At 35.9% G+C, this 72,089-nt stretch overlaps 1 protein-coding gene across 1 annotated transcript; it reads left to right on the top strand.

Moving 5' to 3' along the window:
- Positions 1–18,598: 18,598 nt before the first annotated feature.
- Positions 18,599–57,193, top strand: ANKRD50 (ankyrin repeat domain containing 50). Its single transcript, XM_069493183.1, has 4 exons — positions 18,599–19,571; positions 45,661–45,890; positions 50,294–53,844; positions 55,324–57,193. Exons 1-3 carry the CDS (start codon positions 19,060–19,062, stop codon positions 53,839–53,841), a joined length of 4,290 nt encoding a protein of 1,429 aa, XP_069349284.1. The 5' UTR covers positions 18,599–19,059; the 3' UTR covers positions 53,842–53,844; positions 55,324–57,193.
- Positions 57,194–72,089: the final 14,896 nt, after the last annotated feature.

The following is a 72,089-nucleotide window of genomic DNA, read 5'->3' as shown; positions in this document are numbered from 1 at the left end:
ATGAAGACCAAATGGAACTATGCCATGTCTTTATCTCTGTGCAGCTTTGCTAGTGTTTATGGTTGACGTCACTTTAATGTGTTTTTGAATTTCAGTTGTGTTTATAGTGTGTGGGCCCTATTTAACTTGTTTCTCTCTTCAGGAAGCAAGAGAATGCTTACTGACTTGTAGAAAAGAGAATTCAAATGCAAAAGGAATAAAAATGCCAAATCCTTTTATTTTTCCTATTAAGGAAACCTTCCACAGTGGTCAAAGAGAAGAAAGGGTAATGAGAATTTAGCCACAAAATTTCTAAAACATGGTTGTAACTGAAAGCAAACTGGGCCTTGCATGCATTTTCTTATACAGAGCCTTTCCCCCGAAGAGCAACTTTCATTGTTTTATTTTCTAATCCACTGATTTTAATTAAATGCATCTGCCAAGCTAAAGGGAACTTTAAGATGATAAATACACAATATTGAAAACTCCAGGTTGCTCACGGAGCATATTTTGCCATTTCCCCCACATAGTGGGCTTATGAAAAAGAAACTACATCTGAGTGCCGTATCTTCTTCTAAAGTCATATATCAAGAGATTATCTTTTCTTCTCTTTGCACCATACAAACACACATTTCTTGAGAAAATATGTAATAGCATATTCTTTTGGCACATACTCTGTGCAAAACTCTCACAATGAATCTTAGCGCCATAATAAACAGGTCACTGGAACAGTTCTTACAAGCTGTGTGACCTGGCTCTCGTCAGTCCATTAGAATTTACTAGATTTTAATTTTTTCTGAGTCAACACAGTTCACTGACCCTGCCATTTTTATTAGCTAGATGGGAGTTTTTGTAAAGATTGATAGTCCTTCTTTAAAAAAATCTTTACTCAGAGCAATTACCATAGTGATGTGCCCAAGAGGTCTCTGCCCTGAATAGGCCAGTGCTGACCCGTGATGTGCCGCCCTCTCCAGCACAGCACAGCTTAGCAGGATGGAAACTTGGCGCAGTGGAAACTACAAACCAGTAATCCAGAGATCCAATATTAAGCATTACCAAAAGAAGCAAAAAGCACTGGCTCATTGTTCATGCCCACATTATTATTCCCTGAATAATATTAATTATGAAAAATGGAGAAACAAATTTCCATAAGCCATGTTTTTTGTGTGTGAAATAAGTGAAAGGATTTCTCTTTATAGTGTACAAGAACACAGATAGGTTCTTTAATGTGATTTCTTTCAAAAACAGTCTATTTGAACATGTTTTTAAAAGCACAATAAAGACCTTGTTAGTCAGACTCACCATATAAAGTCATAGCTGTAGATGACTTCCATTACTGCATTTCTTCTCTCAGTGCAGATTTTTAAGGTACTCTGGATTATCATTAAGCTCTCTTCTTCCTTAGCAGAGAGGAACTGGCTCACATACAAGTAAAGTGAGAATTGACAGGCTTTTACGTACAAGTAGGAAAGGATTGTTGTGACAACTCTGCCTCGTAAGTTTAGAATCCTACAGTGAAGTGTTTACCAGAAGGACTTGACTGTCATACGTTTTCTAGGGCAGTGATACCCTATCTTGATTTGATTGATGTTTGGAATTAATCTCAAGTAGAACCCAAGAACAGTGCCAGGTGAAAAGTCATGCTCAATATACACGTGTTGAATATATTGGTAAAACACAGGTCTCACTACCCTATACCTTCCCCAAGCCTAATATCGAGGAGAATTTCTAAAAGAGCTTGGTGCATCTTAGCCACCTCTTGCTCTGATAGGTTTGAATGAACTAAAGAGAAATGTTGAAGGTACAGGTACTTATTCCTCTTGAGCACCTTCCAATGTTGATCTAAACTAAAAGTACCTGTAGGCTAGTATAACTGAGCAATAAAGCACCCAGACTAGATTTAGATTGTTAGGTTTCAAATCCACTATTGCCAAAGGTTAAGGGAAAGTTTCTTAACTTTCCATGCCTCAGTTTCCTCGTTGGTAAAATAATAATCATAGTGCTTACTTCAGAGAGTTGTTGTGAAGATTAACTAAAATAATGCACTTTTAGGATCTAGCATAATTCTTAGCATTAAAAGTTCAAGAATTAGGTATTTATATTAATAAAGGATGAAATTTGTTTTTTAAAGCTATAAACAAAGATCTGAATCATTTAAGCATCATATTATTTCATGATCATTTTAGGATAAAGTGAATATTTTACAATATATTATATCAGAGCCTTCCTTTCAGACATTAAGACTCAAGGTACTTTCTTCCACTAAAAATCCTATTGTTCATTTTTTATTCTACTTTCCAATGTCCTTGACATAAAATGTTGCTGTAGGAGATCTACCGGGATGCTGAAGAACGTGTGTTAAATCTGGATATTTAATATATTGATATATCTTTAGAAGTTAATTATATTAATTATATTTAAAGCTCTGACTTACATCTACAAAGTAGAATGTAAAATGAACATAAATTTAGCTATAATGGAGAAATAAAGCTGATAACTTTAAAATAGTAAGATTTATGGAGCTTATTAATTCTCTAAAACTACTTGAGTGTTTCTCATCTATAAGGTAAGAGCCACAGATAGAATATTACCAATTCAACTGTTGTGGCATAAGATATATTCACTTTTTATTGAAGTATAATATTTCTTACTACTGTGATATATTTTTTGCTAAGGACATAAAAATTTGTGTATCATCCCAGGGAAAGACACTCCTATATCTTTCTCTTTAACATATGTAGATTTTAAGGACATTGAGATGACAAAAGTAGTGATAATCATTTCTGAAAAAGCCAATTCAATTATCCTCATCATTGAAAAAGACCATAAACATGTTTTATGTTGTCACATTTCTAAAGTATTTCTAAAGTACAGAATGTTGTGTTTTTAAATTTTGTGCATAATCTAGTATTCTATGTATAGTGTTGGGTACTCATTTTATTTTTTAATACTACAGGAAATAAAATTCTGGCTATATTATTGCTGATTTATTATACGATTTTAATTCATGACTATTTCTTTGCAGTAAACAACAATAATTCTCAATGCCACTTTTACTCTTTAAAAGATGATTTTATAATTACTAACAATGCACTATGGCATGACTTAAGGGATCCCACTTATACGGATCCCTCTCCTATAATTCATGTTTATTCATTAATTTATCAGTTATTTCACAAGAATTTATCACGTGCCTATTGAATGACTATGTGAAATGCACTCCACTGGTTGTAAGAGTGTAAGTGTTTAAAAGAAATAATCTGTGTCCCTACATAGAATACTTCCAAAGGTATGGAAGTGTAAAGTGCACAAGTAATTTAGTATGCACATAGTGTATCAGGAAAAAAAGTCAATAGGTAATTTGGACTGCTGTATTTAGATGCCACATCATGAAGGGCTATACAAAGAATTTTAGCTCTTACATATATTAAGAGTAGTCAATGAAAAAAATTTCTAACAAAGGAGAATGGTGATCAGACTTTTTTTGTATCCAACAGGTCACTTCTGCAATATTATAGAACAGTGGTCCCCAACCTTTCTGGCAGCAGGGACCAGTTTCATGGAAGACAATTTTTCCATGGATGGGGGTGGGGGGAGTATGGTTTTGGGATGATTCCAGTGCATTACATTTATTGTGCAGTCAAATCTCTCTGCTAATGATAATCTGTATTTGTAGCTGCTCCCCAGCACTAGCATCACTGCCTCAGCTCCACCTGAGATCATTAGGCATTAGATTCTCATAAGGAGTGTGCAGCCTAGATCCCCGCGTGTGCAGTTTACAGTAGGGTTGGTGCTCCTATAAGAATCTAATGCTACCCTCTGCTGTGCCCTCATCGCTGATCTGACAGCAGGCGGAGCTTATGCAGTGATGTGAGTGATGGGGAGGGGCAATAAATACAGATGAAACTTCACTTGCTGGCCTGGCGCTCACCTCCTGCTGTGTGGCTCAGTTCCTAACAGGCTACTGACTAGTAGCAGTCCACAGCCTGGGGTTTGCGGACAGCAGGTATAGAAGATGGATTGCTCTACAATAGTGCAGAAGATGGCTGAAACTGGAGGTAGGAAAAACAGAAGACAGAGATGATAAAAATCTGAACTAAATAGTAATGATGAAAAAGTGAAGTATGGAATGATATAAAAGATATTTAGGAATAAACAGAGTTTAATACAAAGAGTAAAAAAAAAGATGTGTAGAGTGAGTCCTAGGTTTTTGACTGGGGCAACCAAGTAGATAATGCAGCCAAACAGTAGGAAGGAACCAGGAGGAGAACAGATTTGTGTGGGATGCAAAGATATGTTCATTTGAATTAAAATGAAAATATCATGTTGTGGCTATAATAAATGAGGTTGCTTTCTTATCAAAGTAGCTTTGTGGTTCCCTGTATTAGTCATAGTACATTTATTTACTCAATAAGAGTTTCGGAGGAATAACAATGCCAAGGCAGGGTAATGGATGGGGGTGAAGAGCAAAATAATGAATATGCGTGATCCCTGCCCTTAAGAAGCATATGAGTATTAGAGTGGCAATAAGTTACACTTAATCAGCATGTGTCAGAAGAGATGTCCAAACCAATCACCATGAAAATTCAGGTTAGAAAGAATATATTTGGTGGCAAGTTTCAGGAAATACACTTTTTAAAAAAGAAAGGATTTAAATATTATATCTGAAGGAAGGAATAGAATTCTGATAGATAATGTGGAAAGGACATCCTGATAGACGAAAGAGAATGAGCATAAGCAGGAAAAGCGAACTACATAGAAGCATCTACCCATTTTGACCGCAGTGGAAATTATGTTTAGGGTAATGATAAGCATTAATCTTGGAAATTATATTTGATTTTGAAAGAACCCTGGGAATCAGGACTTGATGTAGTAGCAGTAGGAATCTACTGAGAATTTCTGAGAAGGGGAATGAATGACCTATCGGAGCTGTTCTTACTAAGGTAAATTTTGTAGGTGGTTTGGCAGAGGGACTATTTATGGGGTCATTAGGGCTTACCTAGAAAAATATTAACCCGTATGGGAAAAAGAACACAAGGGAAACACCAATCCATGAGTCTCACCTGATTGTTGAAATTGACAGAAATGAAATAAATGGTGACACTAAGGTATCAAACCAATATTACTGGATGTATCATAGTAACATTAACTAAAATTAGGAAGACAGAAAGAATTTTTGGTGAAAATAATGGGATAAACCAGGAATGTGAATTCCACTGGGTATTCAAATGATATGGTCTCATAAATAAGAAACAAAGTCAAAAAAGGGTTTAGGCCTGGATTTACATATTTGTGGAGTTATAAAAATCAGTAAAATGTGATATCCATTACAAAAATAATGACTCAGTCTTCGTGATATATTCTGAATCACCTATTTATAATGTTTGCCCTATTTCGGGCGACTAAACTCTGCAGGTACAGAGATATCATTGCATCCCAAACACCTAAAACAGAATTACGTTTGGTCAGTCTCTTTTGGTTGCAAGGAACAGAGTCATTTAAACAAGCTCAAGTAGCAGAGGTTTGATATAAGGCTCGGTGAGAGAGATGAGACCTACACAGAAATAGCTGTGTAAGATCCGGGGATTGGAACTAGATTCAAGGCAGCACTAGGGAGCTCAGTAGCAACAATTTATGATTCTTCCATGAATATAATCCCACTGCTTTCTCTCCTGTCCCTCCTTTTCCCTTTTGTTTCTATTACAAACTTATTTTATAATTTTATTCTCTTTTTACTACCTTATAAATTGTGATTATTGATAATTTCTGTATTTTCATAACTTCTGCTTTAGCATGACCCATCATGATCCTTATTTGAATTCATAGTATCTTTGCATCCTTTCACTTGTAGCTCCTGCTGTTACCTGTGTCTTTTGTCATCAATATAGGCCCAAACTTTCCCAAATCATCAAGTCCTTGTTCCTTTTAGTTGAACAGTACTTTCTGCAATTTATCTCTCTCTTCTCACATTTTACCATAAACAGAAAGAAGCCAGGCTTTACCTTCTACATTTTGCTTAGAAATCTCCTCAACCCAATTGTTCATCAACAAGTTCTACTTTCCACATAACTATAGGAAACAATTTTACTAAGCTTTTACTAAGCATTTATAGTGCTATATAACAAGGATTCATCTTCCTCCACTTTCCAAAAACATGCTCCTCACTTCCTTCTAAGCACTCACCAACAGCATTTTTAGTGTCCATATTTCTACTAATAGTCATTTCAAAGCAATCCAGATTTTTTTCTATAATGCTCCTCAAAATTCTAATACTTCATTCACTGACAAATTCCAAAGACCTCTTCACATTTTTGAGTATTTGTTTGAGGATTAGCCCCCTTGGTACCATAATCTGTACTAGTTTTCCATTGCTACAAAAACGAATCATCACAAACTTACAAGATTAATACAACATGCATTTATTACCTCATAGTTTCTGCATGTCCGAAAGTCCAAGCAGGCTCAAGTAGGTTCCATGCTCAAGGTATATCACAAAGCTGAAATCAAGGAGTTGGCAGGCTGTGTTTTCTTCTGTTACTGCAGGTCCTCTTCCAGCATCATTCTTGTTACTGGCAGAATTTAGTTCCTTGCAGTTGTAGGACTGAGGTGCCCATTTCCTTGTCGATAGTTGGCCAGGGGTCCCTCTCAGCAACTTGCAGCCACTCTCTGATCTTTGCATATGACCCCCTCCATCTTCAAAGCCAGCAATGGTGCATCAAATCCTTTTGCTTTTAATTTCTTTGTATCTAAAGAAAAACAGAACAAAAAAAGATTCCCCCTGAAAGTCATCCCTTGTGCTTGGGTTTAGTCCAATCATGCAACTTGAACCAGGAGTTTTCATTTTTATTTAGTGTATAATTTGTGGACTTTGATTATGATATATTACCTCCATACAATGAACTTTACAATAATCATTTCATACTTTAAGATTTTTTCGTCTATACAGCCTCTAGCCTGCGTCAAATGGCAGCACCTTGTTCCTCTTGAAGTGAAGAAACCCTGTGAGTGTTTCCTTTATGTAACATGTGTACATATATGTGAAAGCCTTGCTTTTATATCATCAATCACAGATAATATACTGAAATGCCAGGTACTTACTTACATGTGACATTTCTAAATTATTCTGGAAGCAAATAAGGATTATATATCATGGGCAAAAGCAAGTTCTCCTTCAAATACTCTTCCCTTTACTACAGAGTTTTTTTGACAAAAGTCCTAAAAAGGAGAGATTCTTTATCACCATTTTAATGCTATTTTTCTTCTATTCCATGGGTCAAAAGGAGGTAATATCATTTTTAAAAAAGTATTTTATAATATTTGTTCAATTAAAAAAAATTTTTGTAATTAATTTTATAATACACAAATTTTTTTTGAAGAAGAAGTCAAAATTTTCAGAATCATTTTATCAATACAAGAGCTTATAGAAATCTTCAATTTCTTAGGGATAGTCATTTTTGCAGATAATATTTGCTCTACCCTATTACCGTCTGATTTCTCCTTTTTCTTGAGTTTTTCCTCCTTGTCTTAGAGAAGTAAAAAATCTTCTGGAGGTAAAACTGACCTATGCCAGTGTAGGAAATTAAGCCCAAATCTGGGAATCTAGACTCTAGAGTGAGAAGCAAAAGAGGTATCTATCTGCCTCAGTGGATTGCAAAACACGATGCAGCTATTGCTATCGGTAATTGGTTTCTTTAGCTGCCTAGTAAGCTTAACTTGCTGTGTTTGTTCCTCTCAAATTCTTACAACATTGTCAATGGGATTTCTTGACTGTCTTTATGCAAATATATAGAATCTCCAATTTGGACTTTTAGAAGCTATCATTAAGGGAGCATTCTCCTCTGAGAAATTGATCACTTTATGTTCACCATGTCTCAAAAATAATTATGTATCTAATTATCTATTCTATATCTTATTTACCTTGTATCAGATGTTGAATATGATAATGATGAAAACATGAATATTTAATTGTTAAAATTTAATCAAAATGAGGTCTACACTTGGAAAATCACATTTATGTTATTTGTTACCAAAAGGTTGCTTTATAATATTTCACCATGACATATGAAAATTCCTAATATCAGCTAGTTCACAATCTTAGTCTATTAAGTTTGTCACTTCATTCTACTTTGTTTGTTTTCTTTGTGGAAGCAAAGGAATATTTGAATAATTCAAGACATATTATATTTTCCCAGTTTTCTAAAGTATATTTATTTAAATATCACTAGATTCTATTAAATTGTATTTTAACCCTCTCAAATGTAACTATGGGAAATTGGAATATTCACAAATAAGTATTATTTCTTTCATAAGGATTTTTACTGCACTGCTTATTTCCAGTCTGAATAAATGCATATAATATTTAAATGTGGTCTAATTTAAGTAGAAGGTGATGTTTTCAATTCAGTTGTCACTTATGATTTACAGATAATGGTTTTCCTTTTCAATCCATAATCTATTCATATTGTCATGAGACATTAAAATGTTTAGCTTAACTTTGCACACACATTTTAATTAAAATGAATTTAAAAAATGCTTCTGTTTTTAATCACCAAATCTGTTTTTCTATTAGAGTTTCCTTATCCTTGTTAATTTCTTTGTTGATTTTTTTATCCATGTAATAGAAATATTATCATTTAAATATAAAATTTAAATAAAATTTCCTCTTTAAAGTTTAAAATGAACAAAACAGAATTGCTTGGTAAGTATTCAGTTGAAGGCAAACAATCTGCTCCCAATGAAGTAAAAGAAATCATTGACTTTCTCATGTAGGTTTTTTTCCCCAAGAATACTGATATTTTATTTTAAATTCTTACTCTTTCTATCATTTTCTCAATAGGTAACACCCTTCTTGGTTTTAGTGGACTTCTTCTCCAGTAAGCATTGCGTAATGAATCATTTTAATAAAGACATGCATGCCCCAAAATAATGTGTTTCCTTAGCCTTCTAATCTTCTTTCTTTGACAATCCCCAGCCCCGATTTGCACTGGGTGTCTGCATCCTGTTCCAGAGATGCTGAGTAATATTAGACAAAGTCACAAAATGATGCAGACACTTCTAATTTTCTTCCTAATAAAATTTCTCTACTCCTTACCAATAGAGTTTTTATTTTTTCAGGGCATCAATGTGTCCAGCTAATATAATCTATTTCCCCACCTGTCTTGCATAGTTCTGAAAAATTAGATGTAAGCAGAAATGCGTTGAGAATTACTGTAAAAGTTTTACTTTCCTGATATAGGTGCTACCTACTACTTATTCTCTATTTCTTCACTCATCTTCTTCCTGTTTGTAATGGATAAGAGAAGCTGGAGATATTAAGAGAATGTCATTTTGAGACCATGTTGGGTGACCAATCACCCTGGTTAATCAGGGACTTAGGAGGTTCCCTACATGTGTGATTTTTCATTTTAAAACAGAGATGGCCTTAGGAAACTTGGAACAAGTTGGTCATCCTACCAAAAGGTAATAACGAAGATGAAAGTTACTCAGGATGGCAGAAGAGAAAGGTAGAAGGGTGGTTCCTGATGATACTGTAGAGCTACCCTATCAACTATGCCTTCCAGGCTTTTTCTTACTCAAGAGAAATAAAGTCTTATGTATCAAATTTGGATTTGGGTTTTGTTGCACATATTCAAACATGATCTCTAACTGCATTCACAGCATAGATGTACTCTAGTCTGTGTGAAGCACATCATAGTCATTTGAATAATGTCACTAGAAATTTTGCAGTGCACAGCCTGTGCAGATATATGTGGTGGCCCTGACTGAAACTATACTATTAAATATCTTAAAACCATGAAACTCCTAACATTCGAATGATGATTCCACCTTATAGACAATGCTGATCCTCAGATGCACTCCCTTTAAAATTTTTCTACAAACCATATTTTCCTTTCTTTTTCCCATGTAGTCTTTTAGAAAAAAAAGATTCCTTCTCTTTTTTTAAGTGTACATCTCTAAGTGAGAAGTTGGTTGCTTCCCTTCCCACCTCCTCAGGGCTCTTAATCCACCTGATTTGACTGAAAATATTTAGTTGTATAACTATCTCCTTGAGATTGTAACAACAAATTTGGCTGGACTCTCACATAAAATTATGATCCTTGAGTTCTAATAAACTAGTTTATCTCCATGTTTAAATATTATGATATTAAGCATGGGCTTCTGAGTAGATTTTTAATGATCTTGTTCGCCTGAATCATTTACATTTTAGATCTTTTATTTGTATAATTTTCTTAATAATGTGTTCATAGTAAATTAGAATCTTCCATGAAAAAAAAGAGAAAGAAATTAAAAGCTTTTCCTTAAAGTTAATGCTAAACAAAAAAATGTGGTTCCCCCCCCTTTTTAAATTTTAAATGAGTTGCAAACTCAAGGCATTCAGAATTTAAATAAACATTATTGAGATAATGTGCTTCTGATTGAGATTACCTCACCCCGCCCCCTGCCATCATACCATTCCAGTTATATGTGAAATTTCACAGGTGAATTGAGAGGGAAGTTTGTGATTCTCATTTATTATGGAGCATTATGCTAGAAACACATGTTTTTATATGTTTGGAAATATCATATCTCTGTCTGATAGGCTATAGTCAGAGACTTCATTGTTTTCTAAAGGTTTCTAAGGTGATAAGGAATATGTAGCGGAGAGAAAAGACTTTCATGAAGTTAATGGTGACTTGGACACAGATATAAATTCTTTTTATTTATTTATTTTTTAGAGACGAGGTCTTGCTCTGTTGCCTAGGCTAGAGTGCAGTGGCACAATCATAGCTCACTGTAGCCTCCAACTCCTGAGCTCAAGTGATTCTTCTGCCTCAGCCTTCTGAATAGCTGATACTACAGGCACACAACATTGCCTGCCTAATTTTTCTTAATTTTTTTAGAGACGCGGTCTTGCTATGTTGCCTGGGCTGGTCTTGAATTCCTGGCCTTAAGCAATCCTCCTACCTCAGCCTCCTGAGTTGCTGGGATTACAGGCATGAGCCATCTTGCCTAGCTTAAATTCTTATTTGGTCTAGACGATCCTAAAAATTCATTTTATCTTGTTTCTCTTATTGTTTCTCAAATGGATAGTGTATTTACCAAAGAAAACTAGGGTGGTATAAACAAGGACGTGTTGTTTTCTTTCTCTAGAGCTATATCAATTGCCCAAGAGACTGGATGGAGAGAGAGAGACATGAGAAGTTATATTTAGTATTTGTGGAACACCAGGAGATTTCTTATTAGTATCACACAGTGCTTTAGTTATTTATTACTATATAACAAACCACCCCCACAACTTGGAGACCTAACACAGCAGTCATTTTGAAAGCTTTTATGGCTCTGAGGTTTGATTGGGCTCAGCTGGATAATTCTTTCACTGGTATCGCTTGGATTTTTTCATGAAGTTAATGGTGACTAGTGCTAGAGTCATCAGAAGACCCCCTTGGCCACTGGGATGCTGTGCTGACTAGGCCTCTCCACCTCTCCATCTGATCCTAGGGCCTCTCCCTGCGTCATCCTAATGTGGTCCCTCTGCATGGCCTCTTCAACAGGGTAGCCACACTTCTTTAATGGTGGCTCCTACAAGTGAGCATTCCAAAGTAGGACACAGAAGCTGCCAGTCATCTTCAAATCTAGGCCCAGAGCTGGCACACTGTCACTTCTGCCACATTCTCATGGTTAATGAAAGTCACAGGCGAGACAAGATATGATGTGAAGTGATGGCTTAAGACCATGAATTCCAAGAGGCATGGTCTACTAGGGGCATCTTTGAAGTCTAGCTACCAGACACAGGCAGCAAGTTGGGAAAAAGGCATTAAAACATTGCTTCCTTCTTAAGAATGTGAAAATCTATACACGTGCTGCTCGAGAAAATAATTGTAGGGTGATATTTTCAGTCTGTTTCTAGCACAGCAACCATCTCTGACAGGGCACTGTGTTTCATAGTTAAAACACTTGGCATATGGTGCTCCTCAAGCAGTTCAGTCTAAACTTGGGATTTCAGTTACATTTTCCTGTCAGAACAATTTTCAAAACCAGAAGGGGTTTAATCAAAATTAAATGAAAATAAAAATCAATTGTAACACGCCAAAGGAATGATCATAAATTAGGCTGACTGAAGAATGCTAATAAAAAATATAAGCACCTAGATGAAACTGACTAGTAAGGAAATTATAAATTACCTCTTGGTGGCCATTTAACATCCAGCCTAACTTAGAAAAAACAAAACGAAAATTTCTGAGATGTTAACCACCATGCCACAGCCCTCTTGGCCCTGCTATGTTACATGGCTGTCCCTGCCTACACCAACAGCACAGTGCGGTATAAATGAGTTCCTTGGCAACGTGTGTAGGATGGGAAGCGTGGGATTCACGGGAGCCTCTGTGACCTTAGGAAAATGTCTTAAAAGATGTGTTACTCCCACAGACTCTTTGCTTGGTTTATTTTTATGCTTTCTAGTACATAATATTAATTTTTGACACTAATACAATCTACCTTCCTGAGGTTACCAAGGTCAAGCCTTAGCAAACAAGAGAGACTTGGACAAAGAAAAAATAAGGTGCGAGTCTAGAAGAACAGAAAGCCTGAGGACAATAAATAAAATAATCTCTCTCATTTACTTGGGAACCTGTCAAGTTAACAAATTATGTGCAGCAAATCAAGTGATTAATTTATCTAATATTTCACTGAAATCTGGTCAACGAATGCATCGTGGACATAATAAAATTATGAAAGTTCACCTTGACATATGACATTTAGTATTCATTTCAAATTAATATAATTGTGTGTAATTATTGCTATTATTACATGTGACATAGGACTCAGGAATGTAACTTATTACTAAGCCAGTTTCAGCTGTTCTGAGATATTTAAAAGGTGATTCAGAGAATGCTTCATGAATGACATTTATCAGGATAAGAGATTTGACAAAAGGGTGATGGTGACTTTGCAGGTGGCACTCAGAAGCCATTCAAACTACACATAAACTCACAAAAGAAAAGTAGGAAAAAGCAGTTATGAGAATCCAATAGAGCCACACATGATAGAGGATCCTAATTTGCTTCTTTAAATTTCTTGCTGCATATGTGGGGTGGACAAGAATATAAATTTCAGGTCCATGCTATGAAGTGTACTGTGGGTATGATTTTAGGGTCTACTGAGAGTTTTTGCTCTATCTAGGAGCCTGAGGGATAAAGGTGAAGCATTGTAACTAGCTATTTAATAACCACAGCTAGTGAGTCTTCCTTCCCCTTGACTGGAAATTCTGCAAAATAAACCTTATTTGGAGATTTGTTTAATTCTTTGAAGGAAAAACTTATATCTTATACATTTTATAAGCAAAAGCTATTTTTAGGCTTGCTTTCAAGAACAGGAATGAATACAGATGGCAACAAGTACATTTAAAGTGTCAGGCTTAAATAAGCATTCTTTTAAAAGAGGGTAGCCACAGCTGGACGTTCCTAGCATTATGTTTAGCATGTTGAGCAAAGCCTTTCTGTAGTCTAGGTCTCCATCAAATCCAATGAAGATAACTAACATAATGTGTTTTTGCATAAACACAGTAGTGTTATTAATAGTAGCATTAAAATGATCTGGGATGGTTTGGTAGACCTTCATTGTTTTGTTTCCAGCATTTGCCATGGTCTTGTTTAATAGTGTATGAGATGAAATGAACAGACTTCTTTAAATCTGTGGGGAAATCTGAAAGGCTGCCAGCAACAATTCTTTCAGCAACCCTTTCCAGATTCAAAGTAACTAGCCCCTTCCTTTGAAGGATAATGTACAGGGAGCTAGTTGAAAAAACAAAATACAGTGTGATATGAGTGGTTTAAACACATACACATACACATCCATCTACATACCACATCCTTGGCTTGGTAGTAATCACAGAAATTTTCAAGGCTGCCGGACTAGACGCTGTACTAGACTGGTATGCTGTGGCCTACTGCAGCTACCTTCCACATTCATGAATCCACCAGACTGCCACTTCCAAGAATCACTGGTAAATGTAGAAAATTCAATGTAAGGTATACCCTGAAGTATGTGAAAATGAGACTGGGTGATGCTGTAGCAGTGTATATACAAGTAGGCTGAATGCTTTTGTGACCCTGTAGCAGTGTAGATAGCAAGTAGGCTGAACGCTTTTGTACAGTGAACAGAGTGCTTTAAATTTGTGGCATAATCTGAAAGACTGATAGTGAGAAAACATCACTTTGTAAATAAACCTGAGTGGTCTGCACTCGTTACATTAGATGACGAAAATAAATCCTCTAAATTTTCATAGCATTTCATTTAAAATTACTGGAACTCTAAAATCAAAGTATGCAACTCTTGCAGCTTTTAGGTACTATAATTACTGAAAAATAGAGCTTGCAGATAGAAAGAAATTGAAATTTACCTCTACCAAATAAGGAACTAAGTGTACTCTGTGACAAGAGCATAAACATTATAAAGGACTTAATTTTTGAAATTCATAATTATGCTTTGGAATACCTCAATTTGTAAGGAGGATCTTTTGATGGAACTGCTGCTTCTAATTGGATAAAACTATATTTTGTACCCAAATAGATTACAATAGAGAAGACATACAATTTTGCAGTACATAAATTTGATTGAAACCATCAAAATAAACATAAAGAAAACTTATATGATGAGCTTAGTCTTGTAAAAAATATTTTTGTTAAAGGATATAACTCTGAGTGAGGTTTAAAAAAAGGGCAACTAGGAAAAAATTTGGGCTGAAAAATTTGGATATATCAGTATGAAGAAATTAGAATTGAGAATATATTTTATTTAGCAGAGTTTTCTTTGAGCTTACTAGGTACCTTACTGCTTATAGAGAGAGATAATTTTCAATTTAAAATATTACAGTCTGCAGAGAAGCATTAGTTAAAGGTGTCCATAATTTCAAATTATGGAACTGTGAAGATTTCAGGAAATTTTATGAAAAAAATTAAAAGTAACAAAAACCATATTAAAAAATGCATTCTTTGGAAAAATGCCAGCATCTGGTATTGGCGAAAATATGGCTAAGAAACTAAAGTATGTGAGTATGTACCAAGAGTAACTACTCTGTTTATGCCATTGTTAGCATTTAGGTAATTGATAAAAAGAAGTTTTATAAAATTTGCCATATACATGTATACTATTGTTAAAGTCTTTCTATTAGGGAAAGCAAAAAGCAATAAAGTGGAATGTGAAATAAACTTTAAAGCAAAAAATATAAAATTCTAAATGAGTTTGAAGATTAATCACTGCTTAGTTTTAGCTGATGTTATTTAAAACAACATTCCATTATAGTGGTTAGTTATCATAAATGAGGACCACTAAACAAAAAGTTTCTGTAATTTCTGCATTGAGCAGAAATTATTTTAATTATTGTATTAGCAAATGGTTTAATGGAAATGATAATGTAATGTACATAGTTCTCATTTAAATTTTTCTCTAAACATGTAATTTAACAACTATGAAACTGAAGGAGTCAACTTATTCAATGATTATAAAGCTGCATGGCAAACAAGCTAAGTGGTAATTAAAACTGCTTAAGTAAAAATAAATCAAAATTGTAGCTTTTCAAAAATCAATTTTCATCTCTCTAATTCTGGAGAATTTATACTTTTCTGTCCTTTTTGCTCATGTTTTGGGAAAGAAGCCCAAATTTCAGGGTACATGAATTAAAGTTAAATATTAAGATCAATAAGCCTCAATTGCCACGAATAAACAATATGGAAGTGTTTAAGCACAAATACCATCTATTTGTTTATCTTTTTTTCTAGGTGTCACAGCTATACTTTGAAATTCCTAAAACCATATGGGAGACTGGCTTAATATTTTGGGAAATGAAAACATTCAAATTAATGGGGAATGGGAAATGGAGAACTTTTAGTTTTAGCATCAACAAAAAAAAAATTTTTTTAAATGCTGCATTTCGTACTCCATCAGTAGACAATACACTTATTTTCCCAGCAGAAAACTGGAATCTAAATAACCCAGGTCCAGCGTGTGCAAACAACTGACCTATCTAGTCCAGAAGTAACTGCCCCGTGAGCAGGCCCTCTAGGGCGTTTCATCTGACTCCACGTTCTGACTTGACCATGGACTTCTTCCCCCATAGTGGCCCCTGCGGTGACCAAGCAGTGCTGAAGGGCAGGGGCCTGAGACCTAATCACGCCCACTGTCAACCTCCATTGGATGGAGGCCACCTCCCATTCATGAGGCGGGTGGAAACGTCGCCCTATACCCCTACTATTTGTATTTTCACAACATTCTTCCCAGTCCTTTCCTTCCTTCTCTTAATCCCAGGCGGAGAAAGTAAAAGCATCCCTGGAATTCTAAGGGACTGAAAGGAGACCCGGACGACTGAGGGGCAGGACGGGGTCTGGGATGGCCTTTGGGGGAAAGGGGGTTCAGGGAGCGGCAAGAAGGTTATGGGAGAGGCAAGGGGCAATCTCCCCCTGCCCAGCCGCCCCTCCTAGGAGCGGATACGGCCCCAACAGCCAGCGAGTCTCTCCGGCCTGGAAGACAAAGGAAGGATCAAGGCCCAGTGGTGACGGGGTGGGTGGGGGCAGTGACTCGCGTGAGCTCGGGGACGTGAGAACACAGCCCCCGCCCCGATCTCCGCCTCCCCTGAGAAAGGCGGGGCCCCCACGCCGCCCCCAGAAAGGTATCCCCGCCGCGCAGGCAGCGGGTCCCCCGCGGCTGCACACGCCCAGGCACGGGCTGCGATGGGCCGGCGCTGTGGGGGAGGGGCAGGACGAGGGGGCGGAGTCGACGGGCAAAGAAAGGCCCAGCGGCGGGCTGGGGGCGGGGCCTGGGCTCGGCGGGCGGGGCCGCGGAGCGGGGCGGGGCGGAGCCGGCCTGGTCCCGGGCTGCCTGAGACAGTCACTGCCCTGACGGCGGCGGCGGCGGCGGCGGCGGCGGTTGGCCGGTGGGGGTTGGGAGGAGCACGATCGAGGCTGCCGGGGAAGCTGGAACTGGCAATCGCGGGGGCCAAGTGGAGGATCTGGAGCCGGGAGCGTGCTCCAGGCCCGGTGGAGGAGGCGGCTGCACTTGGAGTCTTGGGAGCGCTGCTGGCGGCGGCTTCTCAGCGAAGCAAGTGTCTGAGGCTGAGTCCCCAGCAGCGGCGGCGGCCACGGCGGCCGCTGGGGCCCAGGTAACCGAGGGGCGGCGGCGGCGGCGGCGGTGGAAGCGAGGCCCCTCCCTCAGGTTGGAAGCTCGGAGGCTGAGGGTTGGACCTCACCCACCCACCCACACTCGCCAGCCTCCGGCCCCAGATCCGACCTCTCCCCTCGCTCCGCCGTGGGCCGGGTAGGAGCGGGAGCGGGGCGTGGGGTGGGGGCGCAGAGCCGGACCCCGACTGGGAGGCGACCCCTCGTCTGGGATTGGGAAGGACCTCGGGCACCCCCTCCCCCTTCAAAGACACACCCCGGTCTTCGGGCGGGGCGGGGTGCCGAGGCACTCCCAGGCTCTGGAAGGGCAGACCTCAGGGTAGAGACTGCACCTTCTCTCTTGGCTTCTCCGAGGTGGCCCCCCTGTGGCTCCTTGGGGCGGCTCAAACCCAGGGTGGTTCCCGTCGCTGGGAATCCCAAAGTTCCTTTTGTCTATCAGCTGAAACTAGAGGCCGGAACTGTAGGCAAACACCCACCAGCACTGAAGCACTCTACTCCTTATCCCTTTCCTGCCTCGGAAGGAATTCTCCCCGGCCGCCTTTTCTCCGGTCTGCGTGGTAGATTCTATTCCCGACCCCGATCCTAAACCTCCATCCTTGGCTCAAAGGAAAGAAGGATTCACGTTGTACTTGTGTTTGACTTATCATTCATATAGGAGCAGTCATCCCCCTTCCTTTTTTTTAAGCCATTCCTATCCAGCCGCAACCCTGGTAATCTTCCCCTATGTTTTGCAAACTATCAACAAAGAAGTGTGGCTGGTGGAGTAGACAGAGTCCTTGACTGACTGGACTGTGTAAGTTAATAGAGCTTCCTTAGCTGGCGCTGTTCTACCAATCTAGTCGGGGAAGAGCGTTTTGGCTAGAGTTAAGGATGTTACTCTATGTGCATAAAGTATCTTTTTTTCCTCCTTTCTGCAGTCAAGTTTTAAAAATCCTGAATAACTTGATTAAAATGTGGCTGTTTGAAAAGCCTATGAATGAGGAAGAAAAATACGGAAAGGAAAATGTAATTATTTCAGGCATAATGTCTAACTTTTTGAAAGTGCCAAAGATGAAGTATGTGGATTTTTGAGATTACTTTAACTGGTAAACTATATCCTTTGATAAATAAGCTTTTAACATGTAATATTTTGCACTGAGGTATTTTTGTTTGTTTTATTTTAGCTACTTGTGGAAATTGTTGATTACCTGGACATCTTAAAACCAAGAAACCTGTGAATAGGTTTATTAAGAATCTTCTGTTTTGAAAAATGAATTTTATGAATGCTTTGAATTAAGAAGGTGTTAGCAGTGGTCTGTCATTTCTGCCACATAAGAGACTATAATCCGAAACAGTGCCCTGGCAGTTGCCCAGATGCCTGAAACTGGCAAGAAGTAGTAGTTTGAGTGATCATCCTTGAACGAGAAATACAGAACTACCTATGTACTGTACCTCATACTGTATCAATGTAATCTTTTTGATGGCATTTAATATAATGGACAGCTTTTCTACATCTAATTGTCAGATACAGAATTAACACTTGGAATCTGAAGGAGAATTTTGTACAAATTGAAAGATTGGGCTTTCTCTTTAGTTTTCCAGATGTATTGTCTCATCTGTATACTTGAAACATCCACAATCACATAAACTCCAGATATAACCATGGAGTTGTGTGACTCATCAAGATATAGGAAAAGTGTTGCTGAGCTTTGGAACCAGGCATTTTTCCATCAGTTCAACAATTAAACTAATTCTCTGCTAATCAAGAATAAGGAGCCAATTAAAGTCATGTACATTCTGTTGACAAATGAGCTCTGTGGCTGTTGAATTCTTACTGTAACTGCTAACTCTGTCATTCAAAGTCAACTTAATATGCAAGTTATGTCGTCATGGATGTAAAGACCTGTGTTGATATATCCAGACTCTAGCAAATGTTGAAGATAAAAAACCTATTATGACTAATCCTTGGGAAGAGAAAGTCTGCAAAATGGCTCAAACGAGTTTACTGCAAGGGAAGCAGTTTTACTGTAGGGAGTGGGTTTTCCACAAGCTTCAGCATTGCCTCCAGGAGAAAACTAACTGCTGCAATAGTGCTGTCAACACACCATCCCTTTTAATGAATTCTGGGAATAATGCTAGTGCTGTCTCTGGAAAGGGAGCTGCCTGGGGTGTGTTGTTGGTAGGAGGGCCTGGCAGTGGCAAGACAGCCCTGTGTACTGAGCTCTTATGGCCAAGTTCACCTACAAGCTTGCAGAGAGGTTTACATCGTCAAGCTTTGGCCTTTCATTTCTGTAAGGCCCAGGACTCTGATACTTTGTGTGTTGGAGGGTTTATTAGAGGTCTAGTTGCCCAGATTTGCCGCAGTGGACTACTCCAAGGATATGAGGACAAACTAAGAGATCCAGCAGTCCAAAGCCTCTTGCAGCCTGGGGAATGTGAGAGGAACCCAGCTGAAGCATTTAAAAGGTAACAATAAGAATGTCATGATGTTCAGATTTCTATGCAAAAATTAGAGTGATTTTTAGTTTTTGTTTTGTTTTTTTTAAACTTTGTGGGATACATTTACTGTGCTTATTTGGGCTTAATCTGTGGTTGTGAATACACCTGTTTAGTTTGACTATTGAAGGAAACAAAACAAGCTTTGTATTGCACAGTATATGGATTAAAAGTATGTCTTAATTTTACTTGTTTAATAAAAGAGTGGTACTTTTCTAATATTACCTATATATAAATGGTAAGGGAAATTTTTTCTTATGGTAAAGAACATTTAGCCAGCTGGGACCTAGGTTACCTTTTCAGGAAGGGTAAACTCTACATTGGAGCTGAACTTGGAGGAACTTAGTGTAGAATCTAGTATCTTTTTTATAGTAGTATTTTTATCTTTAAATAAAAAAGGTTCTCTTTAAAAGAGATCACTGTCCATTGAAATCTGAAAAAAATTTGCCAGTGTGTTTTAGGATTTATTCCCCTACTAAGTAATTGAAGAGTTGAGTAATATTTTTGAAGTATGTGATATTTATAAAATGGTGAAAATTGGGATCATTTTAGTACTTTTAGTGAGTGATACAGAGAAAATTTTTTTCCTAACTTCACTTAATCATTTTTTCTATAGTAAATGGATTGATCCAAGAAGTGAGCAAGTTGCTTTTCAGAGTGGTTTTAGATTTAAAATGTGTTCAAGAAAATATAATTCCTTGAGAATAATTTTTTGTGTATCACGCCTCTGTTCATTTTAAAAATAGCAGCCAAATTGTTATTTTGTTCTTACTACTGCCTGATTTCTGCTTGAATTACTCATTTTGCCATACACTTTTTTTTCTTCCACAATAACTAATTCTTAGCAAGCAAAAATTTGTTCTCCAAAGATTCTGGTATACTATGCCCTGGAGGTTTGTGTGTGTATTTTTGTCTCTCTTTTCCGTTTGAGTGTGTCTCAAACAGGAGGTATTTGAATTGCTATGAAAAGAGTGATGTTTGCATATGTGATGTCCTCAAATCTAAGAGAATGAAATCTATACATTTTAGAAGTAATACTGAAAATATTTAATAATAATTATGGTAAACAATATGCATCAGTCACTGTTCTAAGTGCTCTACAAATATTAAATCATTTAGTCTTCATAACAATCCTATGAGGTAGGTACTATTCTTCCCATTTTATAGATTAGGAAACTGAGGCACAGAGAGCCTAAGTAAATTGTCCAAGGTTATAGTTTAATAAGTGTTGGAACTGAGATATGAAATAAATGTATATGTATACATGTTTGTAATCATAGAAATTCCTTGGAGGACTTGAAGGGAAGAGGAGTGGTTTGTGAAGTTGGTGAACAGAGGGTGTTGTCACAGTGTACTCTGCGTGTGGGTTTTCAGATTACCCATGTGATAGAATGGTATTCTAGAATGAGAATTATAGATGATGATGTAGAATTCAAACATGGGAGGGGTTTTATTAAAGTCAGCCAATGGGACATATCTATAAGATGTGTGATATCCTCATAGACTTTTTAATGTACAAATTCAGTCCAGTAAAACTCAGGGCAAATCTATTATCTTTTGGTGTTAGCCATCAAAATCAGGGTTAAAACTGCTATATCATTTGTAAATTAGTGAGGAAACCTGTTAGTTGAGGCCTGCAACAAATGTGATATGCAAGGTTTGATGTAGAGTGTTAAGTATAGAATCACTATATATGGAATAATGTGGTCTTTATTATAAAACTTTCTCTTTTAAGAGACTTAAAGTCTCTGTACGTAAACACTCTTTTCCTCTTGACTTACTGCTTTTTCTGAAGATACTATCACTAGTTGAAGAGCTGCATTTTCATTTCTTTAATATAAGTAAGCTGTTTGGATTTATTGACACCTTAATCCCTTTCAAATTTAGTATAAGGTGAGCTTAATGTAACTGAATTATGTAATTTTATAATTTATCAGAATTCATATGTAAATTTTTAACACCTGAATGTTTAAATGTTTGAAATCAAGTCTGATAACTGTATGTTTTTTATGTATTCTGATGCTAAGCATATCTTTCTCTGTGGTATCATAGATTTTCCTGAAAAATAATTCTCTTACTCAGTTGTTCATCTTACTATTTTTTTCCAGTGTGATTTGTAGTTATTAACTAATTGAAGGGAAAGAAGAAGCAATTAGAGCTGTATATAAAAACCACACCAGCACTGCTTTTCTAATTGACAGAAGGAGACAATTACTTTGTATTCTCAGTTTGTACTTTGATAGAGTGTGCCTAGTCTTTCTACTTGGACCATTTTGGTGCTCTTACTTAATCTCCTGCTGGATCTTCCAAAAACCTGGGCCACTTTCTTTTGCCATCATTAAAATAATTAATCATGAAATAAATCAGCTAACTTTGGTATTGGGATACTCTCACTCTTTTTGCTCATTCTTAGAGATACATTTCCTCTAAGGCGGTGAAGCTGTAATATGGCCATATTCAAAGGCAAACATAAGAGCACAGTTCAAAGTTAAAAATGTATATTTTTATATGGTCTGTGACATTAGGGGATCTAGGCCTCTAATTTTGAACAAATAGTCAAGATTATACTATCGTAGGTTCTACTAGTGCCTGACTGACTTCTTAAGTCTTTTAGAGAATTATATTTTCAGAGAGACAGAGATGGAAGTAGCTAATTATAACATGACAGGAGGTGAAATACAACTGTAGGCAAAGAGAAGTAAAATCTCTTTTGTTACTTTTTGACAATATCAAAATCCAAACCAGTTTTTGTATTATTACTTTCTTAACCTTTAAAATTCAATAATATTGATGGTTTCACATACAGATGGTCCTCAACCTAAGGTGGTTTGACTTAAGATTTTTCAACTTTAGGATGGTGCAAAAGCAAAAGTGATAGCATAAAGCCATTCTGATTTTCACTTTCAGTACAGTGTTCAATATATAGTGCTGCAAGTAAGGTTTCTACTGAATGCATATTGCTCCAGACAGAACTCTGCCTTCATGGAGCTTAAATTCTAACATTAATATTATCTTATTTCTATAAAGAGAAGTAACAGTTGGAGTAAATACTTGTTATAGTGGTCATGCAACACATGAACAATTGTAACATTAATAGAATTATGTGATTTGCTAAAGGGAATGATGAATGAAGACACATTGATTTCTTTTTTTCTTTCAGTTTTATTAACTACGTAAAGTGCAAAACTATTGTTAGTATGTTTTTAGTATTTTTTCCCCATTTCTGTTAGTGGAATTAAATTGATGAAGATTACATTTTTACTCGTTTTGAATGCCCAAGGGTGATTTTTTTTAACTCTGCCTCCCTCTTTAGGCCTTTATTGCAAAAAACTTTGTATAATATGTTTTGCATGAATATGTTTTTATTCTAGAGTTAGTGTTAAAGGTAGAGTTTCCTAGTAGCCCTATAATGGTAAAGCAAATTCCAGTTATTTTTGACAAAAGGATTAGGCATATAAGTTAGGGAATATGGGTTGATGGGGCAGCAGCTGCTAGCTTTAGGTCTGTCGCTGGTGTAGAAGCAAAACTGAAGATGATTATTTCATTCGATAATAAACTCCTTTCTGAACCTTACTATCATGGGCTTTGAACCCAAGGGTCTTTCTGGAGATTTAGATGGATATGGTGCTGGGAAATACAAATCGTTGTCACTGATGTATTTCATTTTCTAACTTTCGTTTCTGGTCAACAATCTATGGGACCAGGTGTGAGTTTTCTATGTGTGATGTCAATTTTCCTATATTGAGTAAAAAGATTTTGTTCTATATAATGCTGACAAGAAAAAGTAAACATCTTCAGGGGTGCCACAAGTTAAGTGTAAATGGAATAAAATTGTGATAAAGAATTAAAGGTGAATAAACTTTGAGAATTTAGCAGAAAATGTGTGTTAGCAGTAAAAGGTAGCGTGGCTTATTAGAAAAAGATGGTAAACTGGGAGACCAAACATTGACATTTGTTTTTTATGTCAGATAGGAATTCTTGAACCTTTGAATTTTCTTTCTAATCTTTCTGTCATTCTCCAGGAGCATTTATGGTTCTTCACTTACATCTCCCTACGTTTTTATCTTGTGTTGTAATTATTTATGCATATACCTCTTATCTCTCCTATTAGGCATATGCTTCTTTTGACATTATTTATGATTGATGAATTTTTTATATTTTCCATAGTACTTTGTATAGCACTTTGCATACAATAATTGTGAAATAACTGCCTTTTGAATGCGTGAATAATGCTACTTGTCTGTCTAAAATATGTCTGAACCCAATTGAAAGAAGGCTGAAGCTCTTGAACAAGAAAGGAAATTGAAATGCTATAAGATTTAGGTCAGTTTTAAGTGCAGACCAGACATTTAGTGATTATTAATTTATTAACCTGCTGTCCACTTTTTAGCATGTATGAATATGGCATTAGTCCAGATAGTTTTAAGTGGCCAGATATCTATCTTCTGTCTCGACTGGCTCCAAGTATTTTTGGCACACTGAACAAAGGGGCTAAGAACAGAATGGAGCTGGAACGTGTGCTTCCTTCTCACCCTCTCTTGTGTGTTTTCACAGCAAAGTATTCCAGCTCCATAATCTATCTTGTGTAATGCTATTTAAGATAACTGTCTTATCCATTCTTAAACATTGACAAATTAAAAGATCCTTATACAAGTGCTTTTACTGTTCAAACTTTAAATAAAATAAATGAGTCAATACTTTGCATGTTTATTTTTTAGTCTAAGATCATATTCTTTTGCTGAATCGTCTGTTTCCAATTTATAACTATATCCTTTTTACTTTAAGATGGACTTGCGCTCATTCAAACTCTCCCACTTTCCTCCTAAAATCTTTTCTTTTTTTATCCGAGACTTACTCTTTTCTTTATACTAAATATCTAAGTGCTGCTTCCTTTGGTTCTTGGTACTCTATCATTTGCTGAACATGTCCTCATCCTCTAATTACTTATGTTACAATGGCATAGCATATTGGTCCTGTTTGCATACTTAAACAGTTTAAAGTCAGCCACATTCTTAGTTCTGTTCAGCGTTCTTTTTATTTACTTTTTGATAACTCAGATTCTTTTTAGACCAAACAGAATAAAGTGGTACCCTACAAGTTGAGTATGTTTTTTACCCAATTCAGGAAATTTCACATACACATACAGATTTTTGGTTTTTTTGAAAAAAAAAAAAAAAACAAACAAATTTTGACATATTAATACTATGTTCTCATCCTTTAGGAACAGTCATCTTGTGGAGCTGAGCCTGCTGTTGTCTTTATATGGGGCCTCCATGCTCTAATTTGACTCAGTCCCCATCACGCTCTATTATTCTACACCAACACCACTTCATTTATTTATATATCCCAACCTGCCTCCTGTAGGCATTTTCAAATGCGACATGTTTCCTATTCCTCTGAAAAAAGAAAGACTATGTTTATCTCCCCCCAAATTTGCTCTCATATCGTCTTGAGTTTGTGTGTTCGAGTGCTGTTCCTTGTCACCATGTTTCTTCTTAACTTACTGAAATCTGACTTTTACCTCTATATATTTACAGAAAGATATTTGCATAGTTGCCTCTGAACTTAACGCTTAATCTGTCTTTAGCCTTAGATTATGTAGTTTGGAACTTTTTTCATTATTTGTGCTTTCTGCCTTTCAGAATCCCCTACTGACTCCATTCTTTGGTGGCTCTTCCTCTAGGTTCTCTCTGGGTGTTTTCCCCACAAGCTTACTTAGATCTCTCTTTATACATACTCCTTCAATTATTTTATTTCCATGTTTACCTGGCTACCAATGTGCATATCTAATATGACAGCAATCAAATCTGCATCAACAGCTTTTATCTTTATTCTGATCAACGTGTATCTTTTCACAAGGGTGTCCCTCACTAACCTTCCTATGTTCAAACTAGCATTTCTGTTCTTCGCTTCATTCATTCCTTAAACAAACATCCAGTACCAACTATGTGCCAGATACGTACTAAGTATCAGAGCTAAAGTGGTGAGCCAGATAGGACACTGAGTAGAAGTGGGAGGAAATACATTGAACAAATAATAACAAAAGTAAACATAAAAAACAAACAGCTTTGATAAGAAGGAAGGAAATGGATGATAAGAAAGCATATAATATAAAGCTTGATGATTATCTGGAATTCTGGGAAAACTGACTCCTTATCTAAGTTGTTCCATAATTATTCTTATTTCCTAGGCCTTTTCTTCTCAAAAATGTGATCTAAAGATCAGCAATATTAACATCACCTGGGAGATTATTGGAATGCAAAATCTCAGGTCCATAGAATCAGAAACTGCCTTTTAATGAGATCTCTAAGTGAATCTTGTACACATGGAAGTTTGAGAAGCACTTCCCTAGGCTGGATTCTAGAAATTTATTTGACTATTTTCTATTATATTACTCTATTCTAAGATATTTAGTCTTTCTTCTTGGAATGTTCTTTGAATTCTTTTACCCTAATCTAGAAATTTTATTTACCTATTCCTAGTTGGTCTGCTTAATTCCTTTTTCTCAGTTGCTCATTTAACCATAGTAAAACAGTACTTTCTCTAGGACATTTCTCTGAGCCTGGTATAACCTACATAAAAAATTCAGGTTTCTCTGCCTAGCTTTAAAAACCATTGATAATTTAGTTCTGCCCCATCTAAAGTATGTATCATATTTCCATAACCTCATCAGAGCACATTACGCTCATTTATTCTTTCAAGAAATATTTCTAAGCATGTAAGTCATATTAAAGCTTGCAGGGGATATGGACAAGTAAGAATATTCTTATTTTTCTTCGTGCTTAGTAAAAACTTTATTTACACAATAAAGACATAAACGTTGTAGATTTTTTTACAGTTTGTTTTTAGCTCTTTGTTTTTAGCAATTTTGCTGTTTTTTATTTTTAAATTTTGTGAGGTAAAATGGTTTCTGTGAAGTAAGGTGCCTGATTTTATGAAGTAAAATAACTAAATACTTATTTTTCTCCTCTTAAAAATCTCTGAAGTATGTTCCAATTGATTGTCTGTCTTTACCCTCTAGTTTCAGCCATGTCTTTGACCATATCATTTTAATTGTTTTAAATTTCAAACTAATTTCTCTCTATCATGTATGTTACCCCAATCTCAAAAATATTTGTAATGCCATTTTTTTTCCTACTATACAATGTAGTCTTTAGTAATAAAACAGTTTGAAAATGTTTATGTAATTGCTTAATAAAAATAAGTATTAGTTAAGATAAATTATATCTTACTCATGGTTATCTTGAAGAACAATGTGGAGCTTTCCAGAAACTGATATAGTCTTTTATAATTATGTCTCATGATTTGAATACATAGATACAATGGTGGATTGAATTATTTGCCTCTATTCTTTATGTCTCCATGTGTTTGTGATCTTTGTCATATGATACAGCAGGTCCTTCCACTAGAGGAGAAATATACTTTTCTACCTTTTGATTTTGGTTCAGCCATGTGATTTGCTTTGGACAGTGTGATATTAGCAGACATGACCCAAACAGAGACTTAAAGTAGGGCTTATCTTGTGCTTCTGCCATCACCATGAGAAGGACATGGTCTGGCTAGCCTGCTGGTCCAAGGAAGATGAGAGAGGGATGATGCAGACGAGACCTAACCTGCAGCTTGATTCCAAGCCTAGAGTAGATTAACAAACACGGATACAGAAGAAAGTATAAATGATCGTTACATTGAGCCATTGAATTTTGGAGTGTTCGTGATATACCACTATTGTGAAAACAGCTAACTATACAAAAACTAAGGGAATGATATTTTAAATAAAGTCATTAATTTTTATCAGAAATCTAGGAGTCATCATTGATTCCTCAGTTTCATTCATCCACTCAATCCACCAACTACTTTTGTTCTATCTCCAAAATAAAACAAATACCTCCACTTCTATCTCTACTGCTGTTACCCCTATTTGCTGTTGCCTACACTACTGTACTAGCCGCCTGACTGGCCTTCTTGTTGCTATTGCGTCCCTTTTATCTTCACAGAGCAGAGTATCAGATCATGTTACTTCCCTGCTTAAAATCTACAGTTAGAATAAAACCTAAACTCTACATGGTCTAATCCTTTGCCTAACCTTTGACCTCATCGTGTACTACTTTTACCCTTGCTTATTGAGATTTATCTATGTTGCCCTTATTGTGTTCTGAAATAGGTCAATTCTGGCCAGCACATTTTTGTATGGCTGCTTGCCCTATTATCACTTTAGTACCATCTTAAACATTACCTCCTCAGAGAGCTTTCCTTGACCACTGAGTCTTTAGAAGTCTCCCCACCCAGTCATTTTCTTAAATCCCATCATCCCACCTAGTTTTCTTTATTCTTAATTTTTAGTATCTATCATGATCTGGAATTATTTTGTGCATTTGTTTACTTAGACTTTCTGCCTACCTGTTGGAATGAGCAGAGTACTTGCCTATCTTGTCCTCTTTGTATTACCAGGATTTATAATATAGTAGGAACTCCTCATTATTATTTGAATAAATGAATAAGTATTTATATTTTAATTTAAAATATTATAAGTTTGTTCAATTTGTATTGCTTCAACCATATTCAGTTTTTAAATATTCCATTTTTTTGTGGAACAATTTATACATATGTATTATATGCAGTTATAGATGAAAAGGATCTGTTTTAAACCTGTATTTTTGGTTGTTATATTTATACCTAACAATTTACATTGAAATCAATTTTTATCAAATGGAAAATCTTTTTTAACAGCATTAGATTTATGCGATGAGTCATATGAAGTCACCTTTTGCCTCTCTTCCATAAATCCACAGTTTTATCTGTGGAATTTCTATCATTCTTTCTGAGATTATCATTTAAAATTCATATTCACTTGAAAAGGGAAAAACTTTTGTAGCTTAAATCTCAGTTGATATGTTTGTTAAATCTCTGCTTAAAGAGGGAAATGGTTTGCAAACAATGAACTTCACAGGAATTGAAAGGGAAAAATTAATGTCCCCAAAGAAGAAGAAATGCTTGTAGAAAAGCAATTTGTGGGGGAAAAGATAAGATAGATTGTTCCCACTCTTCTTGAAGCATTTCAATTATCCAGGAAAGTAAATAGGAAAGCAAACACACATGTATCTACCCATTTTTTGTCATATCTGCTTCAAATCTGGGGTTTTGTTTTATTTTATAGAACAAATAATCCACACTTAAAGCCTCTGGGTGTCCCTTCCTAATTCTGATCTGCTCACAACCCGTAGGCGACACCTCCTGTGAATTTACTTTTTATGTCTATGTAGTTTGAGATATCTAGGTATACACACACACTTGTATATGCTCTAGTTCTGTACATTTTTGATTCCAAAATGACAGTTTTCAAACTTTTTAAAATGCATTTACAAACAATATCTTTTGCAATAGCACAAAACAAATGAAATACCTGGGGATAAATCTAATCAAAGATGTGTTAGACCGGTAAGCTAGAAACTGTAAAACACTGCTAAAGAAAATGGGAAAAAAAAAAATTAAATAAATGGAGGGAGATGCTGTTTTCATGGATTAGAGGATTCAATATTGTAAACAGGCTAGTTACCGCTAATTAATCTACAGATTCAGTGCAATCCTAATCAAAATCCCAATTGGAATGTTGTGTATTCAGTTTCTTACTACATTTCACATCATGTAACCTCTGGAAGCTCTACCATACCTTCAGAAGACAATGAGAGTGAAAACAATTGTGTTACTGTTATTTTGGAAATAATTTTTACCTCACAGACCCTTTGAAAAGTTCTCAGGGTCCCCATGCTGCACTTGGAGAACCATTAACCATCTAGTCCCTCACTTGTCTAAATCTGCCGTCCCCAGCCCCTGGTTCATGGCCTGTTAGGGACCTGACCACAGAGCTCCGCCACCCCCTCAACCCCCACACCCCCATCTGTGGAAAAATTGTCTTTCATAAAACTTAGGGAACCCCCCCACCCCCCTCTTGCACAGTGCAGCAGGAGGTGAGCAGCAGGTGAGCAAGCAAAGCTTCATCTGTATTTACGGCCACTCGCCATCGTGCCATCATGGCCTGACCTCTGCACCCCACCCCACCACCTTCTGTGGAAAAATTGTCTTCCACGAAACCAGCCCCTGGTGCCAAAAAGGTTGGGGCCTTCAGGTCTAGATGATGAGTTCATACTCCTCTCTTCTCAACCTCTAATCTCCCTGCCCCTCCCCTCACTCATAGCTATTGACTTTGCTTCCTATATAATAAAACAGTATTCAGATAAATAACATATACATTATATAAATATGTACACACACATACAAGCACATATAATTAGATGAGAACTTCCACACCTTCACTGGAACATCTACTCTACTAAACCTCTTGCCTTTAATACATACTCTGCTCTGCTTTAATTTTGGATATAGAGTATGGATCCATACTCAAACTGTGGTTGAACCATCTGTGCTCATTCCTAACCCATCTACTTATTTACCAGATCCCACCCCATCTCAGCTCCTCAGTGACATATTTCCAGGAATTTACCCTTTCTTTCATGAATTACCAATCTCCTCTTTTCTTTATCATTCCTATCATTATTCAATTATCCTGTAATATATATATATATATATATATCCCTTTTTAAAACATCCCCCAAACCTATATCCTTGAAGGGTACTTAACTTCACTGTTTCCCTTTAGGGCAAATGCCTCAAAAAATTCTGCCTATATTTACTGTCTATTTACTTCTCCCATTCATTCATGATCCCAATAATCAAGCTTTATTTTCCACTCCATTAATATTCCAAGACCCCCATGTTTCTAAATCCAGTGCTAGTCCTCAACTCAGCAGAAAAACCTGACATAGCTTATCTCTTTCTCCTTCTAGCAATACTTTCTTCACTTGGCTGCCTCCTATCATACCAGCTACTCTTTCTTCATATCTTACCAATGGTATTAGTCTATTTGGTGTTGCTAAAACAGACTACTTGAGGCTGGGTAATTTATAAAGAAAAGACGTTTTGCTCATGATTCTTGTGGCTGGAAAGTCCAAGAGTATGACACTGGCATTTTCTTGGCCTCTAGTGAGGGCCTCATGCTGTGTGACAACATAGCAGAGAAGCAGAAGGGGAAGCAGGCACATGCAAAAAGACCTAACACAAGAAACAACCTTGCTTTATGGCAGCACATTCTCTTGGGAATTAATCCATTATTGCAAGAACTAACTCAGTCTCAAGAGAAAGGCATTAATCTATCTTAATGACCTATTCACCTCTTAAAGGGACCACTTTCGAACATTGCTGCACTGGGAATTAAGGTTCCAACATGAGTTTTGGCAGGGACACTCAAACCATACCACAAACCTTTGAATTCTGAAATAAATCAAGGTTCAAATCTTGTATCTCCTTTCTTCTCTATTCACATTCACTTCTTGCATAAAGCTCACTAATGGTCTTGATGACTATCCCAGTGAACCCAGTATTATATATACAGCCAGCACCTCTTCTCTGAATTTAGACTTGTAAATCTAAGTGCTTACTCAACCTCTCTGCTTAGATGTGTAAAGTTGAGCATATCCAAAATTAAACTTCTGACCTCTAGCCCACATCTTGCTTCTCCCTTCTCCTTTTAAGTAAACAGCAATTTCATCCTTCCAGGTAAACCAGTATGTGGTAGTGCAGGAATCTAAGTGAGAGACTGCTGCTTGGATTTGGGTGAAATGTCAGAACTAGTGAATAGTGTTATATTCTAATTTATGTTTTAAGATTGATCTGATAGCATATTGGATGTAGGGTGTGAAAAATTATCGAGGACCCCAAATAACTTTTGTATATATGGGTTGTATCTGTTAATATTTGCTGTATTTAAAATTTAACCTGATAAATTTATAAAATATATATTAATACATTTAATAATAAATCCATTACCTGTTAATATAAATAACATTTTAATAAAAGAATAACTATATTGTCCAAGACCAAAAGAAAAAAACACACTTAAAAGAGTGACACTGTTTTTCATTTTTTGCACATCTTTTTAATTTTAGTTTCTGTTGAAAAGCTTTTTGACGTTTTATTTTTGTTCCTTTGAAGATAATTCCTTTTTTGTCTGATTATTCTTAAAGTTTTCTGTCTTTGGTTTTTCAACAGTTTGACTGTGATATGCCTAAGTGTGGTTTCTTGGTATTTTCTCCGTTGTAGATTTATTGAGTTTCTTAAATCTGTGGATTGATGCTTTTCATAAGTTTTAGAGAAGACTTAATCTATTATTTCTTCAAATATTGCTCCTAGTCTGTTCTTTCTTTTTCTTTGGGGACCACAATTGCATGTATGTTGTACCTTTTAACTGAGTCCTATGCATCTTTTTCACTCTTTTCTGTTTTCTCTATCCTTCTTTTCTCTGTGCTTCAGTTTGTGTATTTTCTATTGAACCATGTTGTTTTGAAATTGTGATCCTGTCTTCTGTTGTAAGTAGAACAGTGTTGAATACATCCAAGTTCCCAGTGTCCAATATTATGATTTTTTTAGTTCTATAATGGGATTTTAATTCTTTATTTTTATAGATTCCATTTTTATTAAAATTCTCTTTCTTTTATCTGTTTTTCTTTGCCTACTTTCTTTAACATATTAATCATGGTTATTTTAGTCTATGCTAGCACAAATATCTGGATTATTTCTTTGCATTTATTATCTCTTTTTCTTCTAGATTATCAATTGCTGCCTTTTTTCTATTAATTTTTTATTTTATGTCATACATTGTGTTAATGATTATAGAGTTCTAGATGATATCTTTTATGAGAGAGAGCTTTCTGACTCAAAAAAAAAGCCTACAGATAGGATGACAGGCTGATGCAATAATGGATCAAGCTGGGCTGGGGCTTCTTCACAGTCTTACTAAACCTCTGGTTTATTGCTATTACTTTTATGTAGCTCTCCCAGGCTTTTGATTGGAGAGCCTGGAAGTGTCTCCTCAGCTCTGAAAGCCTCTTGGTAATTCAGTTCTTTCCCAAGAAATATTTATGTTTAGTTCTTTAGTTTCCTGCCGCATACCTTCAAATTCTTGCAGATCTTTTGAGTTTTGTGTTTAAAGCAAGCACTTTCCCTTTAGCAGAATTTTGTTTCCAACATACAGGCTATGAGAGATTTCATGCTGGCTTTTAGATGCTCTTGGCCTAGTTCCCCAGCTTTTTAAGCATGGCCCAGAATTGAGCAAACGTGCCTTAAGGAAAATGAGCCTTGTGTTCCAGACACCACTATTAGCACTTTGCTCTCTGAGAGGGACATGCCTTACCTCTTAACGGCCTTGCTGGTTTTGTTCCCCCTGTAGAGTCCCTCAGAGTGGGCCAAACCTGATTCTTAGTCTGTATATGTCTCCCAAATTAGCAAATGACCACTAAGAAGAAATCAGCAGTCATTTTTTTGCTCACTTTGGAAGAGCTCCTATCTTCTGGAGTTCTAATTCATCTTGTCTTCTTGCTTCAGCAGCCCTCTCACATCTTTTAAAAATATAAATTTTGAATTTATACATTTTTTTCTAGTTTTTGCAGTGGAAGTTTTGGGCTACTGCCACCTACTACATTTTGTCTGGCAGTAGAAGTCCTTATAAAGAAGATTTCTCTGGTTCTTTCTCATTTTGTTGGATATGTACCTATGTTTGTTAAATAATTTTTTAAAATAATTTTATCCCTTCTTTATTTCTCTGAACATCTCAAATACATCTTCTTTCAATTCTGTGGCAGTTTTATAAATTGCTTTAACTTGGATATGAGTGCATATTGTGATCATTGTATTAGTTGCTCTCTTTCTGGGCATTTTGAGTTTTACAATTTTTTTTTTCACCCTCCGTTTTGGATTCCCTCTCCATCACCATATCTGCCTCTTTGGCCCCCACCACTGCCATCCCCAACTGCAAGCGGGTACCAGTGATTTTGTAGATTCAGTCACTGACACATGATCTTTTTAGGTTCAGTTCCCGTCTCCGCTGAGGCTAGCTTTGTGTGCTCTCTGCTGCTTTTTAAAAGCCATAGCCCTAGGTGGTAGTCAATAGTGCTTTTTTTTCATTCATAGAGCCAGCCCTAGCTCCAGCCCCTACTTCTGAACAGTGAGCCTGAGTCCTGCTTCCAGAGGCAGAACTTGTGGTCCCTTTCACTCCCACAAGCAAATCTGCAGGCTGCCATTACGTACTGTTTTGGTGAGCTTTAGGCTCACTCACAGCATTATGCTTCTTTTCTGTTTCTGATACTTTGAAATGTTTACTTTGGTTTTGACTGGCTGTATGTATAATTTTTTTCCATGTTTCTCTGCTATGTTTTAGCAAAGGGGAGATGGTTCATAAAAGTGTGAAATTACTATAACACCTGGGTCAAAAATTCAGAAACAAATTTTACCCTACATTTTGGCTAAACTCCTGAACTGATTTTAATTATCAATTTTACTTACTAGATTTTTTTTTCTGGTAAATGAACAGATAGTATTTGGTCCCTGATTGGCAGTATTGATTATACTGCCTTTTCCTCTCTGTTCTACATATTTTAATTTGTTGCATGGGTAATTTTATTCCTAAGAAAAAAGAATTAGGCCCTACATTTGTTTTCCCAAAGGAAGACATAACATACTGCATAAGAATAGTTAGTTGTTTACTTTTTCTACTTCTCATCTTCTATAAAACCATATTTTTTATAATAACTTGCTTTTTATAAGAATTCAATAATTTGGTTAATAAAATGATAGTCAGATGTTTTAGCATATGCTCCAGATTATTTTAGAAGGTTTAGTTTGCTTTCTAGGTAAACTCTAAATATATGTTTTGGTACTAAATTTCTCCTAGATAGTAGTGAGATTTCAGGCTCCAGAATTCAAAATGTTAATCTGGTAAAATTATTAATATGTATAATTAAATTTTTTAAATTCCTTAAATATCAAGGTAGTTGGTAATGAATATAGAAAAAATATATAGGTAATTATAATTGAAAAACATTAGATCTGGGTATTTTTTGTTGATTATGATAATTCTGCATCTAGCATGGTAACTGAATAAAATGAAACTTGGGAGCGGTCTTAATATATTGAAAGAGTAGTCTGACACATCACAGAAAATCACATAATTAAACCGTTGATATTAACTATATAATAAGTTCAGCAAAATTATTACAAACACCTGCCATCTACTGATTTTTCTGGAATTTCAGTATTGAGACACTAATTTTTAGTAAAGAATCTGTAGCAAACAAACATGAATGTTTAATACTCCCAGGAAAGTAAAATTTTCAGTTAGAAGACCTTAAAAGTCATCATTTTGTTTCTTCCATAAAAATGTTTTCAGCTGATTTAATTGATGAAAAGTTAGTGTCACTTGCCTGGTTTAGTCATGTTGTTCTAAATACTTTCTTGTTTAAAATTGGACCTTAAGCTCTTATCTTATATTCTTTGATATTTTCAGAAGCAGTTCTACGTAATAATCAAGAAGAGAAATTTTGAAATGAATACAATCCTAATCCTATTCCTACTTCTGCCACTTAACACCTGTGTCACGTTGCCAGCTACTTAGCCTCTAAAGCTTTGTTTCTTCATCTGTGAAGTGGCAATGAGAATAGTATCCACTTTACAGGATTGTTGTGAGGGATAAACAGGTAAACTCATAGAGATTACTTAGCACAATGCTTCATACATAGTAAGCACTCCGTAAATATTTGGTTACCTCTTAGTCTGTTTGGCTGCCCTAATAAAATACAATAGACTGGGAAGTTTATAAACAATAGAAATTTATTTCTCACAGTTCTGAAGGCTGGAAAGTCCAAGATCAAGATTCTGGCACATTTGAAGTCTGGTCAGGGCCAATTTCCTGGTTCATAAATAGCCCTCCTTACTGTGTCCTTACATAGTAGAAAGGGATGAGTTAGCTCTCTGGGGTCTCTTTTATAAGAACACTAATCCCATTCATGAGGTCTCTGCCCTCATTACTTGATCACCTCCCAAAGGCCCCACCTCTTACTAGGGGTTAAGATTTTAACATGTGAATTTTGAGAGGGACTCATTTAGACCATGGCAGGATTTATTGTGGATTTTTTCCCCATGTTTATATTTAGTTTGATTTCCTAAAGAAGAATATTAATCAATACACATTTCACATGTATTTGATTTAAAAGACAAATGTATTATATTCCCCTAGCCATCTCCTCCCACCAGAAAGCCAAATTGCTTTAAAATATCTACCAGTTAAATCATTTCCCAGACATGTATTTCAGTGTCTATATATGATTTTGAGTGTTTAGTACTTGACAGTTTTAGTTCATTACCAACTTCTGAATGCAGAACAGCTTGAATTAATGCAAGTTGAGTATCCCTTATCTGAAATGTTTGGGATTAGAAGTGTTTCAGATTTTGGATATTTTTGGATTTTGGATATTTTTGGATTTTGGAATATTTACATATACATAATGAGATATCTTGGGGATGGGACCCAAGTCTAAACAGGATATTGATTTATGTTTTATACTCTATACACATAGCCTAAAGGTAATTTTATTTTTCCCCTGGAAACACAAATGAACGGTGTGTTGTGAGCCTTCATTTTCACTTAGGTCCATCACATGAGGTCAAGTATGGAATCATCCTCTTGTGTTGTCATGTTGGTGCTCAAAAAGTGTCAGATTTTAGAGGATTTTGGATTTTGGAGTTTTAGAATAGGAATGCTATTCTAAAGTAGATGAGAATTAGTAATTTTGGACTGCTGTTGCATTACAGCTGTGGTCACCAACCTTTTTGGCACCAGGGACCATTTTCACGGAAGACAATTTTTCCACTGAGGGGAGGGCAGAGATAGTTTCAGGATAATTCAAGCTCATTACATTTATTGTACAGTCAAACCTCTCTGCTACTGATAATCTGTATTTTCAGCCACTCCCCAGTGCTAGCGTCACTGCCTCAGCTCCACCTCAGATCATCAGGCATTAGATCCTCATGACGGGCAGGCAACCTAGATTCCTTGCATGCACAGTTTACAGTAGGGTTCCGGCTTCTATGAGAATCTAATGCTGCTGCTGATCTGACAGTGGTGGAGCTTATGCAGTGATGAGAGTGATGGGGAGCCGCTGTACGGGCAAATGAAGCTTCACTTGCTAGCCTGGTGCTCACCTCCGGCTGTGTGGCTCAGTTCCTAACAGGCCACTGGCTGGTACTGGTCCATGACCCTGGAGTTGGAGACTACAGCATTAAAGGATTTCTCTGCTGCCTTCAGTTTAGGATATGTAGCCAGAGACAAAGAGTTTTTCCTAGAGGAAAAGTATGCTTTTTATTCATATTGCACCCTTTCCTTTAAGAGACTCGAAAAGGAGGGGAAAGAATGGCAAGACAAATCAGAATCCTTAAGTGTACCATTGAGAGCAGAAATGGGGAATCCCTTCTATCAATTTTGTTTCAGTAATAACTGTACTTATTATAGCCCAGAGAAATAATTTCTTGAACTTTAGTATCTTAAGAGAGTTAAAAATTTAAGTATTCTTCTCAATATTAAAACCAACATTTAACAAAATGAGTTCAGGATAACATGATAATATTCTGAATCATAAGTGGAGGTGGGGCATTGCCATTCCATTTACAATTCAAACCACAGGGCCTTTTTCTCTATTCCTTTCCATTTTGTTCCTCCCTTCCTCTCTCTCTCTTTCTCTGAGTCCTATTAGATTGTTCCTCTTGATTTTCCTCCACCATTTACTTTAAGGCCATAACAAAGATGTGTTATATTTATTGAGTAAATGCATGTTTATACTGTTCAATAGGAAGTTTGAGTCAAATGATTTATCTTTGAAAAAATACTGATGAATTTACTTTGGGTACATGGGCCTAAATTGATTTTGTCTTCTTTAGTTCTTTCTCTATATGTTCCTTCTCTCTTGGTCTTGCTCTCTCTCATACAGGTCAGTGGCCTTAAAGAAATATAATTGTCCACCCCAAATTTACAGTAGAGTGTTCTCATCCCATTATTTGATCAAAAATAGCAGGAATTATTTAATCACATACTAGAAGTAGGAAGATGTTAAAACCTACAGCAGTTAATTGTAGTATATCATGACCATTTTTCTTTGTGAAGTATTTGTAAAGGTATTGCTATTTATTTTAAATAACTGATTTTTTAAATTATAGTATATTTTTAAAGTATTATCCTATTTTTAGTTACTAATACCTATTATTTTTATCTTCTTAGTTGGAAATGTATTTTTTATAGGAAATATTCTTACTGACATGAAAATGGATCTGTTATAAATATTAAAAAACAGACTTTTCTCAGAAAATACGCCTCTCAGAGGTTAGCTTCAACATTAGGGTAGGTCAAAGGCAATAATGGTGAGGCAATTTGGTAACTCAGGTAATTTATGTAGTGCAGTGTAATCTTAAGAGAAGACAAAATTAATATTGAGTTATCAGGAGTATAGAAAATAAGGTAAACCATGTATTACTATTTTTTTTTTGAAATGTATTTCAGAGATGGCATATGGATATGTCTCTAGAATCTTTTAGAAGTCTAAGAAAGATGTTGAGCCCTTTCTATTACTCTTAAGTGACTGTAACAGCTTTTGCCATATTTTGGCATATTACAAATGTCCCTGAAATTGAGAGAGGTGTGCCTGTCTTAATGATGCATAGATATTTTATTTATTTGATTGTTTTTATGTAACACTAGCATGTCCTTTGGTAGCAGTTTAATTTGTTTCTTTCTAGAGCCCAAACCAAAAAATCACACACATGGGCTTTTATCCAGTACTTTGAAGCCTAGTGAGAATGGAGTAATACTCCAAAGATAAATGGAAAGGTATAAATAAGTGTTTTATAGGTACAAGTATAAGATATAGAATGCACATTTAAAAAACCCAAATTTTATAAGAATAAATTTATAAGAATTATAAGAATAAATTTAAGAAAGTAACATGTATGAAGGAAAAATTTTATAATAAGCCCTGTATTATGGTTCTCCAGAGAAACAGAACCAGAAACAGAACCCAAAAGATATATATGTATACATTTATACATATACACATACATATGTCAATATAAAAGATTTATTGTAAGGGATTGGCTCACATAATTTCAGAGACAAAGAAATCCAAAGATCCACAGATAGCAAGCTGGAGATACAAGAGATCCAGTGCTATCATCCCAGCCCAAGTCCGGGGGCCCGAAAATCAGGAGAGCTAATGGTGGAAGTTCCAGTCTGAAAGCCAGCATTCTTGAGACTGAAGAAGAGCGGATTTTTCAAGTCCAAAGGCAGAAAAAGATTGATATTAGGCAGTCAGATGAGAGGATCAGCCTTTTGTTCTATTCAGAACTATCTTGTATCTATATAAATATTTATGGATCATCCACTTTCTGCAAGGTCCAGGGCTAGCTGCTAGAATGCAGTGATGAATAGTATGCAGGTAGTTCCTTCTCTCCTAGAGTTTTTGAAGTGGGTGCTAAAGTATCAATTCTTTAGTTACTGGATTAATTACAGTGTTATAGGTGTTTATATTTATACTTCATTTGGGTTGTCCATCCGGCGAGGAGTGTAGTCAGGGAAGACCTCTCTGAGTAAGTGATATTTGAGCTGATCTCTACAGGATGAATAAAAACTCTAAAGTGAGGAGGGTTGAAAATTATAGCAGGAGAGGGAACAGCATGTATCAAGGTTCTGAGGGTAAAAGGAGGGTCTGTTCAAAGAACCCAGAGCAGAGCGGATGAGGTTAAAGAAGTGGGTAAGGTGCCAGTTGTTGATCAGGTCCAGGAAAACAGAAGCCTGTGGCTTTGACTCAGCATGCTACTAGGTCTAGATGGGCTTTACTGACTTTAGTGATAATGATCTGATCTAAGAGCATTGGTCTGTTCACATGAACCTCAGAGTACCAGCTGGAAAGAGAACAACCCATTAACAGAGGCATTCTGTTTTTTTTAATGACTTGCTTAACGTAGCACATTAAGGGCAGAGTTAGTCAGTCACCTAAGTTCTGAATATTCTGACACTCTGGTATATACCAAGCTATGTCTTTTGTTTTCCAGAGACATAGTAACAGTAATAATTTATTATTATTAGTTTACATACAGTAAAGTTCCTCTTTGTGGAGTACAATTTTGTAATTTTGACAGATGCATGGAATCATGCATCCACCACAGTCACGATACAGAGCAGTTCCATCAACCCAGAAATTCCCACTTGCTGTCCTTTTTAGTAAACTCGTTCCCCCACTTCAACCTGTGGCAACCACTGATCTAAATTCTGTCCCTGTAGTTTTGCTTTTCCATGTGTCATATAAATTCAGTTGTACATGCAGTCTTTTAGATCTGGATTCTTTCACTTAGAAATGCATTTAAGATTCATCTGTGTTGTTGTATGAATCAGTAGTTTGTCATTGCTGTTTTATCTTTTATGACTGAATGGTATTCTATTGTATGGATGTGCCACAGTTGGTTTTTCCATTCACCAGTTGAAGAGCTTCTGGATTGTTTCTACCTTTGGGGGATCATGAATAAAGCTACTGTAAACACTTATATACAGATTTTTGTGGGGGCATAAGTTTTTTGTTCACTTAGGGAAATATCTAGAAGTGGGATTGCTGGGTCAGGCAGTAGTTATATCTTTAATTTTTTAAGAAATTGCTGAACTTTTCCAAAGTATCTGTACCATTTAGAGATGATGGCTGTATCATTGCTCTGTGCTAGCATTTGGTATTATCAGGGTTTTTGTTTATTTCAGCAACACTAAGAGGTGTCTTAGTGGCATTTCACTGTGGTTTTAATTTCAATTTCCCTAATGACTAATGATATTGAGCATATTTTTATATGCTTATTTGATACCCCTATATCTTCTTTTCTAAAGTGAATATTCCAGTCTTTTGCCCATTAAAAAATTTTTTTTGTTGAGTTTTGAGTTCTTTATGTATTTTTTGATACAAGTGCTTAGTCAGAAATTTGTTTGACAAATATTTTATGCCAGACTTCAGCTTGTCTGTTCATTCTCTTATAGTGACTAATTTTGATAAAGTCCATTTTTAATTTTTTTTTTCCTTTATGGATCCTGCTTTTGGTGTAGTGTCTAAAAACTCTTTACCTAACTAAAGATCACGAAGATTTTATGTTTTGCATTTGAATCTATGATCTATTTTCAGTAAATTTTTGTTAAAAGAGGTGAGAAATATTTTTTGAAGCTCATCTTTTTTTATGTAGACCTCCAGTTGTCATCTTTTGTTCAGCATCATTTGTTGAAAAAACTTTCCTTTCTCAATTGAAATACCTTTGCAACTGTGTGAAAAAATCATCTTCCTATATTTATGCTGGTTTGTTTCTAGAATTTCTGTGTCTATCTTTAACAAATATGTACCTTACTATCTTGATTGGAGGGGAGATGAATTAATCTAGTCAGGAGTCAAGAGATTTGATGTTTGTTGTTGTGGTGGTGGTTATCCTAGTGAACCTCAGACCTCCGATCCTTTAACAATATGTTGTGTTTAGGCTGGGTGCCGATTTTCTAGGTGGATTTTCTCAACATCTACTCTACTTTCAGCCCTCAAACTCTTCCCTTCTGCAACTCTCCTAGCAGTGAGGGTGGAGTATGGGAATGCAGAACAAAGGGTGGGAACATTTTCTGTTTTTCTGATTAAGTCTACGTTGTGCCCCTTGATCAGGGTGAAGTCTGAGTGATCCTGCCTGACCCCCTGCTGTAGGCTACAGTGGGTTTCCACTAGTTCCCTAAGGGTAGTAGTATTCCTTCCCTCCCACCTCCCCTTATTAAGGCTTTTTCCTTAAGGGTTATATGGGAGAAGAGTTTAGGTGGGGGGATTTCATTCCATGCCCTTCCCAGCTAGGATTGTTGCTCCTGTCGGATCACTGGAAAAACTTCTGCAACAGGGTATGAGTATGAGCTCTCTCTTTATCGGTGGCCCCAGGGACTCCACACTCTTTTTTAACTCTTTTAACTGACTTGAACTTGAACCTGTAGCTTGTTTGGCATGTTTTGTTGAAAAGCTGTGAGGGACATTCTTTCTAGTTCTCTATATCTGAACAAGTAAGTAAGAGAAGGAGCTGAAAACTGATGTCTGACAGTAACAATTTTAACTCTAAGGACACTGTTGTACGTGGTCAATCTATCTCATAGTATATTCCTTATAATGTATTTTATAGTCGCTTTTAAAAACTAACTAGCCACCTAAGAAGAAGGCAGTAAGTAAATACGTTGTGTCCAAGAAAAAGAATAATGGATGTCTTTCATCTCAGAATTTTAGTTGCCTTTCTGCCAGGAAATCAAAAGTGTTCTCACCACAAAAATGATAATTATGTGAAATAATGCATATGTTATTTTGATAGATTTAGTAATTCCACAATGTATGTATACTTCAAAACATCATGTTAATGTGGTAAATAAATCTAATTTTATCTGTCAATTAAAAAATGTTTTTTAATAAATAAATAAAAGGGTAGCTACAGAAGAATGATCTTGGCAGTACTCATATGCAAGACAGAATTGAAAATGAGGTAAAAGTTGGCTCAAGGATTTTAAATTGAATTAATAAAAACAGTAAGAATGTAGTAAATATTAGCTAAGTATAAAAATGAAGTTAAGACATTTAATAAGATATACATACAAAAGTAAAATCCTATAATATATGGCTGCTTTTAAATATGATTGTGATAACCTAACACTATTACATTATTTGGAATATTAATAAAATACACATATAAAAACACATAAATATCCATAAACATGTGAAAATCTGTTTTAGACTATCTAACTTACTCATGCTTTGTGTGTGTATACTTTGGTGGGATTTTCATTTTACAAAATGGTAAAATGTAACCTGACAGAAAAATGTGGATCGGTGTGTCGCTTGGTATAGGTATCCCCAAATAGGTGCTTTTGAAATAATTGAAAGCAAACTGAAAATAGAAATTCTGAGTTTAGTAGTTTTTTTATCTATTGTTTTAAAGTAGCAGCTTTTCCATTAAGTACCTCATTCTTGAAGCAAATTTATTGTTTGTGATGTGCTTAGAATGGTTTTGAGTGCTGGCAATCTAACAGTGCATAAGATAAGCATAGTTCCTGCCCTCATGGAGCCTGTGTTATGGGGAGAGAGGTATGGCGGTAGAGACACTTTACTCCCAGGTTTATAACAAAAACAGTATACAAATGACACAGTAAGTTAATTTGAGAATATGAGAAATGCTACAAAGAAAACAAATGAGATGAAGTGTTAGCATAATAGCAATATTGATGCTGAGAGCTACTTTAGATGTGTTGGTCAGGGAAGGCCACTTTCAGGAGTAAAATTTGTGTTGAAACCTGAAGGATACAAAGTTCTGCCTGGAGGAGCTTTCTATGCATAGAGAGCAGCAAGTGCATAGGCCCTCAGTGGAAAGAAACTCAGTGTTAGATATAGGCCCTGAATGGAAAAAAAGCTTAGAGTTAGAGTAGAAAGGAATGAAAGGGAAGACTCAAGAAGGAATCCTAGGGTTTTGTCTTAGGAAACTAGGGGGTAATGAGAAGCCATCAAGTGACACGGGAAATGGGAAGGGAGGGGAAGCTAGTCTTGAGACTCAGTGCTTAAACTGGAAAAGTCCTAGGCAAACCGGGATGAATGTTCATCCTTGTGTAAGTTCCGGAACCAGACCTTGGGGTTGAATCTTTTTTTTATCACTTCTAAGTAACTTTGAGCAAATGACTGATCCTCCTGTGCCTTGATTATATGATCTGGAAACAAGTATTATAATAGTGCTCATCTTAAGGAGTTAATGTGAGAATCAGATGAGTTAATGAACATGTACTTACATGTACTAATTACAGCATATAGAGCACGGAATTAAAGTTAGCAGCGGTGGCATTTGGTGATAGTAGTAGTTCAGGATGGGGATTTGTTTTTTTTTTTTCTTTTCTTCGCTAAGTTCTAACCAATGGCCTCCTGTCTCATTCTTTTCTTATAAACTTACCCTGCTTCAGGTTTTCCCTCATGTGGCAAAGCTATCTTTCTAAACAAAAATATAAACATGCCAGTTTTCTGCTTAAAATACATCAGTGGCTCCTTAGTACCCTTAAGACAAAGCCCAAATTTCATAATAAAGCTTACAAAGCCCAATATTTACTCATTTTCATAATTCTTTTCTTCCATATTTTCTTTGTTCACTGGTCTTTCTCTTTTCCAAGCCTTTGTATGTGCCATTGTCTCAACTAGATTGTTTTTCTTGTGTGTCCTCCCCTACCCCTAGCTCTTTCTCCTAATCTTCTGGCTCATTCATTACCTTACCAACCTCAATTCCTAAGTTATCTGACTTTTCTCCCACACCTTCCCTATCAAAAGTAGGTTAGTTTGGCTTCCTATATACATCACAAGCCTGTGTACTACCTCTGAAGTGGCACTGATTATGCCATACTGTAGTATGACTGTTTTATGGGTTTTCATCAACTATCATTGTTCTCATAGCAGACAAGATATATCCATAAGGTACAGTAGAGTAGGTTTTCCCAAATTCAGCATGTTGTGTTGCCTCGCCAGGATTGCCCCATCTTTCCTTTTGTCTTCCTAGAGAGTTGTAATTGGTTCTTCAACACTTAGTTCATGTTGAGCACCCACTATTTGAATATTTCTCTACACTCTGTGCCTTGCCTATTTCACTTGAGTTGATCATTTCTTGTTTACCTTGTTAGTAATTTTACTGCATTTTATCATAGCACGGAGCACACTGCATTGGAGTTATTTGTTTTCCATTCTAGATAGCAACAATGTCAAGTCTTTATTTAGGACCTACTGTGGTTACTATGCTAGGTTCTGGGGGTACACTGATGAGCAAAACCAATTTAGTCTCTGTTCTTGATACTTATAGCTAAAAAAATTAATAAAATTAATGACATTAAATAATTACAAAATTATAAAATTGGTAGGGCAGTGAAAAAGAACTACTATATTTGATAGTATAAAAACATATAAATAGAGATTTGACCTTGAGAAATTGACTCTCAAACTTAAAATTTAAAATTAAGGAGGAGGTAACTACATAAAAAGAGAAGGGAAGTGCATCCCAGGCAGAAAAAAATACAAATGAAAAGGCCCTTGTGTAACTGTGTCTCGGAAGGGTCACTGAAAGAAGGCTAGCGTGGCTGCAGTAACACTTGAAAAGGTGACTCTGGCAGCAGCAGAAACTCACTGAAGGGGAGTAGTTGGAGGCATGTGGGTTGTTACGGTGGCCCAGGTGAAAGAGATGAAGGTAGTTTGGGCTAGGATGATGATATTACAGACTGAGATGGATTTGAGAGATTTTGAGAAAGAAGTAGTGATTGTTGCATGGTGATAAATTGGATGTTGGTGGCTATGGGATTGAAAGATGAAGAGAATTTTAGAAAATGTTATTTGTTAGCTTCTGGTGTCCATAACTGTATGGATTACGTCCTCTTCTCTGTTGTATCTGCTCACCACCTTACTGACCACATGGCACACATGTAAATATTTGTTGAAAATGAATGAGCCATGTTTTATTTATGAAAAAGTTACATTCAACTGCAATCTAAATTATATGAGTATGAAATACATTAATCAATGGAGTAAAACCTTATAATGTATTCTTTACTTTGGTATTTGAAAATATATCAAATGGGATATATTCAGTCTTTTAAAATAAAATTTGCGGATGACAAGCTAGTATAAAGTGCAGTAATGTTGTGAGAAAAAATAATGGTAAAACACTTCTAAATTCTGTAGAACTCTGGATATTTTTCTTTTTATTAAGGTGATCCCCAAAGTTTGTTTTGTTTCCTCTGCACCATATTTTTACCTTGTCATAATTGAAACTTTTTATTACTAACTCAAAAATCTGAAGGGGAATATTGAAATCTAGTCTCCTTCAGTTCCTACTGCCCTTCCTAATTATGCCGAATCACTAACATACACACACATACACACTTTATGTGGAAAATACTGTTGTTAGGACCAATAATCTAGTTAAAGTAGGAAATTGACACTTATGTAACATTTTTGTTCTAATACCTTAATTTATTTTATTCTTAAGATGTTTACAATTATTGATCTAACGTTTGAATAATAAATCTGAGTATCATAGCCATTAACATTCAAAATGCTCATGTGGCTGTGTTTTTCAGGTGTGTTCTGCTCCCTCTTTTGGGAATGAAGCCTCCTCAGCAAAGCCTGTACCTGCTTGTTGATTCTGTTGATGAAGGGTGTAACATTGCTGAGGGTGAACAAACATCTACCAGCTTATCTGGGACTGTTGCAGAGCTTTTAGCCGGACACCATGAGTTCTTCCCACCATGGCTGTTGCTTCTCTGTTCTGCCCGAAAGCAGAGTAAGGCTGTTACTAAAATGTTTACTGGTAAGCATAATTACTTACTGTTGTTGTCAAATGTTTTTCATGATGAACTAAGTATGTGTTTCTTTCTTAGAGGAAAGTATGTAGTTGAAGATCTGGATATTTGCTGCTATGTATCTATGGGGCTGCATTTATTATGCTATTGTTTCATGATCAGTTTATATTTCTTCTAGCTAAACTTAGCATGTTAAGACTAGTGAATAATATTTTTGTTTTTTGGTTGGTTTGTTTGAAGTCAGTGGCAGTTACTCTATGTGTTTTTCTTGGTATAAGAGGACAGAGACTAGAGTTAACCGCCCTTTAGGATATCTCTTGAAATATATCCTTTTTTAACACTTTTCTGATGTGTGAGATTATAGTCTCTGTAATACATAAAAGTACATATCAGTTTTTTTCTTTTCCTTGTTTCTTACCTTGCTTTTTTTTACTACTATACTGAAGTTGTAGTTAGTCCTATTAGATTATGTAAAGCATTCTTCTTTGTCCCATAGGAAATAAAAGGAGCATAAAATAAGTACCTATATTAGTATTTGTCATGTAATTGGAGAGATATTAATTAATAGTTAATTAGCCGTATCACTTTTAAGTAGTTCTATATATTTTCCAGTATGGTGAAACTTTATGAATTTGTTGAAATGATTTTCTGTAACCAGCTTTATTCCCTCCATCAGTTTGTCTCTTAGACTCCTTTGCTACGAATGGCAGCACTTTTGGTTTCCATGTATAGTATTCTTTTTTGTTTTTATTGGTAAGAATATAGTTGGTAAAAGTTTGGGGGTTAAAATGACAATAGCTAACACTTAGGTGGCACTTAACGTGCCACGCATAGGTAAAGTCTAAGCCCCTTTTGGTCTATGTCACCCATTCCTTTCTTTTCCTCATTAGAGAAAACTAGTATCATTAGCTTATTTTATATGCTATGAATTCATATTTATATACTATATATTTTTATAGTTTGCATAAATGAAACACTACATATACCATCTTAGCTTTTACCACTCACTAGCTTTTTGACCTTATGTAGCTTATATCCTCTCTGCCTCAGTTTATTGATCTGTAAAATGGGGATTAAATAACAAGTTACATATGAAGCACTTGGGACAATACCTAATACATAGAAAGTGCTTCATAAATATATTGTTACTATTATTATCATTTTATTCTGTTTTTAACAAACATTATTTTTGAGCCCTATACCTATTGCTGCTTATAAATCGAGTTCATTGTTTTTAACTGCTAGATAGTGTTCCTCCCCATGAATAAAGCTATTTTCCATTATCCTAGTGATGAGCATTTAGATCATTTTCAGTTTTCTGCTCTTTTGAAAAATACTTCATGAACATGTTTGCCCATGTTTTCTTGTGCATATGTGCTAAAGTTTTACCTTATAAACCTAGACTTAGAATTGCTGGGTTATAGAGTATGTACATTTTGAGCTTTAGTTAATTTTGCCAAATTACTAGCTAGTGTGCTTGAAATAATTTGTGCTCCTACCTACAACATAACAGATTTCCCATTTCTCTTCTACATTTTCATCAGTGAGCGTTTGGTATTTTCAGATATTTTTTTCACTTTAAGGTCTTGCACTTGATGTCCTTCTGACTGGAATTCTCTTTCCTTGAACTGCTTACTGTCTTCCCATTTAGATCTCTGCTCAAATATCAATCACCTGCAGCCTTCTGACTGTGTTTTTTGTTCTAGTTACAGTTTTCTCTCTCCAACTACTTAATCATACACATTCTCTCTTTAATTGGTTTTATTTTCTTCATATGTCTTACTAGTGTTTAAAATGTGTTTTTATTTTATTTATTTACTCGCTAGTTTGTCTCCTCTGCTAGGGTATAGCTAGCCTCCATGAGAATAGAAATTTTTCCCATCTTGTCAACTCTTGTTATCTCCCTAGAATCCAGAACAGAGCTTAAAACAAAGCTATCATTCTGTTATTTGCAAGTAAATGAATTTGTATTTTCTTTGAGCCATGTTTTAGTGGAAAAACTAACAACCAGTAATCAGGAGGAACCAGATTCCCTTACCCTGTTCCTTCCCTTGAGATGTTATTAATTATTAAAAGTGCTGGGCTGTATATAAACATTTGACCACATCTCTGTTGATGGTAGATTTGGAATTTGGGGGTAAGAATTTGAAGATATTGCTAAAGTTATTAATGTATATATATGATATATATGTTATTAATATATTACATATATAGTGATGTTCCTCTTATCATACATTAAGTTTAGGTATGTGTGCATATATGTATGTCTGTGTGTTATTGATCTGTTTCTAAACTATTCCTCTGTTCTACTAAACTATCTGTCCACATGTTGGTTTAATTTTTGTAATTTTCTTGTACAGTTACTTCCTAGCCTTCTTTTCCATCAACATTATTATTCTAAATTGTATATTTTTACCTTTATTCCTCTAGATTGACTTAAATAGCATATTTTAAAATTATAACTATCAATGATAAAAACCAAAAAAATTGAGATTTTTAAATTTTAATTGAAGTTAGATAAAATTAGACATTTAAAATGTGCTTTCTTTCTACCCATGAACATAGCATATTTCTTCATTTATTCAAGTTTTTTCTAGATTTTTCAATTTTCCTTCTGTATGTCTATATTAGCCCATTTTGCGTTGCTATAAAGGAAATCCCTAAGGCTTATCTCAAGTTTCAATCATGAGATCTTAGTACTTACATTTAAATTATAGATGTTTATTCATATTGGTTTATATGATCTTTCAAGTAAATCAATCAGTACATCAGCATTACTGTGGCAACTTTAAAACACTGTGTGAGGTAAGATAGCACTAGTTTTAAATAACTATTTTATTAGCAACATACCAGGTGTTTTCCTTTTCTGACTTAAATTGCTTTAATGAATTTATAAAGCCAAAAACAAATGGACACACAGAAAAAGGATGCGAAACAAGCCATCTCAAATCATTAGTAAATGTTGATTGCTGCAAATTATACCCTCCTTAGGTCCGCAGTGTCTGTTTCCATAATTGAAATGTATCTTTTGAAATTATTTCTGTTGAGGATTTAATAATCAATCAAGTGTGTGTGTGTATATAAGAGTCCATTTTTATATAGATTTAGGGCTATGTAAATTTGTTATTTCTTCATGTTTCATTCTCAGTGGTTGCTTTTTTCAATAAATTTGTCCTTTTCCTCTACGTCTTCAACCTTATTATCCCAAAGTTGAATTTGTCAGCTTTTTCTACAAACCTTTTTCAATCCTTTTGGCAAAGCCAGAAGTTAATGTCAGCTTTGACTCCTTCCTCTCGCTTTTCTTCTCCACATTCATCAGACTCTGTATAATCTCACTCTTCTTAATAATTCCCAAATCCATCATTTATATTTATCTTTGCTGCCGCTGCTGCTGCCATGGCTGTCCAGGCCCTTAGCGATTCTTAGCAAGAGTTTCTGACAGCCTCTTTGAAAGGTTGTGCCTCTAGTCTTGACTTGCTCCAGTTCTTCTTCTTTGGTAACGTCAGAATGGTCCTTCAAAATGCAAACCTGGTCTCCTTATTGCCTTGTTGAATTCATTCACTCAGCAGGTTTTTGTTTTGGAAGATGAATACACAATTGTCTAATAAATTCATGCCTAACATCATGATGTCATCTCCCTTCAGAGAATGAAATTAGGGTTCCCTTTAAAGAACTTAAGTGAGTTTCAAATAGGTGTGACTAGTATATTTTTAGGTTGGTTTGAATTTTATTAAGTTGCTTTATTTTATAATGCTGAAATTTTGTGACCACAATTTGAACAAGTTGCATTTTAATTGGTTCAAGTTCTTTAATGACAGTCTAAAATTTCATTATTTTAATTTGATAACATGTAAAATAATATTCTTTAAAGGCAGCGACAGGGGATATTCTAATTGGATGTAAATATTCAATTCCATAATTAGGGCTAATATACATTTAATTGTATAGGTAGAAATAATTGATTCATATGAATCAATTATTCATATGAAAAAGATTATCTTGTAAAAATAGACCTTACTTGTTATGTGTCCTGTGATTTTTTTTCCTAATCATTTAGGAGTTCAGAAAATCTTAATAAGGTACTTTCATGGATATGTAAGATTGCCTAATGCTTAGTTAGTACCTCTTACAATGGAGTGGAGGAGCGGCACTGAGCCACTAAAAGAATAAGAAATAGTTCCATTTGTAGATAGGAAAATGAAGTCATTTTTCTGCCTTCAATGTGTTTTTACAGAAAGAAAAGAAAATGATTTAAATACTAATAGGTATTCATTGATTTGTTTATTAGTACTTATTAATTTATTAATTTGTTTATTAGTTTCTTATATGTTGAAGACATTCTCTTCGAAGATACGGCAACTTCTATAATCTTTTTCAACTGATGACATCTACTTTTTTGTATTTTCTCTAGGTTTTCGAAAAATAAGTTTAGATGACCTTCGGAAGGCCTATATTGTCAAAGATGTTCAACAGTACATTCTTCATCGTTTAGATCAAGAAGAAGCTTTGCGACAACACCTCACAAAAGAAACTGCAGAGATGTTAAATCAACTGCACATTAAAAGCAGTGGATGCTTTCTTTACCTAGAACGAGTTCTAGATGGAGTTGTAGAAAACTTTATCATGTTAAGAGAGATTCGTGACATCCCAGGAACTCTAAATGGTCTATATCTCTGGCTATGCCAAAGACTTTTTGTAAGAAAACAGTTTGCAAAGGTTCAGCCTATTTTGAATGTGATTCTTGCAGCCTGCCGACCTTTGACCATAACAGAATTATATCATGCAGTATGGACCAAAAACATGTCATTAACCTTGGAAGACTTTCAACGGAAGTTAGATGTCCTCTCCAAACTTCTTGTTGATGGACTAGGAAATACTAAAATACTGTTTCACTATAGTTTTGCAGAGTGGCTTCTGGATGTGAAACACTGCACTCAGAAGTATTTATGTAATGCAGCAGAAGGACACAGAATGTTGGCCATGAGTTATACCTGTCAAGCCAAGAATTTAACACCATTGGAAGCACAAGAATTTGCATTGCACTTAATTAATTCAAACTTGCAATTAGAGACAGCTGAGTTAGCTCTGTGGATGATATGGAATGGTACACCTGTTAGAGACTCCCTGTCTACTTTAATACCCAAGGAACAAGAAGTGCTACAGCTGTTGGTTAAAGCTGGTGCTCACGTCAACAGTGAAGATGATCGCACATCATGCATAGTACGACAAGCCTTAGAAAGAGAGGATTCCATTCGGACATTATTAGATAATGGAGCTTCAGTAAATCAATGTGATTCAAACGGGAGAACATTATTGGCTAATGCCGCATACAGTGGCAGTCTTGATGTAGTGAATTTACTTGTTTCTAGGGGAGCAGACTTAGAGATAGAAGATGCTCATGGACATACACCACTCACCCTAGCTGCTAGACAGGGACATACCAAGGTGGTTAATTGTTTGATTGGGTGTGGAGCAAATATTAATCATACTGATCAAGATGGTTGGACAGCATTAAGATCTGCTGCCTGGGGTGGCCATACTGAGGTAGTTTCTGCACTACTTTATGCTGGCGTAAAAGTGGATTGTGCAGATGCTGATAGCCGAACAGCTCTAAGAGCAGCAGCATGGGGCGGACATGAGGATATTGTATTGAATTTGCTACAACATGGTGCTGAAGTGAACAAAGCTGATAATGAAGGTAGAACTGCTTTGATAGCAGCAGCTTACATGGGGCACAGAGAGATCGTGGAACACCTACTGGACCATGGAGCAGAAGTAAATCATGAGGATGTCGATGGCCGGACTGCACTCTCTGTAGCTGCACTTTGTGTGCCTGCGAGTAAAGGGCATGCATCAGTTGTCAGCCTTTTAATTGATCGAGGTGCTGAAGTAGATCATTGTGATAAAGATGGCATGACTCCACTCCTGGTAGCTGCCTATGAAGGACATGTTGATGTGGTTGACTTGCTTCTAGAAGGGGGAGCAGATGTAGATCATACTGATAATAATGGCCGTACACCCCTCTTAGCCGCAGCCTCTATGGGTCATGCCTCGGTTGTAAATACACTTTTGTTCTGGGGTGCAGCTGTGGATAGTATTGATAGTGAAGGCAGGACAGTCCTCAGCATAGCTTCAGCACAAGGAAATGTTGAGGTGGTACGCACTCTGCTAGATAGAGGGTTAGATGAAAATCACAGAGATGATGCTGGATGGACACCTTTGCACATGGCAGCTTTTGAAGGTCACAGATTAATATGTGAAGCACTTATTGAACAAGGTGCTAGAACAAATGAGATTGACAACGATGGACGAATTCCTTTCATATTAGCTTCCCAGGAGGGTCATTATGATTGTGTTCAAATATTATTGGAAAACAAATCCAACATTGATCAAAGAGGTTATGATGGAAGAAATGCACTGCGGGTTGCTGCATTAGAAGGACACAGGGACATTGTTGAATTGCTTTTTAGCCATGGGTCTGATGTGAACTACAAAGATGCTGATGGTAGGCCCACACTTTATATCTTGGCCTTAGAAAACCAACTTACAATGGCTGAATATTTTTTAGAAAATGGTGCAAATGTGGAAGCAAGTGATGCTGAAGGAAGGACAGCACTTCATGTTTCCTGCTGGCAAGGCCACATGGAAATGGTGCAGGTTCTGATAGCCTACCACGCCGATGTCAATGCTGCAGACAATGAAAAGCGCTCTGCTTTGCAGTCTGCGGCCTGGCAGGGCCATGTAAAAGTGGTTCAGCTTCTGATTGAGCATGGTGCCGTAGTTGACCATACATGTAACCAAGGTGCAACTGCACTCTGTATTGCAGCCCAGGAAGGGCACATTGATGTTGTGCAGGTTTTGTTAGAGCACAGTGCTGACCCAAACCATGCTGATCAATTTGGGCGCACTGCTATGCGTGTTGCAGCCAAAAATGGACATTCTCAAATAATCAAATTATTAGAAAAATATGGTGCATCTAGTTTGAATGGCTGTTCCCCATCTCCTGTTCACACAATGGAGCAAAAACCTCTACAGTCAGTGTCTTCAAAAATGCAATCATTAACAATTAAATCAAATAGCTCTGGTAGTACTGGCGGGGGGGATGCGCAGCCTTCACTACGTGGTTTGCCTAACGGGCCAGCGCACGCGTTTAGTTCTCCTTCGGAGTCTCCAGATTCTACAGTTGATCGGCAGAAGTCATCACTGTCAAATAATTCCCTGAAAAGCTCAAAAAATTCATCTTTGAGAACTACTTCATCTACAGCAACGGCTCAGACAGTGCCAATTGATAGTTTTCATAACTTGTCATTCACAGAACAAATTCAGCAGCATTCATTGCCACGCAGTAGAAGTCGACAGTCAATTGTTTCCCCGTCTTCCACAACACAGTCTTTAGGACAGAGTCATAATTCACCAAGTAGTGAGTTTGAGTGGAGCCAAGTAAAGCCCAGTTTGAAGTCAGCTAAAGCAAATAAAGGGGGTAAATCAGAAAATTCCACCAAATCTGGATCAGCTGGGAAAAAAGCTAAACAAAGTAATTCTTCGCAGCCAAAGGTTTTAGAATATGAAATGACTCAGTTTGATAAAAGAGGACCTACAGCCAAATCTGGGACCAGTGCACAACCTAAACAAATGCCAGCAGAATCTCAGTGCAAAATTACGATACCTTCAGCTCAGCAGGAAATTGGTCGATCTCAACAGCAGTTTCTTATTCATCAACAAAGTGGGGAACAGAAGAAGAGAAATGGAATAATGACAAATCCAAATTATCATCTGCAAAGCAACCAGGTTTTTCTTGGTAGGGTTTCAGTCCCGAGAACAATACAAGATAGAGGGCATCAGGAAGTATTAGAGGGGTATCCTTCCTCGGAGACAGAATTAAGCCTTAAACAAGCCCTGAAGCTTCAGATTGAGGGCTCTGACCCTAGCTTCAACTATAAAAAGGAAACACCATTATAAAAGGTAATTATTTCATCAACATGAAGAATAAAAATGAAAAGTATAGTTCCCTCTGTTTGAAATGCTCTTTTTCCTAATATTCATGTGGCCGATTCCCTCATCTTCTAATCTCTACTCAAATGTCTTCTCAGCCAGACCTTCCTTATCACCCTTTTACATGTGACTTCTCTCACCTCTGGCACTCCCTTTTCCCCTTTCCTGCTTTATGTTATCAAAAGCACTTATTTAACATACTTTATATGTTTTATTATATTTAATCTTTGTCTCCCCCCAACAAAATGTAAGTTTTGTGAGGGTAGGGACTTTTATCTGTTTTATTCACTGTTGTATTGTATGTACTTGGAATCGTGCTTGGACCTATGGTAGTTTCTCAGTAAAAATTTGTTGAATAAGTGAATGAATGAATATACTATTTATGGACCCCAGATTAAGAATTCTTTCTATTCAGTCATTTCCCCCTCCTAGAAGATCTTTGATGGTGACAGAGGGAGGGGCTACTTCTGTAATACTCATCTCTTTGATTTGAATAAAATAGTATATGTAGCACTTATTAGTTAGTAAGTGTTAATTTCATTCCTTTTCACCCAGAACAAAGAGAAGATTTAATCAGTAGAAGGTAATTTTTATTATTACAGATCTCTTAATCTTCCAAGCATTGTTTTCACACAACAGGTGTAGGTATGAAAGATGGTAAATGGATGTATTAGCAAGATGGGTATTTAGGCCCATTTTATTTAAATAAAATAGTCGTATTTTTTAAATAAAAATATCTTTTCTTCTCCCTACTACAAAGGATGCTTCACAATTATATAAAGGGGATTAATGGGAAAAATAGATAGGTACATAGTTTTTATATTTTGCATACTTCTCCAGAAGCACATTTCCTATATTAATTGGAAGATTTCATTAGGAATCTTGCTAGCTTGTATTACAACTGTATTTATCCTACTTTGCTTAATCATATTTTTCCTCTAACACAATTGTACTCTTTTTTTAAAGCAAACTGAAATCTCCTTCTTTTGCTTCTTTTGTCTTTGGGGATATATTTTAGGGATGATAAGTGAAACATTATTATAAATAAATTCCCTGTATCTTCTAATAATGTGAATCTGTGGGCAACCAGTCAAATGTCATTCAAAAATAATTTCTATTATTCTTTACTGTGGTGTATTTTAAAAATATTTAGTTCTGATGGTACAACCCTCCAACTCTATGGTTTCTTTTGTAAAGGCAAAGTACAAATGTATATTAAGCAATAAAACGCATGAATTAAGGTAAATAGTCTGTGGAATTTTAAAAGTGGCTTATAAGTTAAATAATGGATCTCTAATTGACAAAGCTACTTTGTGCTTTACATGATAAATATATACATATAAGGATATACAGAGATATATGTATTCTCATATAAAGTCTTAAAACCGCAGTTAGATAATAAGCTTAATGTAGAAATTAATTCTTTTTTTTTTTTAACTTTTGCATTAGTTTCCTATTCTGTGAAACAGAAGACATTGTGATTGGAGTGGTTCTTCAGCTACTGGATGAAAACATAAAATGCCTGTTGATTTGCTGAAAAAAAAAAGAAGAATGTGATATCTACAGTACAGTTACCTTAATTACTGTAATGTGCCTAAATAGTAAGGCTGCCTTCTCAGTGTAACCCTCTGTGCTTAAAAACTTTCATTTCGTGTGCTTTGTATTCACTACACAAGAATAAGCACTTTTTAAAAATGCAGTTCCCTGATAAAAGCTAAAAAAAAATTTTGGTTAAAGTATTCTAAGTTAAGATTTGATAAATGTGCATGTGCCATGCTCAAATATATATGAAAAGGCAGTGTTTCTTGTATTTATTTTTTTCTTTTTGAGACAAAAGAAACTTAAGCATACTGTTTCAGTCACATTTGCATTGTAGCGTATGGCCTGTTTTTTGTATCTTTAAAAATGTTGCTCAATAAAGTAAATCTTGCAACTCTTTTATGTTCACTACACCTTCAGCATTGGATAAAAATGAGTTTCTATGTTAATGTCACATTGAGGTGAAAAAATGGTTTCTTGACAAACTAAAACAAAATTTTCTAATAGTTTAGGGAGCTGCTCTAAGTAGTTTCTCCTCCTCATCTCTGGCTAAAAGTATGGAAACAAACAACCAGACTGTAGGCAGAACAAAGTTCTATTTCATCCACTGAGACGCAGATTCACCTTCCACTCACTTGTCATTCCACCTCCAAAAAACAGACTATCATTCCTGAGGCATGAAAATTCTCAGGGACAAAGCCATGCCTCAGTTGCATGTGTGTGCAGAGGGAAATGCACCTGTCTATCTGCAGGTAGATTTTTGATCCCTGAACAATTCATTGACTACGCTTCTCTTCCTTCCAGCCAAATGAACTATAATATCCCAGTGTAAATGTTAATGCTGGCTTTTCTCTCAGCTCTTTCTATTTTGTAAATCACTGCATGACCCATATAGCCTCACTCAAAATCAATTGGATTAATTTTAATGGTTTAGTTGGATAAATATTCTTGATGAATGTAATATGGGCTGCCCTTCCCAGATGACACCACAAATTCATCAGTCATAGCACATGCATACTTTTTAATTATAATTTGATAAATAATAGTGATGGATTTGCACTTTTCTATCCACATACTCTTTCCTGTTTTCTTCTTCAGACAATTACATGCAGGAGGGCTGGATGCCAGGGTTAAGGGAGAAGTCTGTGGCCAAGGAAAGTAAAATAGGTTCAAGTAAGCATGCGACTTACAGCCTTGACCTCCTGGATGTACTTTAAACCAGTGGAGCTCTCTTAGATGGGTCATGTGTATATTCTGGAAAGGTTGGCATAATGGTTTAGAAGCCAAGGTTATGGATTTGATCTTATAATGAGCCCTGTTAATCTTACAGAACTGAGAAATTCTGTTCTTTTCATGTGCCGTTGATAAGGAGGAATAAGGAAAGAGAATTTGGAGATTCAGCACAAAACCATTGCTACTTCTAGAAAAAAAAACCTTTAGAATATGTCCTAGTAACAAAAGTCAGTAATGTTATCTTCATATATAAAGGACACGTGGTGCGTTGTTCATGGAAATAGAAATGTGTAATTGGTTATGATAAATGCTTCACTTGAATCTTATTGTAAGGCTTTTCTTGCTTTTGTTTTTTAAAGTCAGCAAAACTCATTTTGTCTGTCATCTGTAAGTCATAATGAGGACTAGGAGATAAGTCGATAAGTTCAAATCAATATTAAGATGACAAGGCAATATTAATAACTCAAATGTGAATGTTTCAAGTATTGAATTCTTGTCCCTATGGGACATTTATTAAATACACTTAATAGGACTCTTGCAAAGTAGCCTTAAAAGTGTTAATGATTCTATTAATAAATATGAACACATACTATTAGAACCAACTTTACTCATGTCTCAAATATAGTACACATTTACATTACTATAGAGGATGAAGCTCTAATTTCTTATTATGTGTATTTTTCTTTAGAAAGAGAACCCTGAAAGCTGCCAGTTTTTCTATTAACCTTGAATTATTGAAATTGTATTTATTTAATTTTATTGTTTTTACAAAAGTGCACCTTGTGGCCAAAGGGCAAAGATATGACTCATTACATAAGGGATTTATGTTTTTCAAAGAGCTAAATGTTTTCATATTCATGCTATATACACTTGAAACACTTGGTAGGAAGAGAACTTATTGGAAAAATATGATTTTCAAAAGTAAGTATTCCTCCGGATGTTTTTATATAAATTATGTTTTGGAATAGAACATAGGTGACTTTCAGTTAGGATAAGGATGAAAAGGGTGCTGGAGATGCCCTGCTTAGCTTATTTGTTTCTATGGGGAATTTAAATACCATAACTTAAAATGAACTGCTCCATTAAAAAATAATATTCCCCCAAATATAAAACTCCTTAATAGCTATTTTTGAAATTAAAATGTTTAAATTTTGTAAATTAGCTGTTGACAGTATACAACTATGATGCCATGTGCTTATAACAGTTTTATAACGTTCCATCTGTACCCACTCCCTAAAAGTCATGATTTGATAAGGAAAGTGATACAAATACAGTAATGAAAAATAAAAGCCTGAATGTTTCTAGGAAAGGTTTTAGAAGGAAAATTGACCAGAAATAAGTGTGTACTGCAAAGTACAGCCAGTATTTTTTTGTCCTTCATTCTCACCCCCACTGGAATCCTCACCAAAAATAGTTCACTACTTAAAAAACAGGAGTAAATACTTTTCTCAATATTGTTTTGGCTATGCAAATGTGTGTTTTGCTTAATGTCCATCATTTACCCTTCTCAGCAAATGTAGTTGCAGACAAATGCTTTCTTTTTATTTTTCCCTTGGTTTGGGGTATGTAAATAGCCTAAAATGTACATTGAATTTCACATTGTAAAAGTTTTATTTTATTCCTTGTATTATATTACACAAAAATCCCTATGTATATGAAAGTGCATAATAAATATATTTGCTTTACAGAGGATATCTTGTTTTAATTTTATCCTTGAACCAGTAGAACATGCATGATACATTTATAATAAAGACAACTGTTAGTTGTTTTAAGTTATTTTAAAATACTGAGCAAACGAATTTGGAAACATTTTACAAAGAAAAAATATATATATAACACTGTCCAAAGGAAGGTAGAAAAACAAAAAGATTTAGCCTTTATATCTTCCTCAACCTTCTATAAGGACTTAATGTTCTTTTTTTCCCCCTTGCTTCTGAGAGTTGCAGTAATCCAATAAATTGTGTACATGTGTGTTTGTTCCTTGATCATCAGAATATCATGGGCATCTTATGTTGGATATTTTGGGGTTTTATTGCAAACATGGTCATTTTCTAAATAAAATTTGTGTCTTCGCTCAGTAAACTTGAGTCACTTCTTCATGACCTTCTGTTTCCCCCAACAGAACACAATACACATACCAGTACACACACACACGCACACACACACACACCAGCCGTCCATATCTGTGGGTTCAGCATCCCTGGATTTCAACCAAATGAGGACTGAACAGGAAAAAAATTTCCACAAAGTTCCAAAAAGCAAAACTTGAATGTGCTGCATGCCAAGTACTATGTTGAATCCACGTGAATAAAGTGATGGGAAGGCAGGTGTTAGGTATTATAAGTAACAGAGATGATTAAAGCATATGGGAAGATATGCATAGGTTGTATACGATTACTATGCCATTTTACATAAGGGACTTGAGTGTCTGGGGACTTTGGTATCTGAAGGGGGACCTGGAAACAATCTCTCCCCGGACACTGAGGGACAACTATCCTATTACTCCAAAGAGAGGTTTCTAAAAAGGCCAAGGTATCCTTTGTAGCGATGATTATAGTGTTCTGCAGTAATTCCCTTAATTATATTCTTTATAAATCTGTTGGATTAATAAAAATCTTATTCTAAAATTTTAATAACATGACAAAATGTTTAAACACAAATGCAAACAGAAGAATTTTAAAACAGACCGATTGGCTAAATAAACATGGAGTGTTCTAGCTGGTGGTCCAAGGAAACACACTGTGAGAACTTGGCAATGACTGATGTTTTCACTCCTTTGTCCTAGCAGTTGAAAGGATTCCAACCACAGTAATTCCTCTGTATCCCTGGAGGATTGGTTCCAGGACCCCCATGGATACAGAAATCCGTGGATGCTCCAGTCCCCCAGTCAGCTCTCAGTATCTGTGAGTTCTGCGTCCCATGAATACTGTATCTTTGATCTGTGGTCGGTAGAATTTGCGGATGTGAACCCACAGATACAGAGGGCCTACTGTAACAGTGGTGAGATACACATTGAAGGATTATATTGCTGGATTTCTGGGAAATTTTAAGCAATTTGCTCAAGAACACAGTGGATGAATGAGTCAAAAGTCTGGGACTGAACCGTAGCAGCCTAGCTCTAGGACCTATATCCCTCATCCCTGTGCTGTACTGTCTTGCTAGGAAAGAAAAGCAGCTTTATCTTTACAGATAAAGAAATTTCCAAATGCTAGCTCAAAGGATTCTCTAGACCTATGATTCTGCCAACTACAAAAATGCTTTATGCTTGGTAAATATACCATTTTGGCAAATGGAATATTGTTTTAGGGTTTCTCAGTGTATTAGGTTAAAATTTCTTAATAATTCATTAATAACTTGCTGAAACTGATTTAAAATTTCCTAATGATTCCATTCAGTGATCTCATTATCTACTCAAAATTGTCAAACTAATTGGAATTCTATAAAAATACCCATATTTAAATCTACTCTTTAATAATGTACCATATTTAAAACAATAATATATGATTAGTTAAAAAAGAAACTTTAAGGAGAATTTGTGAGCTTAAAATCCTCAAAGAAATGTGCAAATAGATAAAATACTTCAAGTCCCAAACTATTGAACTAGATTAGGTCACAAAGGCTAGTCATGGTGAAAGAACTGAGAACAATGATGAATCATCTCAGCTTTCACTTGGATTTATTACCAGATTAAGCCGTAAGATGCACATGGGCGTGAAGGGACATGGCTCCTCACCATCTCCTTCCTTGGTAAGAGGCACAGCTGAGGTGCTCTGTGGATCCCACCAGGATCAGGGCATGTGCACTGTCGGAGACGCTCAGAGCCACACACTTGCCCGTCACTGTATTTGCCTGGGGGAAAGGCCCATCTTCACTCAGGGGTCTCCTCTCTTCTTAGCAATTTCTTACTGTGCCACTTACTTCCATGTTGTCCTTCTCATTATGTCTGGCTATGGCCTACCTTAACATTTTTAAAAATAGTTCAAGGCAAGTGTGGTGATAATAATTAAAACTTTAGAATTTGTTAATATTAGGTACACATCTAACTCTTCATGATTGCAGTTTTCAACAAGAAGTATGGGTTGTCACTAGTGTAGTATCTGTGCTTCTCTGTGATTCTTAGTGGAGACACGAACTAATGCATCTATGTGTATTTTTATATCTAAATGTGAACTTTCTTATGTCTGAAGTAAGTAATGTTTATTGTGAAGGTAAAGGTTATGTTAAATAAATGATGTGATTTTATGAGATTTGATGGCAATTTAATATTAATAACTTCATTAACATAATTCAATAGGGAGATAAAGAAACAACAAACACTCCCATACACACACAGAATTTTAAATTAAATATTGTAATTCTTATTAATTATCATAGGTAAAGGCAATTTAGGTATTTCCAAATACCAGCTAAAAATTTCTACATGCCCATTCTAAAAACACTGTAAATTCAGTATATCCAAACTTAAATCCATCAACTTCTCCACCCAACCACCAGATGTCTTCTTGACTCCTCTGAGAATAAGCAGTTTTTCATTCTACTTTAAAGAAACTGAAATTGGACATTGTAGATCATGCTGTGTGTGTGAGGCTTATGCCAGAAAGAGAACAGGAAACACCCATCAGGGAACCCTTCCTTGTAGGAAATGTTTTGGTCCTTCCTCAGGAAATGAGTGAAAGGATGCACATTTTTGTTTTGTGACTAAAATTTTAAATAATTAACCAAATATTTTGATTAGAAAACCAAATATACATCCTAGTTGAATCAATAAAAGGGCTTCTGCTGTACAATTTATTCTCTCCAAACTTAAAACTCCAAACTAACGTTTACTGAACTTTGTTTCCAAATTGCGTTAATAAGGCTAAAATAAATTTTTATGTTACACTGGGCTTAGTAATTGCTGCATGCTATTTTTCTTTCTTGGAGAATCACATTGTTATATTAAAGTCTCTGAGAGGTCCTTTGGGAAAAATAAGTATTTAACTTGGAATAAACTAGTGTTTTTTTGGAAAAAAATAACCAATATACCTCTTGACAATAGAGTGCCCTGCTCTGCATTCTTTTTAAAATCTACCCTGTTAAAATCCAGGCAGGTAAGAAATGCATTCCAGAGTTACCTTGCTTCTCTTCAACTCTTGCACCTATGTATAGTCATGCACTGTAAGATGAGGTTTCAGTCAACAATGGACTGTATATATGGCAGCGTTCCCATGAGAATATAATGGAGCTAAAACTGCTGTTCCCACCCCCAAGGGACCTGGCCACAGAGCTCCGTGGCCAGGCACGCATCTCAGAATGCCTCCCCATCATTAAGCGAGGCATGACAGTAGTTATTACCTATGGGCTCTAACTCTACCACATTTCCTATGTTCCTATTCTTTATTCCCTGCCCGTTTCTACCACCCTCTTTTAGGGCCTCCCCTGGTCTCCTGGGACACCTTCTTAACCAGTATTCCTCTCTTCTGTGCTCTGCCTTCTCCAATTCTGTAAACTGATGGCAGATAAATTGTCTTAGAGCCGAGCTCTGACCATGTTATAGACTCTTCAGTGGTTTTCAGTCCATCTGCTCTGCATTCTTCCCTTCGTGCAGCCACCAGTCATCTTTCCAGAACATCACTCTATTACGGCATACTTCTACCTCCAAACCTTTAACAGCTCTCATTTCTAGCAGAACGTCACAGTCAATGCATGGCACACACAGCTTGTTATAGACTATCTTTCACCCATCACCGCAGTTGCTCTTTCCTCCATTTTCTCTACCACACCTCACCCCCCTCCCCACTGAACATGCACCAAGTCTTCCGCTCACTTCCACCATAGGAATATTCACTATTGCTAGAATACTCTATGCTCTTGCACAGCTATATTTCTCTGCCCGCACTGGCCTTCGTTCCCATCTCCCAGGCAAAGATCATTTCTTTTTAATTACTGTTGTAATTTATTTTTGTCTCTCACGGTTCTTCTTTTTGTTTTATACTAAACAGATTGTCTCCTTTTCTCCCACTGTAATCTTCATTTAGATAGAGACGAGTCTGTCTTATCTTGCTACTGTTCGTAAAGAATATGTGTTCAATTACTATTCTCTGAATCACGCTTTCTTTTCATTCAGAAACAGCTGTGTGGTAGTGAGAAACATTTAAATCCTGCTATTTTAGGCCACTTGTTAAAACATACTCTTGGCTTAATCATTCTCAAACTGGGACCCAACTCTTAGGACAAAATAGTATATATTTTCTTATCGCTGCTTTCCCATCTGTTCTACTCACTCCGTTTGCATTGACTATAACAGGAAAGCAGACCAATTATTCATCACTTATTCATTTGAACATTTGTGGTTGACTGCTTGATTGCTTTTAGCTGATACTCTGCCCTGACCTCCTTGTATTGGAGACAATTAAGTTGAATTCAGTTGATTCTTCTAGGAAGAATTTAGTAGCTGTCACTGAAGTGTAAAAAACAAAAACAAAAACAAAAACACCTATCCATTTGTCCTTCAATTATCCAGCAAGCATGGAGAAAGAGCAGTTTTCAGGTATGCCAAAAGAGTAAGCATGGGCTGCTGTCAGCCCACTCCATATCACAACCCTTTCTCTGAGCATCTGCCACAGGATCTACTAGTACAACAATAATAACAGGCATTTGATTTGAGATTTGGTAATAATCCCTTTGGTACAAATTTGAATAGAAGCTGAAATAGAAATAGTTGGATCCGTGGGGAAAATAGCACATTAAAAATAAAATAAAACTGGTAAAATAAAAGAATAAAAGATGTGCCAGAATGGAAAATAAAGAAAGTATAGTCTGAAAACAAAGTTAGAGGCCTTAGAAAGGAATAAACACCAATCAATGGAGACCATGACCTTGTGTTATTTTAAGGTTCTGGACTATATCTCATTTGATTTGTGGAAAAAAAATATTCTTCATTAAACTGTAAAACAAATTCTACTTATACATTTTGTATTTGGTTTTTATTTGTATTTCTCACATTGATTACTTTTTATATTTAATTATAACCATATTCACTTTCTAGTTAAATTCTTAATTAACAGAGAATGATTTTTAGGGTCCATTGGACATTGAGCTTTTACTTGTCAAATAAATACTAACTGAAAATTATTAGTTTGGCCTCATTCATCCACAAGAAGAACTCTTATTTATTTGTTCATCCCCTTGGGTTCTAAGGCTTTTAATCTCTGTCTTGGACAATTCTGTTTGTGACCAACAATGCATTTATTTCAGTGCCAGCAACTTTCCATCGTAAGTGTGATTCATTTATTTAGCCAATAAATACACATTGAATACTTAATATCTACTAGTTATCATGTTAAACAGTGATAAACAAGAAAAACACAATTCCTGTCCCAAAGGGATTTATATTCTAACAGTCTTTTTTTTTTCAAGAGAGAGTTGAAATATGATATAGAATAGAATTAGAAAGTAAGTTTTATGAGAGCAGAGATATTTTCTCTTTTGTTCATTGCCATATTTCTAGCAGTTCTTGGCATAAATAAGGTGTTCAGTAAATGTTAAATTAATGGATGAATGCTTTGAAATAGGTTTTTAACCACAGAGGAGATCTGTGAAATCCAGAAATTTAGGGTGTTTTGATATTTTTGTCTATATATTTAGTAGTATCTTGTTTCAAATCCTCCAATTATAGAGGGTGATAACAATGCTATATGAAAAAGCAGGCCACCACACACAAAAATACATTTATGACCTTGTGGGGTTAGCATCCCAGGATGCTAGCAATTATGATAGAATTCTTTGGCTTAAGAAAACAAAAACCAACCTAAGCAAAAAGAAATGTATTTTGGGGATATTAGAAGCTCACACAATTCATGAGAAATGTGAGGAACCTGGGCTGTACATAGCCAAAGTTCAATCTATGGATTCTAGCAAAAGGATGTACAGAAATAGCAGAAAATATTTGTTTAGGGGGTCTCTACTGGGATGAATGAATGCCAATTGTTTCCATTGTCTTTGTCATTTTTTTTAAGTTCCAGTTATATTAGCCTGGGTCATGCCTTCATCCCTTAGCTAGGAAAGGACAGAACACCTAATTAAATCCTTTAAGCTAGTATCCAATGAGGAATACATAATTCTCAAGAGAGAATCAGGGTGCTATTAGGAAAGGAAATAAATGCTAGGAAAACCCCAAATATTAATAGAAACCACCAGCTAGACCATGAATATGAACTGAGGCTTGTCAAAAACTATGAGGGGTCTGGGATTTTACCCCATTTGCAAGCTCACAAGTTAGCCTGCCACAGCCTCACAGATGCCATCAGAAGACATAAGACTTCTGAATTTGAGACACAGGACTTTATTACTCACAGCACACAGGCAGCATGAACTTCATGTTTGCACTGGTTTTCCTCACACCCCAAGTTCCACATGGATGATAAGGAGGCAGGCACAGGATGCTGCATGCACAGTAGTTGTGCATCACAGCTAAGGAACCAAGAGCCTGGGAAACCCTCCATCTTACAATGGCACTGCTTGACAATTTTGCTTTGGAGAGAGCCATTGTCTTTATTACCTTGGACCAGAAACAAATCATCCTCTGCACTGGAAGTAGATACTATATCTCCAAGGCTATTTACTACATAAATATCTGGGAGAAGATAGTCAAGAATAAAATGTATCACAAGATGGGCAGAAACATGACAGTCCTATGGAGAATTGTCTCCCAATAAGGTGAGAGCTAGTGAATATGGGTAAAGGGACACTGATTCAAATAAAAAATGGAAGAAAAAGCCAATGTCCAAAACATTAGAACTAAAGTTCAAAGGAACTAGAGGATAAAGATAAAATTAGGGTCATAAACTAAGAGATTGGGGTTTTGTAGATTCAGAGAGAGCCAGGTACATTTGTTACTGGTGTGGGTCAGGCTGGCTTATAACACCAAGAATAGGGTGGACATTTTGTGCCTCCATCTGTTTGGTAGAACTTGATAAATTATGAATGTATCTGTGAAGAAGGAGGTACATGAGCATGTGAAGGTCAGTCAGAGCTCAGATTAAACCAAGAGTTCAGCTTTATTCCATTGCCTTAGTTATGAAGGACTTAACCTCTGACCAATGCCTTAGCGAGAGAGCAATTATCTCTGATGCTGCAGCCAAGGAGCTGTCCTTTGGCATTAATTCCTAGTATAGCAGCAGGGCCTTTCATAGGATTCTAAGGGGGAATGAGGCTGTGGCCATGACGCTTTGCAATATTTTCCCCATGAAGCCTTCCTGTGTACAATATAGATATCTTCCCTGCTTACACTCACAGGTACTTCCTGGGAGAACACAAGCCAAGTTATGTCATTGTTGGTTCCAGCCCTCCCCACAGGGCAGTGATGAGAGTACAAATGTGGGACCCAGACCAAGAGTGACACCCTAGAAGCTTAATGGGAGAAGATGAGCGAGTGTGGGCAAGGTCCCTAGTTCCCCTGCTTATATCCATTTCTCTTGGAAGGTGCCCCGTAGGAAGATTTGAAGAAAAACTTCTTGGTTTCTGTTTTAAAAAATATATCAGTTTGTTAAAGGTAAACATTAGAATTAAAGATAAAAAGTCTGAAGGTAAACTTTTCTTTTCTTAACTTAAGGATAAGGTAATACAGGATGAAATGAGAGCAGGGATTTAAAGCAGGTAGCCCCATGTAGGTGGATGATTCTACCTAAACAATTGTAAAAAAATAATTTTTAAGAGAAAGAAAAACTGCTAAGTTGTTTTTTAAATTTAAGCAATGAAGAGCCAGCAGAAATATAAAATAAAACTTCTGTTAAGCAAGAAATGTATTATTACTTATAGTCATATACAACCTTTATTCGAAGTTTTTCCCCTTTTTTTGTAGTGACTCTATTCAAATTTTGAATAACAAAGTACTCAAAATACCTAATAACATATGAAAGAAAAATTTGACTTTGTTGAACTTAAAGCTGTAATTAAGATATATTTAAGTCAGACACACTCTCAAGGGAGTGCTTAAGAATGAAGATTTGAAGGTGATCCAGAATTACCAATGGGTAAAAAATAATTTTTAAACAAGAGTAGCTATTCCGCTAAGGTCTGAAAATGCATATATTCGTTGGTTTAAACACTCTTTCTCTCTCTCTCTCTCTCGTTCTCACTTTTTTGACCCATTGGTTATTAAGTTGGGAATATCATTTATCTCTGCCATGGATGTTCTAATCCTGCTTAATAATTTAGATATAACATTTGTCTTGGATCAGTGGATTTCCAAACCCATTTGGCCATCTGAATCACTTTAACAGCTTCCCATCATTTTCTGAAAATCAGCTATGCTTGTCAAGCACTGCCTTGGGTCTTCTAGTTCAACTTCCTCCTTTAACAGAATGACTCAGAAAATTTTGTCTCAATCATATGACAGATCTTAATCCACATTGAATGGTTTTCCATCTCTGCCTCAATCCCTAAGATTTTGTTTCTACTTTTCACATTGATTTTTCTGAAATTTTTCCCTCCCCATAAGGGAATCTACAATGAAGATTCATCGTTTCAAAGGAGAGTGGATCATGTTTCCTTCTTCAACCTGCCACACAGGGAACGGAGGTGCTTCTGTTTTCCCATCAGAGATCAGCACAGGAAACAGAAGCATATATTGTAGTTGTGAGTCATTTTTTATCCAATTTTTCAAGTGGAGAAAGATAACCATGCTATATGAAATACAACCACGACACATACGGGACACATTATGAACCTTGAACGTGTGTAGACTAAACAATATCTTTGAGTTTCCTACTATCTATAAGCATATCAAAATATCTAAGGGGCCTGAGAATTGAAGCAAGAATCTGCTAAAATGCAAGCAAACCTTTTATTTTACTTGCAAAAATGGCTCAGAGTTCTCATGTATTAATATAGTCTTTACCTGGATTCTCCCAATAATAACATATTATATTACCATGGTTCATTTACTAAAACCAAGAAATTGACATTGGAGCAATACTCTTACAAAATTCAAGACCTTGTTTATATTTCACAAGTTTTTATACGCACTCTTTTTTATTTTTCATATTAATAGTTATATGAAATTTTATTATATATGTCCTGCAGTTAGTAGCCAATACAGTATGAAAAAGAAAAAATAAATAGTGGAGTTTGTAAAGAAGCTAAAGTTATCACTATGTACACATTGTCACTGTATACTTGGGAAAAGCCCAAGTGAATCAATTGAAAAACTACCATAAACAATTAGAGATTTCAATAAAGCAGTGAAGTACATAATATATATTTTCAGTAGTTTTTATATATATGTAAGCAATAACCAAGTACAACATGTTGTGAAAGAAATGCACTAAAATAGCATTTTTAATCTATGGCAAAAATCCCAAAATTTGATTTTCAAAAAACCTCTTTTTTATAAAGTATTTGAGAAATAGGCATACTCACACATTGCAAGTGGGAGTGCAAACTGCCACAATCCCTATAGAAAGCAATTTACTTATGACATGAGAAAATTGTACATTATATTTACTCTTTGATCCTGCAATCCTACTTTGGTTGTATACCTAAAGATATGCCCATACATGTTTGAAATGAGTTAGATACAAGTTTATTCATGGAAGCATTGTTTGAATAATCAAAAGAGAGAACTGGCCAACAATGATGAAAGTATAGTACAGAAATGAACATCAAAAATGGCAAGAAATTTGAACATGTCCATTAGTAGAAGACTGATTAAATAAATTATTGCCTATCTATTTAATGGAACACTCTGCAATGGTAAAAAAAAAAGAATGAGGAAGCTCTCCATTTACTAATACTAAAAGATCTTCAGGATGTTTTGTCAAGTGAGTAAAAAGCTTGGGGCAGAAAAATGTGTATCTTATGCTGCTTTTTGCATTAAAAAGGTGACAAAAAAAAAAAAATCTTCCTAAACAACCATGGAAGGGCACATAAGCTAACCACAAGGTTTATTTGTGCAAGGAGGAGAATGGGAACTAGCTCATAGGGCAAAATGGAGGCAGACTTTTTCACTGAATACCTCTTATTTATTTATCAAGTGAATTTATTCCTAATTTAAAAGAACAGCCAATAAAGCTGACAAATTTGCTTTTGTGAACTTGTTTTCCAGCTCAGTATTTTGAAATATTGTTTATTCATTAGGGGCTTTTTAATCTTTTTTTCTGAATGTAAGTGGACCCCACTTGCCAATTTGTACACTGGCTGGAGTCATGTCATGACACATTATAGCCTCACCTTAGTGTACCATGGTTGCAATTCCGTGAATTAGCTAAAATGCAAACCTGTTTTTTTTCTTTGCCTGAGCTGCAGGCCTTGGAGACGGTGTGAACTTTTTTAGTTAGACTTAATTTCAAATCCGGTATATACCATTTCCTAGCACCATGACCTTAGGCAGATTACTTCACTTCACTCAACTTCAGTTTACTTTTTGCAAAATGAAGATAATACATTTGCTAGAAGCTTGTGAAAATTAAAACAGTTAACATATATTAAACACCTGTTGAGGCACTAAATAAATGTCAGTTGCCTTTTTTCTCTTCGATTTCCAAACGACTTGCTAAATTTAACAAACATAATTTTAAATTAACTGATTTGAATCAAATAAGTGTCTGATTCATTCATTCATAACTTTTTTAGTCACTGATGATTTCATTAGATGTGAATAGTGCTGATTTAACTCTTTAGTCATTTAAGTTCTTTTGTTTTTTCTGATGTAACTAAGACTATAATAGACTGTATATTCAAACTAGGTTTATAGTTTTAGTGAATGGCATATTCCTTTATTCCTTCATAAAATGCTAATTGCTGGTTTATGGATTTTTTGGAAAAAGTTAATTCCATCAAAACACTGAGTAGACTTTTGTATGTAGGCAACCTTTTTTTTTTTTTCTGGCTACTTGAAATTGATTTTAGTATATGTAACTATATGCTTTGATTTACAGACTAGAGGTAGAACAGAATTTTATACCTGAAGAATGCCATGGTATTAATAGTACTGAAGGTGAAGTAGAGATAAGAAAGAGATGAAAGCAGATTAAAAGCCAAATTAGCATTAGCAATAAGCTTTGTCCTCAAAACCTAATAAATATTCTGAAATAATCTCCTTAGGAAAATGAAGCTACAGGTTAGCTCTACCAGTGGGTACCTGTGATTTATTTGGAAATTCCCATCAATAGATTACTGAGACTTGTAGAAACTAGTGATGAACTGTCAAAGAAAAAAGATTGTTCTGACACTTGTTAAGATGGTAAGGAAGACTTTATTCAGAACTATTGTGATAGGTATCAAGGCTGTCATGATAGGTGTCAAGACTATCAAAATAGAGGGAAGAAATCAGGCTCAATTCTGAATATGACAAGAATAAGTGCGAGATTTATAGCCAAGGAGCAGTTTGGAGGGTCAGGTTGGTAGATGAAAAATTACTAAGAAGATCCATCAAGGGGAGGCAGAGGTCTTGCTAAATTGACCTGACAAGACTCTTGCTGAAGGGAGGGCCAGGGTGATCAGTTCTAAAGGGTGGGGTGTGAGAAATCTGATTAGATACTAAGAGTGCAAAGATATCAAAGTTGGGGGAATTTTCGCTAAACTGACTTAGCAGGATTCTTGCTACAACTGGCTCTGCAAGAACAGCAAGGGATGCCCAGGGTTGAGGCCTAGTTGAGAAGAGGGCTCAGAGGAGCCTGACTAAAGTTTGATCAAGGAGAGAGTCTTTTTCAGAACCTTACAGCTGAAAGTCAAGATTTACAAGTGAGACATATGTACAAACTTCTTCAAAGTGATGGCATTTGGTCCTCCAAATAAATTTCTGAAGAAGTATCCTGAAATCTTATGTCATAAGCAAAATAGTTATTTTTGAGAGTAATTTATGATGAAAATAACATTGCAAGATTTGTAGTGGTGCTTGATTCATCACAGCATTATCGTATGTAAAAGAGCCAAAGAACAACAAAAACTGTGATATGGACCAAATGGACAAAGCTAGCTTTCTCTTCTTCACCATCTCTTGCCTTTATTGGGCGAAGGCACTTTCACCAAGTTCTGAGAAAAAAAGATGCTGACCAGTAGTATTACAAATGGCCCCTGTCACTGTCCCTAAAAAACTGTTTAAAAAAATAGAATGCTTAGAAAAAGCAAAGGACCATAGCTGTTAGTTTCTATTTGTAGTAAAAACTTTAGTGTTCTTTCTTTTTTTTTTTTTTTTTTTTTTATGAGAACAGCCTTCCCTTGATGTGTGTGCATATGCAGTTCCTATTATCCTTTTTAGGGGACATATGCCTGAACTGGTGGTGAATTCTTACATCAAATTATAGACAGAAAGGTCATAAGAAAGAGGAACTTTGGCAGGAAGCTTCCCACAGAGCACACTGTTGAAAACATAACCTGTATTTGTATCCTCTTTCAATCCACAGGCAAAAGCTTCCATCTACCTTCCCAAATTAGAATATCGACCCTTTAGAATTACTGGGAAGAAAATTAAATAGCGTCTATTAGTTTTCTACAACAAGGAATTGAGAATTTTACTTTTTCTTGATCGCCTTAACAAATTTTAATATTTCTCTTTAAAAAAAGGAGACTTCAAGACACAAAGTTAGTTATAGTGGGGATTTGGAGACTTGATCAGCTAAAATTGGCACCCTTGCTCATCCCAGGCAATAGGGAAGTTAACCCTGTAATGGCTTCAGGGGATTGAGCCATCTGGTTTTACAGTTCATTACCCTTTCACTCTCAGGAGCAACACATCCTGTGAGGAGTTGCTCTTTGCTTGCTGAGCAGTTTAGAATAGAAACTAACAATGGGATTAAATTCATTCTGCTGCCCGGCAGGTTTCCATCCTCAGGGTGACCTCAATTTGAGGAATAGTAACATCAGCTCAGGAGTTGGGGAAATGAGAACAGCAGGCAGAACACATGGGCGTAAAGCAATCAGGGGATGTGTTTGCAAAGAAATAGCCTATTACGGATGAGAGGAATAGGCAAAGCCAGAAACAGATACAGCCCCTGTGAACACAGCCTCAGCGGATAGTCAAAGGATGGGTAGGCTTAGGAACTGACCAGAGCGTGTCTTTCCTGAGGAGTCTATGAATTTTGGTAAAAGGCTAATCTAGTGATTTTGTTCTTTTTTTTTTTTAAAGGGAAATATCTTGTAAGTTACAGATCCTCCTCTCTGCCCCTCACCTCCTCAGCCTAGGAGCTCCATAGAGTGTATAATTTACCAAGAGTTTATATTCCAGGCATTGCGCTAAGTGCATGAAACATAATCATTTTGCATTTAAAATTTACTAAATGTTATGAAATAAGTTTTAGTACCTATATTTTATGAATTGAAGAAATAGTTTTAGAGAGGTTAAGTAACTCATTCATTGTCAAGAAAGTAAAAAGACAGAGCTAGGATTCTGTATTTGTCATTATTGAATATTAAGTTTAAAGAAAAGTTGAAGAAACAAGTGACAATTTAGGGTCTATGGACAA

The sequence above is a fragment of the Eulemur rufifrons genome, chromosome 18 (assembly GCF_041146395.1).
Source record: "Eulemur rufifrons isolate Redbay chromosome 18, OSU_ERuf_1, whole genome shotgun sequence".
In the NCBI taxonomy this organism is placed as follows: domain Eukaryota; kingdom Metazoa; phylum Chordata; class Mammalia; order Primates; family Lemuridae; genus Eulemur; species Eulemur rufifrons.
This window is presented reverse-complemented; position numbering and strand designations above follow the sequence as displayed.

Excerpts from the sequence above, each read along its gene's own strand:
- ANKRD50 (XM_069493183.1), top strand. The coding sequence starts at position 19,060 with ATGACTAATCCTTGGGAAGAGAAAGTCTGCAAAATGGCTCAAACGAGT. Across the intron at positions 19,572-45,660 it reads CCAGCTGAAGCATTTAAAAG|GTGTGTTCTGCTCCCTCTTT; the intron begins GTAACAATAAGA and ends TGTGTTTTTCAG. Across the intron at positions 45,891-50,293 it reads TGTTACTAAAATGTTTACTG|GTTTTCGAAAAATAAGTTTA; the intron begins GTAAGCATAATT and ends TATTTTCTCTAG.